Below are 60,948 nucleotides of genomic sequence, written 5' to 3'. Positions count from 1 at the left end.
CTGGGGCCAGGGAGTCGGGAAGCTGTGGGGACTGGGAACCCCTGGGGGACCATACAGGGCCACCCACGTTGCCAGTCATGCCCTGCCAGGGTTGTCTCATCTAATTACCATGCCTCAAAAAGCCCCATAGCTGCTCCTTGAGATGACAAACTCGAGCCAAGATCCCCGCTGCAGACAGCCCCCAACTCACTTTCCAGCTTCCCTGCGACCCTCCAGCCTTCATTCCAACTCATCGCTGCCTCACTTGCTGGGAGCCCCTTGTCTTCATGCCTCTTTTCCATCACTGAGCCCTGTCCTTAGCTGTGCTGCCACCGAGCTGCACACATTTGCTCTTTTCATTACACATGTAAATAGTGGCTGCTGCCCACCTGCCATTACAGGTAGCGGTTCCTGTGGCTCTTCCCATAGCTGCTCCACTTACATTAGTCCCAAGCCAGTTCATTCCCTGCCAGTCCCAGGGCAGAGCCTCACGAATGCCTCCACGCCTGTAAAGAATGTTGCTGCATCTTGCCGTTGTCCAAATTCCAAGACAGGAATTTCGGTGTGTGGCTTCCCTTAGAGCACCCTTATGTTTACTGGGTGTTTATTGAACACTGACACTAGGTATCATGACATGGTTCCCAAACAATAGTCAGTGACTTCTTTAGTCTTAGTATCACTAGGAAGGGGAGGTTGTGTCCAAGAGTGCCAAGTGCAGGCCCACAGCTTAGGCAAGGAGGAGGGAAAAAATACAGGGGAATGGAAGCGGGAAATAAAAAAGATAAACAAAGAGGGAGGGATAGGAGTGCTGAAGGTAGGTCCTATATGATTTCCATCTTGGAGATACTAAACTGAGGCATACAATTTACTATTATTTAATTTATTATAATTATTATTTTGAGACAGGGTCTTGCTCTGCTGTCCAGGCTGGAGTGCAGTGGTGTCATATTGGCTCACTGCAACCTCTGCCTCCTTGGTTCCGGTGATTCTCCTGTCTCAGCTTCCCAAGTAGCTGGGATTACAAGCGCACACCACCATGCTCAGCTAATTTTTGTATTTTTAGTAGAGACGGGGTTTCGTCACATTGGACAGGCTGGTGTCGAACTCCTGACCTCATGTGATCCGCCCACCTCAGCCTCCCAAAGTGCTGCGATTACAGGCATCAGCCACCATGCCCAGTCTTATTTTATTTTTTTTGAGACAGGGTCTCACTCTCACCCAGGCTGGAGTGTAGCTGTGTGATCTCAGCTCATTGCAACCTCTACCTCCCAGGCTCAAGCAATCCTCCCACTTCAGCCTCCTGAGTAGCTGGGACCACAGGCGTGTGCCACCATGCCTGGCTATTTTTTTTTGTATTTTTAGTAGAGATGGGGTTTCGCCATGCTTGCCCAGGCTGAACTCCTGGGCTCAAGAGGTCCTCCCTCTTTGACCTCCCAAAGTCCTGGGATTACAGGCGTGAGCCACCATGCCTGGCCCAATTTACTACTTTTTGCTATTCTGTCTCATTCAAACTTCGCACCAACTCTACAGATTATGTGTTATTTCATTTTTACAGATGAAGAAACAAACGCCAAAAGATTAAGCACTTCACCCCAGGTCACCCAGCTAGTACAGGGACAGAGTTGGAACTTTTTTTTTTTTTTTTGAGATGGAGTCTCGCTCTCTCACCCAGGCTGGAGTGCAGTGGCACGATCTCAGCTCACTGCAACCTCCACCTCCCGGGTTCAAGTGATTCTTCTGCCTCAGCTTCCTGAGTAGCTGGGACTATGGGCGCACGCCACCATGCCCACCTAATTTTTGTATTTTTAGTAGAGACTGGGTTTCCCTATGTTGGCCAGGTTGGTCTCGAACTCCTGACCTCAGGTGATCCACCCACCTCGGCCTCCTTAAGTGCTGAGATTACAGGCATGAGCCACCATGCTCGGCCATGAGTTGGAACTCTTGATCAGGCCCCTCTGAGTTCACCATGCCATGCTCAGGCTGCTTTCATCAACAGAGCCAAAGCACTTGACCTCTTCGTGCCTTGGTTTTGCCATCCATGAAACAGGAAAATAATCCTAGTGTCAGAAATATAAAATGTTGTCCTTGCCTGGTAGCCTTTGGAAGATCCACCTCTTTGGGATGGCAGTAGGGAGGTGTGCTCTCCTGGCAGCACGGGCTGCCTGCGGCCCTTGCTGGACAGGAGAATTCTGGAAAACAACTTCATTCCTGTCTTCAGCAGATCTGACAGGCCCAGAGGAGAAAGCCGGAAATAGAAACTGGCTGCCCTTAACCCTCCACGGGTTCAAGAGAGCTGTTTGTCTAGCTCTGAATAACCCATTCTATAAAGAATATTCCGGGAATTTCCTTATGTGGCAGGGCACTGGACTGGGTGATTTCACTGGGCCAGAGGAGCTCTCCTCTCCATCCCCACCAGCAGAGACAAGAATTGGCACTATTCAGCCTTGAGGAAAGAATGTTGAAAAGATGGAAAGATCTCTGAAGGCATGAATGGCTATGACAAAGAAGGTGGGATACAGTTCATCTCTATCTCTGCTAGGCTTGGATAAGAGGGCATGAACTTTGAATATAGCCACCAGGACTTAGATTAAAAAAGAACTTTCTGAGAGAATTGAGATTCTATCAGGAAAGAGGAAAGGAGCTGTAGAATCTATTTAGGTCAGGGCTCTCCAACAGAAACATAATGGAGCAACATCTATAATTAAAATTTTTTGTTTGTTTGTTTTGAGACAGGGTCTCACTCTGTAACCCAGGCTGGAGTGCAATGGCATGATCTTGGCTCGCTGTAGCCTCTACCTCCTGCGCTCAAGCAATCCTCCTGCCTCAGCCTCCCGAGTAGCTGGAACTACAGGCGCATGTCACTATGCCTGGCTGAATTTTTTTTTGTAGCGACGAGATCTCACTATGTTGCCCACACTGGTCTTAAACTCCTGGCCTCAGGTGATCCTCTTGCCTTCCAAAGTGCTGGGATTACAGGCTTGAGCCACCACACCCGGCCTAAAACATTTCTTACTTTTTTAAAAAAAAAAAGGAAACAAGGCTGGGCGTGGTGGCTCATGCCTGTAATCCCAGCACTTTGGGAGGCCGAGGCGGGCGGATTACGAGGTCAGGAGATCAAGACCATCCTGGCTAATATGGTGAAACTCTGTCTCTACTAAAAATACAAAAAAATAGCTGGGCGTGGTGGCACATGCCTGTAGTCCCAGCTACTTGGGAGGCTGAGGCAGGAGAATCCCTTGAACCCAGGAGGCAGACGTTGCAGTGAGCCGAGATCGTGCCACCGCACTCCAGCCTGGGCGACAGAGCAAGACTCCATCTCAAAAAAAAAAAAAAAAAAAGAAACAAGTGAAATTAATTTTTATTATTACATTGTTATTATTATTATATTATTGTTTTTATGTATTTTATTTAACCCAATAGATCAAAAATATTATCAATATGGGGCCAGGCACAGTGGTTCACGCCTGTAATCCCAGCACTTTGGGAGGCTGAAGGGGGTGGATCACGAGATCAGGAGATCAAGACCATCCTGGCCAACAAGGTGAAACCACATCACTACTAAAAATACAAAAATTAGCCAGGCGTGGTGGCGGGCGCCTGTAGTCCCAGCTACTCAGGAGGCTGAGGCAGGAGAATCGCTTGAACCCAGGAGGCGGAGGTTGCAGTGAGCCTAGATCATGCCACTGCACTCCAGCCTGGGTGACACGGTGAGACTCTGTCTCAAAGAAAAAAAAAAAAATCAATATAAAGTAATGCAATCAATTAGAAAATAATTCATGAGATGTTTCACACAGGTTTTTGTATTGTTTTCAAAATCCAGTGTGTGGTTTATACTTGCAGCATATCTCAGTTCAGATTGGCCACATCTCAAGGGCTCAATAACCATATATGTCTAGTAGTTACTGTATCAGACAGCATGAGTTTAGGATCACCAATAACTGTCTGACACCCAGTGGTAAATGCAAGGTGTGGTCTGGTTTTATCTAAAGACAGAAAGTGTTTTAGGAGGCCTTTGTGCCTGAGGGCTTATCAAGCTGGAAGGCCAAGGGAACCTTCCTTTTTAAGCCCTTCTCTGCCCCTTCATCATTGCTAGAAATACAAAAAAACCAGAGCCCTCTGGCGAGTCTGAGAATGCACTCAGTGGTACTCCGTGATCTCCGTTCTGCAGAGGGAACCCAGGCTCTGGCAGCCTAACAGATTCAGTGGGATGGGCACTGTGCCAGGGTGATTGAGCAGCGGGATCCAGGACAAGGGCTTGCTCGTGGTATAGACAAGTTAACCCTATTCTCTCCATAGCAAAAGACGATGTTCTGTACTGCAGCCAGTCTGTTGTCTTGCAGATGTGAGTGACTGGCCATAGGAGGAGACGGGCCTGACAGAGGGGATGGAGAAAGGCCAGTCCACCCCCTTGCCCCAGGCGGGTTTGGGGACATAAGAAGGACAATCCCAGATTACCCTGTCTTACCTGCACTCTTCCCTGTGTCTGTGGCACTCCTCCAGGTGTCTGCATGGCCCTCTCCATAGTGACCTATTTTAAATGTCATCACTTCTAAAAGAGCCACTCTGCCCAGCTCAACTCCACCACTTTCTCTTCTTACTCTGCTTTTTTTTCTTTTTTCTACAAAAAAAAAATTATATTTGGATTTTATTTAGAATTTTATTTATTTATTTTGAGACGGAGTCTTGCTCTGTCACCCAGGCTGGAGGGCAGTGGCGTGATCTCAGCTCACTGAAAGCTCCGCCTCCCGGGTTCACGTCATTCTCCTGCCTCAGCCTCCCGAGTAGCTGGGACTACAGGCGCCTGCCACCATGCCCGGCTAATTTTTTGTATTTTTAGTAGAGATGGGGTTTCACCGTGTTAGCCAGGATGGTCTCAATCTCCTGACCTCGTGATCCGCCTGCCTCGGCCTCCCAAAGTGCTGGGATTACAGGCATGATATTTAGAATTATATTGAGTTTATGGACAAATTGGGGAAGAAATTAAATCCTTTTTTTTTTTTTTTGAGACAGAGTCTCGCTCTGTCTCCCAGGCTGGAGTGCAGTGACGTGATCTCAGCTCACTTCAACTTGATCCACCTCCCGGTTTCAAGTGTTTGTCATGCCTCAATCTCCCGAGTAGCTGGGACTACAGGCATGAGCCACCACAGCCAGCTAATTTTTTTTTGTATTTTTAGTAGAGACGGGGTTTCACCATGTTGGCCAGGCTGGTCTTGAACTGCTGGCTTCAGGTGATCCACCCACCTCGGCCTCCCAAAGTGCTGGAATTATAGGCGTGAGCCACCGCGCCCGGCCATCTTTATGATATTGAACCTTCCTACTCATGAACCTGGTAGATCTTGCCTTTTTTTTTTTTTTTGGTTAGATTCAGGGGGCACATGTGCAGGTTTGTTAGAAGGGCACAGTGCATGGTGCTCAGGTCTGGGCTTCTATTGATCCTGTCGCTCAGAGAGTGAATACAGTACCCAACAGGAAGTTCTCCAGCCCTAGCTCCTCTCTCCTTCCTCGCTTTTGGAGTCCCCAGTGTCTATCGCTCCCATCTTTGTGTCCATTTGTACTCATTGTTTAGCTCCCGCTTACAAGTGAAAACATGCAATATTTGGTTTCCTGTTTCTGTATTAATTTGCTTAGGATAATATCCTCCAACTGCATCCATGTTGCTGCAGAGGACATGATTTTGTTATTTTTTATGGCTCCATACTATTCCATGGTGTATTTTCTTCAGCACTTACCACCACCTGAGGTTATAAATTTAGTTGTTCATTATCTACCTTCTCCATTAGAATGTGAACTCCATGAGGGCAGGGACCTCATCTGGCTCTCCACTGTACACCCAGGGCCTAGCTCAGCGTCCAGTACATAGTAGGTGCTCAATAACTACTTTTTTCTGAATGAAAAAAACTTCATTCATAGAAGAACCAATGCAGTGAAGGAGCCATACTTCTCACTTTCATTTTTTCTCTCAGCATTTCTGAATTTAGATCCATTCACTTCGGAGAATAAGAGACATTTTCCAAGTGTCTTGGACGAGAATACGCTCATTCTTCTACTCCTAACGGTTCAGAATTGCTTAATCTTCCTGAATAGTTGGACGAAGTTTCTTCCCCCTCTGTCTCATTATTAGAGACCAATGGAGTTATTCCTTGTTGATTACTTGGGTTTTTTTTGAGCCGGAGTTTCACCCTGTCACCCAGGCTGGAGTGCAGTGGCATGATCTCGGCTCACTGTAACCTCTGCCTTTCAGGTTCAAGCGATTCCCCCACTTCAGCATCTGAGTAGCTGGGATTACAGGCATGTGCCACTATGCCTGCCTAATTTTTGTATTTTTAGTAGAGACAGCGTTTCACTACATTGGTTAGGCTGGTCTCGAACTCCTGACCTCAAGTGATCCACCTGCTTCAGCCTCCCAAAGTGCTGGGATTACAGGCATGAGCCACTGTGCCCAGCTAAATTGTTTTTTTTTTTTAATTCTCTGTTAGGTAAAAAAGTTATGAGGGGAGGAGACTGAGCTGTCATGGGCAAGGCTGGGTCGCTCGCCTAGCCTCACAACACTCCCCACATTCTTCACTATCACAGCAAAGGGGTGTCTACAGTCCTGCAGAAAGGCCTCAGAGCTTTATATTGCTAGAACAATATATCCCACTCTTCTGGCAATCTGGGGGAAGGGCAGAGACTATGCCTTGTATTTACAAAGGAAGAAACCAAGAAACACAAAAAGGCAAGAGAGATTCTCCTTACTGCGGAGTCTGCCCCAAGATGGCAGTGAGACAGTACTTGCTTGGGTTACAGAACACAGGGGCCAACTCTCTTCCTACTCCATAGCTACATTCCAGAGAATGGCATTTTCGGAGCACAAGTGGTTTCCAGGGCCAGGCAACAAAGGACTTATCAGACTAACTGGAAAAGAGAAGCTGATGTCCCCAAACCCACTCCAAACTCCAAACTCCAAAGTCTACATTCTATGCCCCAGGCACGTTTACTCTTCCCTGGGGTGCAGTGTACAGACCTGAGCTCACTTGAGAGCCTGGGACAGCCCATCCATGTTGGCAGGCTGGCTCCCTAGAGCCATCTCATCCTTGTGAGTTGATAATTTAGCACAACTCCCCCAAAGGATGCATTAGTAAAGGACTCTTGAAGATGCTGAAGAATTTTGAAACCAAAGGAATGAATTGCTAAGAATAAAGTAAGTTGGAGGAGATGCTTTTCAGCTTGGGGCCTGCCCAGCATCACGCTGTGTGTCACTCAATAATCTATCAATTATAGATTATAGTTAATCCTGTTGAAATGACTACAGGAACCCAGCAAAACATGCCAGAGGATCCTCTTTGACCTCTATCCCAAGCAAACATATGGTGGTAATGGATGTCAAGACATGGGAGGGAGCTGGAAAGTTCCACTAAAGCTAAGTCTAAATGAAGCTGGGCTCTGGGTGGGGCAAATCTTGAGAAATGGCATCCTACTGCAGTTTGGTTTTCTTTCCGTGTTTATCATCTCTATCAATATTCTCCTTTAGGCACAGCGTAAATTGAACAGAACTTGAGAGAGAGAACACAAGGACTGGACCGCCTGCTCTGCTATATCATAACTGAATCTTGGGCATATTTTCTAAGAATTTTTTTCCTTTAAAGACAGTGTCGCCGGGCGCGGTGGCTCACGCCTGTAATCCCAGCACTTTGGGAGGCCGAGGCGAGCGGATCACGAGGTCAGGAGATCGAGACCATCCTGGCTAACACAGTGAAACCCCGTCTCTACTAAAAAATACAAAAAATTAGCCGGGCGTGGTGGCGGGCGCCTGTAGTCCCAGCTACGCGGGAGGCTGAGGCAGGAGAATGGCGTGAACCCGGGAGGCGGAGCTTGCAGTGAGCCGAGATCGCGCCACTGCACTCCAGCCTGGGCGACAGAGTGAGACTCCGTCTCAAAAAAAAAAAAAAAAAAAAAAAGACAGTGTCTCGCTCTGTCACCCAGGTTGGAGTTCAGTGGTGCCATCATAGCTCACTGCAGCCTCGAATTTCTGGACTCAAGTGATCCTCCCACCTCAGCCTCCTGAGTAGTTGAGAATATAGGTACATGCCACCACCCCTGGCTAATTTTTAATTTTGTTTTGTTTTTGTTTTTTGGTGTTTTTTTTTTGAGACGGAGTTTCACTCTTGTTGCCCAGGCTTGAGTGCAATGGCACAATCTTGTCTCACTGCAACCACCTCCTCCTGGCTTCAAGCGATTCTCCTGCCTCAGCCTCCCAAGTAGTTGGGATTACAGGCGTGTGCCACCATGCCCAGCTAATTTTTTTTTTGAGACGGAGTCTCTCTCTGTCGCCTAGGCTGGAGTGCAGTGGCGTGATCTCGGCTCACTGCAAGCTCCACCTCCTGGGTTCACGCCATTCTCCTGCCTCAGCCTCCTGAGTAGCTGGGACTACAGGCGCCTGCCACCGCGCCCGGCTAATTTTTTTGTATTTTTAGTAGAGACAGGGTTTCACTGTGTTAGCCAGGATGGTCTCGGTCTCCTGACCTCGTGATCCGCCTGCCTCGGCCTCCCAAAGTGCTGGGATTACAGGCGTGAGCCACCGCGCCCAGCCATGCCCAGCTAATTTTTTGCATTTTTAGTAGAGACAGCGTTTCACTATGTTGGCCAGGCTGGTCTCGAACTCCTGATCTCAGGTGATCCACCCGCCTCAGCCTCCCAAAGTGCTGGGATTACAGACGTGAACCACCGTGCTGGGTCCTAAGACTTAATGTACTAGTTTCCTGGGGATGCCATAACAAAGTATGTATCACAAGCTTGAGTGGCTAAAACAATAGAAATTTGTCATCTTACAGTTCTGGAAGCTGAAAGTACAACAGGAAGGTGTCGGCAGGGTTGGTTCCTTCTGAGAGCTGTAAGGCAGGGTCTGTTCCACGCCTCTCCCCTGGCTTCTGGTGGTCCTCTTAGGTGTTCCTTGGCTTGCAGATGCATTGTCCCGACCTCAGCCTTCATGTGGCGTTCTCCCCATGTGCGTTTCTCTCTGCGTCCCACTTCCTCCTTTTAATAAGAGCGCAGTCATATGGGAGTAGGCTCATCCTAATGACCTCATCTTAACTTCACCATATCTGTAAAGGCGCTATCTCCAAATGAGGTCGCCTTCTGAGGTACTAGGGGTTAGGGGTACATTTGGGGGGTGAAGGAAACAATTCAACCCATAACACTTTCTTTCCCTCTAAATGGGGATTAGAATACAGTATTTCTTCATATAATTGCAGTGGTTGTGAAAGTGTCTCAAAGAGGCTTGGTTCCTAGAAGCTCAGTAGACATCTGGTTTGTCTGAAAGTACATGTGCCTTGGAGCTGTCTGAGTCAGACTGCACCCTTAGGGAGCAGGGCTCAGGTGGGGTAACCACCCTGTGAGCGTCCAACACAGGTAAACAGGTGGTTGGCCAATGCGTTTCCCTGATGGTGAAGAGGAAAGGCTGGAGAGAAAAATCTGCTGATAAGCCAGGGCTAGAAAAAGTCTGATACCAAGTGCTGGAGAGGATGTGGAACCTCAGGAGCCCCTGTGTGCAGCTGTCTGAGTGTGCACTGGTAAAAACACTCTGGCAATATGCCAAAAAGGCAAAGCTGTATATGGGATGCCCCAGCAATTCCACTCCTAGGTGTAGGTGTATACTCTAGAGAAATGCCTACATAGGTGCCCCAGGAGATGTGTGCAAAAATATTCATAGCAGCATTGTTTGTTAGGCCTAAAAATGAAAAATAACCTACATTTCCTCAATGTCATGCATGCATCTAGTGGAATACTATGTTACACAGCAGGTGAAGTCAATTAACTAGAGCCAGGCATACCGTATGGATGAATCTCACTAACAAAAACTATTCAGCAAAAAAGAGCAGATTGCAGAAGAATAAATACAGTGAGTAGGACAAAACCAATGACATATTGCTTAGAATGCATATGTAAGTATTTGCATAAAGAATATAAAGAAGTCTGGGCCTGATAAACACCAATTTCAGCAGGCGGAAGTGGAAGTGCACAGGGAGCTTCAACAGCTTATTTTTTAAACTGGTGATGAGTGAAGAGTACTGGTTATCTTATTCTTTATAACTTCTGTATATTTGAAATGCAACATTTTTTAAAGAGCCAGGACTTGAGGAGAGTCATATAAAGGAGACTGAGATGCCAGGGACAATTTCTACTCGTGGGAAGATTCAGAGTTGTTCCTTTCATTCCCTGGAACCCAGAATCCAGAGTCAATTAGTTAAAGACTCTGACATCTGCTAGGCGGGAGGCAAGAGACCTAACAAGGTAAGGCTAGGGGGATGAGAGGAGGGAAGGATGCTCTCATGCTGCCCCTCTTTGATCTGAACCCAGTTACTGGCCTGCATGCCAGCCCTGGGCTGCAGAGAATGCCAGGAGAAAACAGCTGGGCAGTCCTGGGAAGCCTGGGAGGGATGCAGAGGAGGGCGGGGGCCACACACGCTGGGAGGTGCACTAAGGCTGCTGCCCCCATACAGTGACAAGCGCTTCCTCGCAAACCACCTGGCACGGGCACCCTGACAGTTTACAGCACTGTCTCTCACTATCCTTCTCTCTCTCTCTCTCTCTCACACACACACACACACACACACACACACACACACACACACACACACACGCCCCATCCACCGCCCGCTCTGACCAGGACCCCAGCATTGGGGACGCAGCCAAGTCAGCCAGCTGTGGGCCCTGCCAACCCTCCCTCTCTTCTAGGACTGGGTTTTTCCAGCCGGAGTCTCACTCCCTCTACAGCAATCTCGGGAAATTGGAGACTGACGCGGCTGCTCCTGCATGTTATTTATTTTTCCTCTTTCCCTCCTGTGGAGACCCTCCTATTGGAAAGAGAGCTGCAGCACGGGACGGAGACAGGCAGGAAGAAGCAGAGAGGACTCGGTGACGCCCCCACCGAGCAGCCCCTGGCCCACTCCTCCAGCAGGGGCCATGAGCACCAAGCAGGAAGCCAGGAGAGATGAGGCAGAAGCCAGGACGAGAGGGCAGGAGGCACAGCTTCAAGACCAAGCCCACCTGAGCCAGCAGCGCCGGCTCAAACAGGCCACCCAGTTCCTGCACAAGGACTCGGCCGACCTGCTCCCGCTGGACAGCCTCAAGAGGCTCGGCACCTCCAAGGACTTGGTGAGGCATCACCCCTCCCCCGCAAGCGTCCCCTGGCCTTTTCCTTCCACTTCCCAGATCCTGAGCAGGAGGCAGGACCAGAAAGTGCAGACCCTCAGCTTTCAGGTCCCGCTCCCTTGCTGAGATGGGGAGAGGTCATCCTGCCAACTCAAGGCTCTTCACCGGGGATGTTCCCATGGTTTGGTGGCTCTGAGGGTTCCTATTCTCATTGCACGGCTTCCCTTTTTCCTGTAATGGCCCCAAACTTGAGGGTGGTGAGGAGCTAGGCTGTTTAGAAGTGGGGGCTTACAGGAACAAAGGAACCCTCTAGAGTGGTCACTTACAACCAGGAGGGCCTGGAAGACTGGCCAGTTCAGGGTTGTGACTTCCTGCTTCCCCCGAACCACAGGTTCCCCCCACCAGGTCTGTCTATCCACTTGTCCTTTCTCCTCAGAATCAAAACATCGGGGGTCTCCATCCTTCCCAGGGCATCAGGGTTTTGTGTGGCTCTTGCCGGGGGCCCCTGGCCGCCTCGAGTGCTGCTCCCCCCACTCCTGAGTGGAATGGACCTTCCAGGCTCCTCTCCTCCCATCCCATGTCTGCAGCAGCTTTGGCCTCAGAGGAATGGGGCAGGGGAGTAACAGTGAGGATGTGAGTGGGCGGGGGACAACTGCAGATTCAGGCATTCCCCTCTGAGAGGCAGTGCTGACAAGCGGGGCTGCGCAGCCACTTCGCTTGGGATCAGATCCTGGCTCTGCCATTTACTAACTTGTGCAATTGACCTTACGTCTCTGTGCCTCAGCTTCTTCATCTGTTAAATGAGAATCAAATCAATCATAGGATTGTTGGGAGAGTTGTTAGAGCTAATATATTTAAAGCACTTAGAACAGTGCCTAATAGCAGGCACTATCTAAATGCTATTATTATTATTCCCCCAGCTATTACTCCATTTAGTCTGAGAAATATTCCTGGCCTCTGACCCGTGGAAGAGAGGAAATCCTTTATAGAAAGGCTTGGGAGCACTCGGTTCCCTGTCCCCTCTCCTAGTCTGAGAAGAGGTACTCAACCAGGCCTGTACTGACAGGTTGGAAGCATGTCTGCAGGCCTGTGCTCCACCAACTGCTTCTCCCCGGGAACCTGAAGGCCAGTGCAGCACCTCGCCTTTCCCTACTTAGCTCCACCTTTCCAGACTCCTCTCGGCCTGGGTTGCCCCCACCAGGACCACAGCCCAGAGGTCTGGCAATTCCCTAGCTCCCAACGAGAAAAGGGACTGCACTGAGACTTAATTCAGGGAACTGCCAGGGGCTTATTCCTACTTGCAGTGGCAACAAGCATAGCTGAAACACAGGGATGGAGCAGGGAAGCGGGTTCTTCGGCTCTCAATGGCTAGAACCTACTGGGGACCATCCTACATGTGTTTGGCCCCAGGAGAAGGTGCTCTACTGACATTGCCATCCCGGAGTGGCAGGTCCCGCCTTCTGATGAGAAAGTCCCGGGCTTTTCACCTCTCCCCTCTGCCTAGGATATCCCCAATTGATCTCTAGCAGTTACCTCCTATGGCTTTGGGAGCAAAGGCACAACAGGCAGGGAAGACCCCATCGTCTCCCTCCCTGGGATGGCTGAGGAGCAAACTGCACAACAGTGGGAGGGGCCTGCCTGAAGCCTGTGTTCATCGTGGGAAGGTGGAAGATGGGAAGTGCAGAGCCAGTCTCTCCAGCCAGTCCCAGAGCTCGCTGAACTTTTCCCAGCACTGGGTCTCCTGCTAGCAACCTTGCTGCCAGGAGCAACCCCAAGGGCCTCATTCATCTAAGGGTAGAAAAACAATCCCAGGCTCCCAAGGAGAGAGGGCAGGTGGAGAGATGCATAGAGCCTGGGGGAAGAGTCAGTCTGCAGCAAGCATTTATTGAGTGCCTACTAGATGCTGAGCCCTGCCCTGGGATATAAAAATGAGTGAGGTAGACTCAAGCGCTCTCCAGGCTAATGGGGGAGTAAAATCCATACATAACATTTGTGAGAAGCATGGCAAAGGGAGCTAAGACAAGGGACCCCAGCCTGGCGTGTATGGAGAGAGGAGCATGAAGAACTCAGAGAGGGTATCCTGGAGAGGGTACATCCTGCATTATAGGATGTACACAGAATCTCAAACAAAGATACAACCTCTCTCTCAAATAAAGTGTGTTAAGCCAGTCATCCAGTCTAGCCTTGAGAAGAGTGAGGAAGAGGAGTTTCAGGAAGAGAGGAGAGAGGAGAGAGGAGTGAAGACATGGAGGCAAAAAACAGCCTGGTATGAGCGGTGCTTCTGGGGCCCATAAACAGAGTGGCAGGGAAGGAGGCATGGCCCGGTCATGTGGACTGTGGATCACCTTCAAAAGCTTGAGCTCTATCATGCAAGCAATGCGGGGTAGGGTGGGGGGTCTTTGATGCATTTTAAATAAGAGAATACATGGTTAGTTTCATGTTTTACTTTGGTGCTTCTCAAACTTTAACCTGCACATGAATCACCTGGGGATCTTGTCACAATGAAACATCTGATTCGGTAGGTATGAGAGTGCATTTTTAAGAGGCTTCGAAATGATGTTAAAGTTGCTGATCTGAGGACCACATTTTGGAGGAGCAAGGTTTTTAGCTTCCAGGCTGAAGCTCCAAGCAGATGTATTTGAAAGGTAACAGGTCTGGAGACAGGTTATGAACTTAAGAAGGTGTTCCAAGGATCCGAGAGAGCTGTGGGGAGTCTGGAACACAGGCAGTAACAGAAAGGAAGGATGGAGGCCAGGTGCTGTGGCATATGCTTTTGGTCCCAGCTGCTCAGGAGGCTGAGGCTAGAGAATGCCTTGAGCCAAGGAATTAAGAGTCCAGTCTGGGCAGCATAGCAAGATCCCATCTTGAAAGAAAAGAAAAAGAAAAGAAAGAAGAGAGAGAAGGAAAGGAGGGACAGATTGATTCTACACAGGAGGCAAAACTTACAGAATTTGGGAAGTGACTGGATGGAATGGGAGTGGTTGTAGATGAGGGACAGGTCAAAGATGACTCCCAGCATCCTAGTTCTTAAGAGTTTTTTTTGTTTGTTTGGTTTTGTTTTTTTGAGACAGAGTCTTGCTCTGTCAACCAGACTGGAGTGCAGTGGTGTGATCTTGGCTCACTGCAACCTCTGCCTTCTAGGTTCAGGTGACCATCACACTTCAGCCTCCCGAGTAGCTGGGACTACAGGCACATGCCAATACATCTAGCTAATTTTTGTATTTTTAGTAGAAATAGGGTTTCACCATGTTGGCCAGGCTGGTCTCGAACTCCTGACCTCAAGTGATCCACCCACCTCAGCCTCCCAAAGTGCTGGGATTACAGATGTGAGCCACCACGCCTGGCCTAGTTCTTGAGTTTCTTACTGTTTTTCATCATACCACCAACTCTGGGATCTGAAGCCCATTGAAGGATGAGGTCAGAGGGGAAGAAAAAAAAAACCCTCCTAGTTAAAAAAAAATGTAAGTTTGAGACAAAACTTCCCCCAAGCATACTAATTCCTGAAATGTTCCTTCGGCTACTAAGTCAGTTTAACGGAGAATGGACCATTCTCCTCTTCCCATTTCTTCACTGCTGAGCAATCTATGGGTGTCCAAGGAAAACGGCATGATTTGATACTGGGGCTTACTCTGCTCTCATTATCTGGGACCCTAGGGTAAACTCCTAGGGTAAGGCTCAGGTCTTGGGAGGGTTGGGGGAGCATCCTGGGGTACCTAAGTGGGGTAACTGAGCAGCCTGGATGCCTGGGTTTGGAACTGCCTACCTTCATTGTTTTGTGATGGAGCCAGCAGCCGCGCAGTGTGATCCAAAGACGCCTCGTGGAGGGAAACCCGAACTGGCTTCAGGGGGAGCCTCCCCGGATGCAGGCCCTGATTCATGGCCAGGAGAGCAGGAGGAAGACCAGCAAGACAGAGATTCCAGCTCTTCTGGTCAACTGCAAGGTGAGAGGCCTCCCAGGGACACACTTTCATTAACAACCCTGCCTGCACTCACTTCACCTGCTCTCCTTTCTGCTCTGCCCTGATGGGAGAGGGAGGGAGGGAGAAAGGGCACCTCTCTCCCTAGCCTGGACCTAACCAGGATCCTCTACCTCCTTCCTCCCTGCCCCAACCCATGTCTCCTCGGTGCAACTCCATCTGTCACCACCATTACTCTGCCCCAATTCCTTGGTCAAAATACAATACTTAAATTAAGTAAGTACTCCTCAGTGTGCTCTACACAGACAAATGGTGTGTGTGCATGGATAACGTAATTCTGGAAAAAACTCATGTGTTCTAAGGCATTGGCCCTGTAATCTCTGGAACCACTTAACCACTCAGTCACTATTGAACGTTCGCAATAAATTCCCACTGGTCCTCGGCCACTGTCTTTGCTCTGTGCTTCTTCTATGTGGATTGCTCTTCTTGCTCTCCAATCATTCTGGGTCCGCATTCTGCAAGCAAAAGCCCAGCTCAGATGTTACCTCCTCCTTGAAACCTTTTCTGATTTCCCCAGTAGGAAACAGCCTTTCCTCCCTCCCAACCTCTAAGGCAGGTTACTCACGTCCTTTTTTTAAAAAAAATTTCTTTTTTTGAGACAGAGTCTCGCTCTGTCACCCAGGCTGGAGTGCAGTGGCATGATCTGGTGTCGTCACTGCAGCCTCTGCCTCCTGGGTTCAAGCGATTCTCCTGCCTCAGCCTCCTAAGTAGCTGGGACTATAGGCCCACACTACCACACTTGGCTAATTTTGTATTTTTAGTAGAGACAGGGTTTCACCAGGTTGGCCAGGCTGGTCTCAAATTCCTGGTGCTGGGATTACAGGCGTGAGCCACTGCGCCGAGCACTTTTTTTTTTTTTTGAGACGGAGTTTCGCTCTTGTTGCCCAGGCTGGAGTGCAATGGTGTGATCTTGGCTCACCGCAACCTCTGCCTCCTAGATTCAAGCAATTCTTCTGCCTCAGCCTCCCGAGTAGCTGGGATTACAGGCAAATGCCACCACGCCTGGCTAATTTTGTATTTTCAGTAGAGATGGGGTTTCTCCAGGTTGGTCAGGCTGGTCTCAAACTCCTGACCTCAGGTGATCCATCCACCTCGGCCTCCAAAGTGCTGGGATTACAGGCGTGAGCCACCGCACCCCTCGACTTTTCCGGTCCTTTTGTTTATTTTTTAGAGACAGATTCTTACTCTGTCACCCAGGCTGGAGTGTAGTGGCACGATCAGAGCTCACTGCAGCCTCAACCTCCTGGACTCAAGCAATCCTCCCACCTCAGTCTTCTGAGTAGCTAAAATTACAAGTGTGCGCCACCACAGCTGGCTAATTCTTTTTTTGTATTTTTATACTACCACGTTGGTCAGGCTGGTCCTGAACTCCTGGCCTCAAGCGATCCTTCCACCTTGGCCTCCCAAAGTGCTTGGATTATAGATAGGTGTGAGCCACAGGGCCAGGGCATTCACATCCTTTTATAGACCATAAAACTTTCTGCCATATAGTAGAGTTATATTATACTTCCTTTAGACTCCTAAAGAATAGCATTCATTGATGTACCTTCCGGTAACATATCTTATAGTAGATACTCAATGAATGTTTGGAATGAGAAAACGACGTGTGTGTATATCCAAGTGTATATCAAAATGTCTGTCTATGTCCCAAAGTAGGTGAAGTTGTCTTCCTTTGTTTCCAATAGCGAACTTCTTGGTTACCCATATATGAGTTTCCTAACAGGGATTCCAGTCTTCTCATCCTTCCTCTATTCCTAACCTGGAGTTTTCGAACCAGGAGGGCATCAAACTCCCAAGGATTCCTCTAAACAAACAGATCACCGTTTCTCCATTTCTGGCAGATCTTCCCCAAACTTATGAACCCATCACATATAACCACTTTTTTTTTTTTTTTCCATTTTATTTTTTGTAGAGACAGAGTCTTGCTATGTTGCCTAGGCTGGTCTTGAACTCCTGGCTTCAAGTGATCCTCTTGCCTCCAAAGTGCTAGAACTACAAGCATGAGCCACCGCACCTGGTCCACTTCCTTTTTTTGACTTATTTATCTGGGAGTTCTGCCCCTACTGTATGAGTCTCATAAAAACCAGTTTTTTTGTTTGTTTTGAGACAGAGTTTTGCTCTTGTTGCCCAGGCTGGAGTGTAATGGCACGATCTTGGCTCACCACAACCTCCGCCTCCCGGGTTCAAGCGATTCTCCTGCCTCAGCCTCCCGAGCAGCTGGGATTACAGGCATGCGCCACCACACCCAGCTAATTTTGTATTTTTAGTAGAGACAGGGTTTCTACTAAACCCTGGTCAGGCTGGTCTTGAACTCCCGACCTCAGGTGATCCACCCGCCTCGGCCTTCCAAAGTGCTGGGATTACAGGCGTGAGCCACCGCGCCTGGCCCCGATAAAAGCCAGTTTTAAAGACAGTTCATTTTCTCCACTCATTTCTAGGAGGGAATCATCAATGGGCTGGGAAACTGAAGGATCCAATTCCAACCCATTCTCCTAGGGACTCACTGATTCACCACGATTCCTCTTTCTTAGTGCCAGGACCAGCTGCTTAGAGTGGCCGTTGACACAGGCACCCAATACAATCGGATCTCTGCTGGATGTCTCAGCCGCCTGGGGTAAGAATGTGGCCCAAACAAGCAAGTGGGGGACAGGGTTTCTTTTTGGGGTGATGAAAATATTCTCAAATTAGATAGTGACGACAGTTGCATATTTTATCTCAATAAAGCTGTTATTTAACAAAAGAGTGGCTAGAAGACTCTGGCAGAGAAGGCAAGGATTTAGACCCCACGTGAGGTCAGGGGTTGGAGGTGAACCCATAGTAGAGAGGGACACCTGCTGATTAATGGGGTGGAACCCTCTAGGGTCTGTGGTAGCCATAACCCTTGCTTCCCAACCACAGGTTAGAGAAAAGGGTCCTAAAAGCCTCAGCTGGGGACCTGGCCCCTGGGCCCCCAACCCAGGTGGAGCAGTTGGAGCTACAGCTGGGGCAGGAGACTGTGGTGTGCTCGGCACAGGTGGTGGGTAAGTCCCCCCTTCTGCAACAGCCCTGGTGCTCACCTCACCTTTCTCTTCGGGGTGGGGCAAAGGCCAAGACTTTCAGTCCCTGCAGCACGAGGAGTTCCCAGAGATGTTCTGACTATCCCCCATCTCTGTGCCAGTGTCCTCGGATCTGGGGATGGGGTGGGCAGAGAAGGAGCAACGGCTAAGAGGAGGGCAGCAGTGGCCACTGGGAACCCTTAGCCTCTTCTGTTTTCAAATTGTTCCTATAGATGCTGAGAGTCCTGAATTCTGCCTGGGCCTGCAGACTCTGCTTTCTCTCAAGGTAAGGCACCCACTCAGGGCCTGATCCAAAGCACTGGGAAAAAGTAGTAGAAGGCACAGGTGTGGAACCTGGACCAGGTTCTGATGAGAGTGACTTAGAGATGGGCAACTGTCCCTTTGCTTCCTTAGAGGTTCCTTACTTACCACCAAGTGAAAAATCAAGAGAACTGGGTCACCCCCTTCAACAGGAGTCTAGGGAAATGGGGATGGGGGAAGAGCAAAAGGCAGGTGGAAGCTGTGGGAAGTGGGAGGGGGAAATAAAGGAGCGGCCGGGAGGCAGGTGGCGGGCTGAGGTGACCTGGCATGACTGCTCTACACCCCACAGTGCTGCATCGACCTGGAGCACGGAGTGCTGCGGCTGAAAGCCCCGTTCTCAGAGTTACCCTTCCTGCCTTTGTACCAAGAGCCTGGCCAGTGACTGCTGTCTCAGTCAGTCCCCAGAGGGAAAGACCTTGCCTTAGAAGAAGAGGCGTGTGGGGAACGGGGGCTCTTGAAGCCAGGTAGCTGGGGACTACGGTGTCTGCCCTTCCAATCACCTCCCCGACCCCTGCTGTCCCATTTTCCCCAGCTGGCCGCATTCCTCTCTGCTTCTCAGCAGCTGTCCTACTCCCCAGGACGAGTTTTCACTAGAGGGCCCACGATGCCAGGATTCTGATTCGTCTTCCTCCCAAGAAAAGCAAAGCCAAATCAGGACCACAGACAGGAACCTAAGCACAATGGGGTGCCTGCTTGGGCTGGGTCGAAGGCTCTGCTGACTGCTGTCCTTGTCCATCACCCAATACCACCCCAAACACAACTCAACTTCCCATACCACCATGTCTCTCACCACACCTTCTGGGGCTCATTGTCTCCCACAACTAGACCGCCATGCCTCACCAACCTATGTCCCTGGACCTCCTGGTGTCTGCCTCTCGGAGTCTGTGCACATCTGCTCACAGTTGAGTGGGGAAAGAAACAGCCAAAATTCAATACAACAAAGAGCGGGAGTTAGTATAGGAATGTCCATCTCATAAGGCTGAGAGCTGTTTTTTCCTGTGGCTGCAAACGTCTGAAGCCAGTTATTGTGTGATTACCCTGTGCAAAACCTTGGACATACTTCTGCTATTAATGCTATAGGTATTTATCCGTTTCCACTGGCTTTTTGTACCCACCGAGCCCCTGAGCCTTGTGTGTGTGTGTGTGGAAGAGCCTTGTAGAGAACTGCTCCTGTGAGGCAGACAGGACAGTGAAGTTGTCACCACTCAGACTTCACCTACTCAGCATTCTTTCTGATTTCTAGAACTATCCACCTCATTAGGCCTTCTTCCTATCCCCATCTCTGGTCTCTTGAGCTTAAGCTTGCGTTGTCCTGGAATCAGTGGCTTTCTAACCCCCTGCCAGCCTTTGCCAAAGCAAAAAGACAGAGGCTTTTTTTTTTTTTTTAAAGTTTGGGGTCTGTCAGGAGACAGAGGCTTTTTTGAATTCACTGTGAAGAGAAGAACCCGAACCTTAAGACGCCAGACCCCTGAGAGTCTTTCTGGCTGGTTTGAGTCTCTCAAATCACGGATTAGGAGTAAAGAAAGAGGCCGGGCGCAATGACTCATGCCTGTAATCCCAGCACTTTGGGAGGCTGAGGTGGGCGGATCACTTGAGGTCAGGAGTTTGAGATCAGCCTGGGTAATATGGCAAAACCCCATCTCTACTAAAAAATACAAAAATTAGCCAGGTATGGTGGTGAATACCTGTAATCCCAGCTACTTGGAAGGCTGAGGCACAAGAGTTGCTTGAACCTGGGAGATGGGGGTTGTAGTGAGCCAAGTTCGTGCCATTGGACTCCAGCCTGGGTGAAGGAGTGAGACCCTGTCTCCAAAAACAAACAAAAAAGGAGCAGAGAAAGACAGTGGTACAGCTAACCTGAACAAGGGAACTGGGACCGTTGGGCTGAAACAGTCTTGAGCCTGGGGTTGACTGGGTTAGAGAAGAACCGGGATGCAAGGAGCTGCCTGTGACACTTGGCCTGCCCTTTCTCAGCTGCCTCCCCTGCCCTCAGAAGGAAAGGAGAGGGCTCACTTATCACGTGTGCCATAGCACCTGGTCTCAAAATCCTAAAAGCTTTCCTCACCTTCACTGCCTTGCTCCACAAGGTCCGCTTTCCTGGGTCTTGTGCTGTGCCTTTCCTTGTCTGCCTCCTGCTGCTTCTGTAACTGCAGACCCCAGGCCCAATGGCAAGCCCTCGGCTCAGCTGCTTCTCCATTGGAATAAACTCTTGTTTCTCTATGTCGATGTTCTTCTCTGGTCTTCCTCCCTGCCTATCAAGAGCTGAATGATAACTGCCCATTGTCCCTTACAGAAAGGAAATGTAAATGTGGGCCCTTGCCCAGGCTGACCCATCTGACTAGGGTCAGTATAATTGAGAGGAATTTGAAAGCAATGGCTTTCAGACTCCTCTGACCACAGCTTACCACAGCAGGAATATATTTTACACGGCACTCAGTACACACATGCACATATGACTAACAAAACGATACCTACCTACACTGAGAGCAATGTACTCTGCTATTTTCTATTTTACTTTATTCTATTCTCCCTATTTAAAAATGCTGGCCATAATCCACCAAAGGACTGCAACCACAGTTTGAAAAACACCGATTTACAGCATAGAGAATCAAGAACAGACGGCACATAAATGACCCAAGATATAATTCTGATTGTGGTCTGGATCATAAACCTGCATCACATTTTAAATGTCTATTGTCTTGGAGACAATAAGCTGTTTTATGGGGGAATGGGTGGGTGGAAAAATGGGAGCAGGGCTTCTGAAGCTGACTAATACCTGAAGAATACGGCAACGTGAGAAAGCACTGACCCGGCTGCTTTGGTAAATGGAAGAAAATCATCTCAGGGTTGCTACCAACATGGGTAAGACCAGACTGTAGAAAGATCCCTCAAAACAAAACAGTTTGCCGTTCCTTTAACAATTACTAACGTCAAGAACTTGGAATTGTGCCACGGAAGACAGAGCTTAAGATGGGGTGGAGCCCTTACCTCCACTGCTCCCCTGGGCCTAAAGCCTGGTTTCCTTATGGGTGTTGGGGCCACACAAACAAGTCTCTGTTTTCAACACAGTGACAGTGGGGAGTGGGTCATGTCCCAGATGATTTGGAACAAGGCCAGGGTCCTATGACCCTGCTGGCGTGATGGGTGAGGTCCATAAGGAAATGGGCAGAGGGTCAACTTGTCTCTTCTTTCACCGAAAAGACTGCGAGGTCTATAGTTCACGGTCACCCTAGGGCTGCTGCCATCTTTCAGGCCCAGAGTCAAATCCTGCATTTCTGTAATGCATATTCCCTATCCTGCCAATACCACAGATACCTTTAGGGGGTAGGGTGGGGGTTCAGAAGAATCCTTCACCAGCTATGAGGCAAGTACAGCTAGGTGGGATCCTGGAGGCTTGAGGGAGCACACTGTGGTGGCTGGTCTGGATGGTAGAGCGTTTGGTGAAGCAGGGCACGAGTCACAGGGAGGTCGTCAGGATCTGAGAGCCAAGAAGGGGTGGGTAAGAGGCTGTGGGTCTCCTGGGCACCCGGGCCACTGGCTTTTCTGGGACTCACCCACGCCCAGCTCCTGCAGCAGGCTGTGGTACTCTGGCTTGGTCTCCAGCAGTTTCACCAGATTGGTAGACTCCATCCGCTCCAGCTGCACCTCCCAGTACACATAGATCTTCTGGTTGAAAGTGACATATACGAGGCAGGGGCTGTTGCGGCCCTCTTTGCAGGCGTACAGGCCTGGAAGATGTTGGCAGGGAGACAAAGGTCAGGAAGTTTCAGTGCCGACGGTGGGGGGCAGAGAGCAAGACACAGACCTCCGAGTCAGCACTTTCCATCCTCCCACTGATGTCAGGAAAAAAATTAAAGGCTCTCTATTTCTTCTCTGTTGGGAACTCAGTAAAACAAGTAAGATGGGAAAAGACCTGGCTCACTTCAGATGTAGAAAAACCATAGTAACAAAACCCGGGCAGAATAGCATCCAAAAAGGTGCTATTTGTTGCTTTTCCCATCTTAGTGATATCCCTGGAGTGATGAGGGACAGCCTTGCACGCCCAAGGGCGAGACTAGCAAAACACGATCAGAAAGTAAAGCTTCTCTTAGGTGCCAATCCCTCCTTCCAAATGCATCCCCCAGTCACCCAGAGAGTGAGTGCTGCCTCCCAAGGCCCCTGATTTGGAACTAATGAAAATGCTCTAGGAGAACTTTCTTCACAGAGACCTGGCATGCTGAGGTGGAAAAGAACTTCCTGATGTCTTCACACATCCCAGACAGATGACAGAAACTCATTCCATTCTTTAAAATATTCGGGGTGGAGATGTTACTGTCTTTTATTTCTTCTTATTTAAAATTGTCAAGATGGCAATGTAGTGACCACCCCTCACCCCCAAACAAAAGAGCTGAAGAACTCACTGGTGAATGAAGACTTACATCAGGGGATACGTCAGAAAGGGAAGTGAGGGGCAAACACTTCCCTGGCATGCCTGACACGCCTATCTAACTTAAGTGTGGTTAGAAAGGGGCCATGGGGGCGGGGGTCACCTGCACAGAAGGCACGGATATTTTCATCCACTTGGAAGCGGACGACGGTGCGGTTGTGATCAATGATATATGTCTGTCCATCCCAGGCGCATGCAACTACCTCCTCATGCCCGTTGCCCTGAAAAAGGACAGAGACAAGGAACATAAAGGAGCTGTGGACTGGATTCTGGATGACAAACAGCGAGCTGGGGAGGAATTTCACCCATGGGTTCGGCAGTAAACGGAACTGTCAAATGAGCCACCTCACATAATGCTCACAGCCACCCTAGGAAGTAGGCAATTCTATACTGAGGAAACCTCAGCTCATAGAAATAGAGTCACTCACCCAAGGCCACTCAGCTAGGAGGCAGCAGAATCAGGTTTCAAACCCAGGTCTGCCTCTTCTCCTAAACCAACAAGCATGCCTGATGGCAATATAAAGTATAGCCCCTACCTGCTGATTCAGGGGCCACAGTGATATTAAATAGAGATTCATATATGGACAAGAAAAACCTACAAAATATGCCTCTGGAGTTGGGATGAATAACACACTTCCAGGCTCTTACAGTAACTTTTCTTTGGGGCTACTACTTCTGCTGAAGTTATGGAAATGACAGACTTCTAACAGCACAGTATAGCATTAAATATGGTAGAGTAAGAGGAAACAAACTCGCTTCAGATGGATTTAGACCTATCTAAAGAGACTTAAGGCCAGGCACAGTGGCTCATGCCTGTAATTCCAACACTTTGGGAGGCTAAGACGAGAGGACTGCTTGAGGCCAGGAGTTTGAAACCATATATAGTGAGATCTCATCTTTACAAAAAGTTTAGGAAAGTTAGCCCAGTGTGGTGGCACACGCCTGTAGTCCCAGCTTCTCAGGAGGCTGAGGTGACAGAATGGCTTCAGTCTAGCAGAAAAGGTTGCAGCGAACCAAGATCATGCCACTGCACTCCAGCCTAGGTGGTAGGAGGAGACCCTGTCTCAAAAAAAAAAAAAAAAAGGAAAAAAAAAAAAGAGACAGAGACTAAAGATAAAGGTTGGGAGTTCCCTGGGATGTGAGAATAGCCTGATTATTCCAAATCTCATCTCTCCATGTGGAAAACGCAGGAGTGCTCTGCTCTGCCAGGTTTTCCACTCACGGTGACATCCAATTTCTCCAGGGCAAAAAGCTGGTGATCCACCTGCACTGACCACAGCAGCTTGTCTGCTTCTTCCATTTCTTCCATGAGCTTCAGTGTCCCTGCCGGGGGAGAGGCAGGCTGAGCGTGGGTGGGATAGGCCCCGAGCAGACCCTACAGGCATACAGCCCCCACACCCCATCCTAGCATTGCTCACCATCCAGGGTGCACAGGGCAAAGAGGCCAGAGCCACTACTCTCAGTGCCGTGGCCTGTGAGGACCAGAAGAAGAAAATGTAAAGGGCAGGGCAAAGTCAGAGCCTACGGGGAGAGGGGTGTTCTGCAGCAGCAGGGGAAGGACAGGGCTCGAAATGAGGGGAAAGCTATGGATCTCCACTCCTCCAGAACTGACGGCTACCCCTCGTCTCCCTCCCTCACACTCACCACACTTTCACCTTGTTTGATGTTGCCAATTAGGTGAGTGGAGACATTCTTGTTGTGGATACGGCCAGATGTCTGGTGCAGCACCACGTCTCGGGCAGCTGGGGTCTCCCTGTGCACAGCAGGGTGGAAGGATCAAGCGGGAGACCAAGTGAGCTGAGTTCTCCAGCCCTCTGTAACCCCTATCCCTGCAAGAGCTTCTGGGATTTGAATCAGCTTAGAAACCTACCACTGACCCTATCTGGCCCATGTGGCAAACAGAAAAGACAGGGATGGGGCTGCCAGGTTGGAATCTCAGGACCTCTTTCAGGTGCTACAAAGTTAGAGCCCAGGATTCCCTTGGTCTTAAAGTAATCTTCCCCAGTGGGGCAAAGGTGCTTGGGCTGGGACCTAGATGAGGCAGCTCTGCCAACTGCAGACCCATTTTACTACCATGTGGCATCTGGGAGCCCATCCTGCTTCCATGTACCCCCACACCATCCACTGGCCTGTACCCCCTTACCTACTGCCATCCATGGGCCCTTCAGAGGCAGGAGGGGACCCAGTGTCCTTTTTCCAGGTACACAGTAGAATTGCATAAGCACAGCCTGGCTGAGACACCATCAGTTCAGGAAGACCCAGTGGCCCCAGAGTCACTGAGAGGCTGTCCACCTGCACCAGGGAACGGGATTAAAGGGAGACGGAGAGAGAAGGAAGCAGGTCCCTGCAGAGAACGGCAGGGGGCGGTGGGTGTGGGGGTGGCGGGGGCGGGGGTGGGGCAGCAGTCCTGGGAACAGCCCTCTGGGCTTCAAGGGTAGCAGCAGGAGGAAGGATTTCGAGTTTCCAGGGCTCCTGCCTGGCACCGTCCTCTCCACACAGACCACATGCTTTTCCCTGTGCATGTCCCAGCTGGGGTCTAGGTCCTGATGCGGCCCACTCCACACCTACCTTCACACTCCTCATTCTTAGCCCAACATGCCCTTCTCTTTGCCTGTTACTAGCAATTTCCCCTAAGCCCCTGATTTGAAATGGTCTTTGGATCTCTCTTGACAAGGTGACTTTTCACTTCTCCCCACCCTGGCCCCGTCCCATGACTGCTCTCCCACTGCCTCCTCCAGGAGACCTTCCTCCCAGCTCCCTGGGGCCTTGTTCCCCAGAGTCAGCTTCTTACCTGACCCTCCAGCATCCATTTCTTGAGGGACACCAGCTGCCCTGTCAGATGTTCAGGACCCTCACCTAGCTCCTCCCAGCGGAAAGCTCGCACCACACGGTCTGTGTAGCCCACCACCAGCTCACGACACCCATCTCCATCTGTGGGCATGAAAGACAAGATGGGCTCTGGAGTCCCACGAGCAGCCCCCGCTCCTCTGCTAAAAGTGGCACCTTCCAGCCAGTGCGGCTTCACACCCGATCTGCGGTGCTACTCACTTCACCCTCAGTCTGCCCCTGCCCCTGCCTGCGTTTGCGGCATCTTGCCCGTCCATTTCGTCCATCTGTTCCGCAGCTCCTATCCGCTCTCTGCCTTCATATTATTTCTCAAACATGCAACTCAAAGTGTCCCAATTCATCCCACGTATCTCCCGCCACCTACAAGCCCCCTATCTGGATGGTTCCCTTGCTTGCCACTTTTTTTTTTTTTCACCAAATGTTACCTTCTCAGTGAGGATTTCCCTAACAACTCCATTTAAAATTGCTACCTCTACCTCGACACTCTAGCTCTTTCTGTGAATTATTTTCTCCATTGCACTTACTATTTTTTTTTTTTTTTTTTTGAGACAGAGTCTTTGTCACCCAGGCTAGAGTGCAGTGGCACAATCTTGGCTCACTGCAACCTCCACCTTCCAGGCTCAAGCAATTCTCCTGCCTCGGCCTCTAGAGTAGCTGGGATTACAGGCATATGCCACCATGCTCAGCTCATTTTTTTTTTTTTTTTTGAGACGGAGTCTCGCTCTGTCGCCTAGGCTGGAGTGCAGTGGCGCGATCTCGGCTTACTGCAAGCTCTGCCTCCTGGGTTCATGCCATTCTCCTGCCTCAGCCTCCCGAGGAGCTGGGACTACAGATGCCCACCACCACGCCCGGCTAATTTTTTTTTTTGTATTTTTAGTAGAGACGGGGTTTCACTGTGTTAGCCATGATGGTCTCGGTCTCCTGACCTTGTGGTCTGCCCTCCTCAGCCTCCTAAAGTGCTGGGATTACAGGCGTGAGCCACCGTGCCCAGCCCAATTTTTGTATCTTTACTGGAGACGGGGTTTCACCATGTTGGTCAGGCTGGTCTCAAACACCTGAGCTTAAGGGATCCGCCTGCCTTAGCCTCTCAAAGTGCTCTCGAAGTGCTGGGATTACAGGCGTGAACCACCGTGGTCGGCTGCACTTATTTTCTTTTTTTTGGAGACGGAGTCTGTTGCCTAGGCTAGAGTGCAGTGGCATGATCCTGGGTCACTGCAACATCCGTCTCCTGGGTTCAAGCGATTCTCCTGCCTCAGTCTCCTGAGTAGCTGGGATAACAGGCGCCTGCCACCATGCCTGGCTACTTTTTGTATTTTTAGTAGGGACAGAGTTTCACCATGTTGGCCAGGCTGGTCTCAAACTCCTGAACTCAAGGGATCTGCCTGCCTTGGCCTCCCAAAGTCCTGGGATTATAGGGGTGAGCCATCGCGTCCGGCCATGTACTTACTACCTTCTAATATACTACTTAATTATCTTACAAAATGTATAGTGTTTCTTTTCTTTTCCTTTTTTAAATAGAGACAGGGTCCCACGCTAGAGTGGAGTGCAGTGGTGAGATCATAGCTCACTACAGCCTGGAACTCCTGGCCTCAAGTGATCCTCCCATCTCAGCCTCCCAAAGCGTTGGTATCACAGGCGAGAGGCAGCACACCTAGCCTATATTGTTTCTTTTCTGTCTCTTCATAATAAGGCCCAGGAGGGCAGCAATTTTTGTCTATTTATTCACTACGGCAATTCCAGTGCCTTGAGTGATGCCTGGCTTATCATGGGAGCTCAGCACATAACAAATGCATAAATGAATACGGATTCTCCCTCTCACCCCAATCCCTTGGGATCTGCTCTAGTATCCACTGACTCCTACTCTCCTGGCTGCCTGCAAAGGTAGGCATGCCCACCGATGTCGCTGATCAGCATGACCTTGGTGTTGGCGGGGATGTGCTGCTTGAAGACTGGACGCTGCTCCTCTCCAATTAGTGTCTCGTGGTGCCCAGAAGCATCCAACACCTTGGCAGGTGTCAGGTCAAACAAATGAAACCAGCCTTCAGCACTCACTGCCACCAACAGGTTCTAGGACAAACAGAGGTATAGTAGAGATGGACTGGGGAGGGAGTTTTGGAAACAAGCCTGATAATCAGATCACAGACGTCAGAACTGAAGCCTTTAACCTTCAGCTGATTTCCACTGTGAGCTAAGAACCAAGGAAGGTCCCCTATAGTTCTTACCTTTCCTTTATTACACACGTCTCCAACCCCAACGCAAGTCAGCTGTAAGAGAGAAAGGGAGGCTCAGGGAGACGCTAAGGGAGACCAGTACTCCCTGATCTCTGTGAAGCAGGAGGAGCGGGCAGGTTTTCGAATCACCATCGCTCACTGAAGACTTGCGCCATATGAACCACGGTGATGGTCTTTATTAACGGCGTTACTGTGCTGTAGGTTTGGTTTACCCAGACAGCAACATGAAGACCTGAGGTGGTTAAGACAACCTGGACTTAAAATAAAATAGAAACTCTGTATTTAATAGAGCTAGGCTATCACATTTCTAGACTTACTCAAATTATTGCCCCCATTTTTGACTATACTTTAAGATTAGACAACCTTAGGCAACTTCCATAAAGTGTCAAGGAGTACTCCACGACACAAAAACACCCCAGCCCACGCACGCGTGTGTGAGGACAGATGGGAGCACTAGCTGGGGGCTGCCCTCCCTGAATCAAATTGGCTGCAAGTCAGTGGCTGGGCCCAGTAGCTAGGGAGTCAGGACACATGGGTGAGCACCTGTGTGGGGCTCACCCTAGGCGGTCCCTGGACAGAAGGGATCCCTTCCCCCCTCCAGGCCCAGGGAAGTGAATACTGACCATTCCCTGGCAGGAACAGGTGAGCCATGGCCGACTGTCATCATTTTTATACACAGACACCTTCCCGCTGGTGTCTCCCACCACCAGTTCATTTAACTTCAAATGGAGAGAGAAGAAAGCATTAGGATGGGACTCTGCTGAACCTCTTCAAGCTCTTCTCTACTTAGCCTAGCCAAGGGTAATCACAAGACCTCAACTTGTATCTTCATCTACTTTATTAAAAGTCTGGCCAGGTGCAATAACTCACACTTATAATCCCACTACTTTGGGCGGTGGAGGTGGGTGGATCACTTGAGGCCAAGAGTTAGAGACCAGCCTGGGCAACATGGCAAGATCCCATTTCTACAAAAAAATTTAAAAATTTGCCAGATGAGGCCAGGTGCAGTGGCTCATGCCTATAATCCCAGCACTTTGGGAGGTGGAGGCGGGTGGATTGGTTGAGCTCAGGAATTCGAGACCAGCCTAGCCAACATGGTGAAACCTTGTCTCTACAAAAAATATAAAAATTACCCAGGCATGGTGGTGTATGCCTGTGGTCCCAACTACTCGGGAGGCCGAGGCAGGAGAATTGATTGAGCCTGGGAGGTAGAGGTTGCAGTGAGTGAGCAAGACTGCACCACTGTACTCTAGCCTGGGTGACAGAGTGAGACCCTGTCTCTCAAAAAAAAAAAAAGAAAAAAAAAAAGGCCAGGCGCGGTGGCTCATGCCTGTAATCCCAGCACTTTGGAAGGCCAAGGTGGGCGGATCACGAGGTCAGGAGATTGAGACCATCCTAGCTAACACAGTGAAACCCTGTTTCTATTAAAACTACAAAAAATTAGCCGGGCGTGGTGGCGGGCACCTGTGGTCCCAGCTACTCGGGAGGCTGAGGCAGGAGAACGGTGTGAACCCTGGAGGCAGAGGTTGCAGTGAGCCGAGATTGTGTCACTGCACTCCAGCCTGGACAATAAGAGTGAAACTCCGTCTCAAAAAAAAAAAAAAAAAAAAAAAATCTTTACTTTTTAATTGTTATAATTGTTATGGGACTTTCTGGTGAGAATATCAGATCACAGAAGCATAAAACTGGTTTTTTTTAAATCAAACCTTCTATTACTTGATGTTTCTTATTTCTTTTCTTTCTGTTTTTTTGTTGTTTGTTTGAGACAGGGTCTCACTCTGTTGCCCAAGCTGGAGTACCGTAGTGTGATCATGGCTCACTGCAGCCTCAACTTCCTAGGCTCAAGTAATCCTCTCGCCTCAGCCTCCTGAGTAGCCGGGACTACAAGCATACACCACCACGCCTGGCTAATTTTTTCTATTTTTTTGTAAAGACGGAGTCTCCCTGTGTTGCCCAGGCTGGTCTCGAACTCCTAGGCTCAAATGATCCTTCCATCTCAGCCTCCCAAAGTGCTGAGATTACAGGCGTGAGCCATCATACCCGGCCAGTGCCTACATTGTTCTAAGTGTTGAGAATATAGCAGTGGAAAAAACAGATTAAAACATTCCTATCCCTATGGAGCTTATAGTAACGGAGCTTACAACTCAGGTGAAAAAAAATGGTAGTATATCTAACATTGTAGAAGTGAGTGTGTAATAGTGTAATTCTTTTAGATAAGTACAAGCTCAAAAAAGCTGGTGCTATAAACCTATAAAAAAAGGGAATGCTTTTAAACAAAGAAGGCAATCAGATAAAATGGAAAATAATGTATATCTGAAGGTGCTTTGTTAATTTACTGTTTAAAAGTGTGGCCTGGTGAGGTTGCTTACACCTGTAATTCCAGCACTTTGGGACACTGAGGCCAGTGTACTGCTTGAAGCCAGAGGTTTGAGAACAGCCTGGTTAACACAGTGAGACCTCATCTCTACAAAACTTTAAAAAAATTAGCCAGACATGGTGGCAGGCACCTGTAGTCCCAGCTACGCAGGAGGTTGGGGCAGTAGGATCATTTGAGCCCAGGAGTTCAAGGCTGCAGTGAGCTACGATTGCACCACTGCACTCCAGCCTGGGCAACAGAGTGAGACCCTGTCTCTATAAAAAACAAAAAAATTTTAAAAATTCCTCCTCTAATTTTCTCATAAAATTGGACTGCTTGGCAGTTCATGAAGAAACACGAAAGCCCAGAAAACATAATACAAATTTATGAGAATAACTCTTTCCTCCCCAGAGAGGGTAGAGCCAAAAAAGGCCTCATAAAATACCTTCTGCATCACAGCACTAGGGGGCGGTGGGAAATAAGTACAGGACAGTTAAGGAACTGTGAAGCAGGGAGGCCGAGTAGGAAGATAGGGCAGAGGGTAGAAGCGGGCAATACAGTGCTTTGCATTAGAACTATGAAATAGATAATAAATGAAAAGATAAAGTCTGCAAAAAAAAGAGCATCAGACACTATTCCCTTTAATGCTCCACCGGAGAATCCTCTACATATTTTAGTCAATGCATCTCATTACATTTTATTATCCGGTGACTATTACACAACTTGATTATGAACTATCTGAGGACTGGAACTCTCTCGTTCATTTTTGAATTCCTAGAATGTAGCAGAGTCCTTGGTGCATAATGAGCAGTTCAGTAAAGATTTGCTGAAAAACAGAATAAAATACTAACACCACCACCACCACCACCACTAACACTTAAGTGAGCACTAAACTGTGTGCCAGGCATTGTTTTACCTGCTTGACCTGTGGTAATTTATTTAAAAAACGAGAAGGGCTGGGCACGATGGCTCAGGCCTGTAGTCCCAGCACTTTGGGCCAACATGGTGAAACCCCACCTCTACTAAAAACACAAAAATTAGTCGGGCGTGGTGGCGGGCGCCTGTAATCCCAGCTCCTTGGGAGGCTGAGGTAGGAGAATCCCTCGAGCCCGGGAGGCGGAGGTTGCGGTGAGCCGAAATCAAGCCACTGCACTCCAGCCTGGGTGACAGACGGAGACTGTCTCAAAAAACAAACAAACAAAACCTCCCAAGGAACAAAACCAACCACGAACACTGAAGCTATCAATAAAGTTTTTCTCTGTAGCGCTCCAAACTAGCCACAGCGCGCATGCTCACGCTCACGTGGCACGATCGGGCGGCCTCTTCCACTTCCCTTGCCCCGTCCCTGCACAGATCCAGGCTGTCTCTTGCGGTGCGCATGCACCTACCGTATCGTTATCAACGTCTCCGAGGCAGATTGCGTGCGGGAAGAGGCTCCCGCTGAACTCCAGCGCCACGCGCTGCACGTAGCTAACTGACCTCATGGCACCTCCAAGAGCAGAGGGAGCGGAGAGGCCCAGTAAATATTCCCTGAACCCCCGTCGCGACAGCCGCCAGAGCGGAAGGCCACCTAAGGCAGAAAGTTACGTCACTGCCTGAACCTCCAATCTCTGCCTCTTCCTCCTTTAACCTTACAGAGGAGGCGGGTCTTCCGGGCTTGGAGGCGGGCTTCCCAACTCTGATGTGAGTGACAGGCCCACGGGCCACTTCTTTTCTCCACAGGGCTGCAGCCCGTGGGTAAACCAACCCTGACGGGGCCGATCTGTTCCCTTGGCAACAGGGCTCCCAAGGGCTTGACCTAATAACCTTGACCTTTTTCCTTTGTTTCCCTGGCAATGAAGATTCCTAGCCATCAGACCATTCCTGAGAATCTTACTAATCTTCGTAATAACTGATAATTGCATGGTTTTGAAAAGTGTTTTTGAAAAACTAGCTACCCATTAGGAGTGAAAACCATGTAGTGAGTTGCAATCAGCATATAACAAATTAAATACAATAGTAATATACCAAGTGACTCCCAGGTAGTAAGGTAAGTACAGTTTTTGTGAAACTCTTGTTTCAATTGTATATACTTATATGTGTATACTGGCTTATAATGTAAAAAAAATTTTTTTTTTCAGTGTATGTGTTTTCTGGTCAGTAGTTTAAAAGCCACCTGCTGCAAAGCACATTTCAGATATTTCACATAATTAGTTCAGCCACTATGCGAGTTTTTTTTTTTTTTTTTTTTTTGGCTGAGGAAAACAGGTTCAGCAAGATTAAGTAAAATGGCAGAAGGAAGGATTGTGGGGCGGGGTGCGTGCTCAAACCAGAATTGTTTGATCCCAAACCCTAGGGCCTCTCCATCATTTACTATGATAGTTCGTAGGAGAGTCTTCAAGCTGGAAGTGAAGGTTGCCTGGATTCCGGATCTGCTCTGTCTTGTGGCTCCCCAGCACAAAGCTCTTGCATCTCAACCTCAGTAGCCTTACTCTTGTAGCACAGATGGGACTGTCACTCTCATGGCTGGCTTCTTGGGATACTTTCTTTCCATGTTGAATCCAGTTCTGCCTTTCTTTGGGGTGCCTTATCGATCAGGGCAATATTTATGAAATCATACAGGTGTTCAATACATTTTTAGATTTAGGTCTAAAAACCCAGGCTGACTCGCACTTGGTGTTTCAAAAAAAAAAAAAAAATGATTCTACCTTATCTGGGATTTTGGACCAGGGGCTGTTCCTTTTTATCTTTTTTTTTTTTTTTTTTTTGAGACGGAGTCTCGCTCTGTTGCCAGGCTGTAGTGCGGTGGCGCGATCTCGGCTCACTGCAACCTCTGCCTCCCAGGTTCAAGCAATTCTCCTGCCTCAGCCTTCCGAGTAGCTGAGACTACAGGCGAGCGCCACCACGCCCAGCTAACATTTTTTTTTTTTTTTTTTTTGAGACAGAGTCTCGCTCTGTCACCCAGGCTGGAGTGCAGTGGTGCGATCTCGGCTCGCTGCAAGCTCCGCCTCCCGGGCTCAAGCCATTCTCCTGCTTCAGCCTCCGGAGTAGCTGGGACTACAAGCGCTCGCTACCACTCCCGGATAATTTTTTGTATTTTTAGTAGAGACGGCGTTTCACCGTGTTAGCCAGGATGGTCTCGATCTCCTGACCTCGTGATCCACCCGCCTTGGCCTTCCAAAGTGCTGGGATTACAGGCATGAGCCACCGGCGCCCGGCCGCCCAGCTAATTTTTGTACTTTTAGTAGAGACGGGGTTTCACCATGTTGGTCAGAATGGTCTTGATCTCTTGACCTCTTGATCTGCCCGCCTCAGCCTCCCGAAGTGCTGGAATTACAGGCGTGAGCCACTGCGCCCGGCCCCTTTTTTTCTTTTTCTTTCTTTTTTTTCTTTGAGAGTCTTGCTCTGTCACCCAGGCTGGAGTGCAGTGGTGCGATCTGGGCTCATTGCAACCTCCGCCTCCCAGGCTCGAGATCTTGTGTCTCAGCCTCCCAGGTAGGTGGGATTACAAGCGTGAGCCACCATGCCCGGCTTGTCCCTACTTTCTATGTCTGTACATAGTGGGAGGAGGCTGGAGGGCAAGACCTTTTCTTGGGGGAAGGGGGTGGCAGATTTTTTCCTAGATGTCCCAGTGGATCTGACAGCCAGGTAAGAAAGAACAGCAGGTCAGAACAGTAAACTGGAGGAAGTCTGGACAAATACTGGAGACTGCAGATATATTCTGAGGCTGAACTGTGTTACAAGTTCATATTTCTGGTTGTGTACTGTGGGATGGCCAGGTCCATTAAAAGGCACTGGGTCCCACAGGTATTCCTGGTGCTTTGAATACATTTTCTCATTTACAGAGCAGTTGCATGCTCCCTCACCCCGTGTTCTACCCCATCTCTATTCTCTCATCCTCGTTCAAATCCTAAGCTTCATATTAGGCCTTTAAGGGGTGGGAAAACCAAAACCAGTATCAAAATGTTCACCTCTAGGTTGGCTGTGGAGGCTCATGCCTGTAATTCCAGCACTTTTGGAGACTGAGGCAGGCAGATCACTTGAGCTCAGGAGTTCAAGACCAGCCTGGACAACATGGCAAAACCATGACTCCACCAAAAATGCAAAAATTAGCTGGGCATAGTGGTGCATGCCTATGGTCCCAGCTACTCAGGAGGCTGAGGCGGGAAGATCTCCTTAGCCCAAGAGGCAGAGGTTGCAGTGAGCCAAGGTGGTGCCACTGCACTCCAGGCTGGGTGAAAGTGAGACTCTATCTCCAAAAAAAAAAAAAAAAAAGTTTACCTCTGAAGTGGTTTTTTCTTTCTTTTTTTTTTTTTTTTTTTTCCCTGAGGCAGTCTCCCTCTGTCACCCAGGCTGGAGTGCAATGACACGATCTCGGCTCACTGCAACCTCCGCCTCCCGGGTTCAAGCAATTCTCCTGCCTTAGCCTCCTGAGTAGCTGGGACTACAGGAGACTGCCACCACGCCCAGCCAATTGTTTTTGTATTTTTAGTAGAGATGGGGTTTCACCATATTGGCCAGGCTGGTCTTGAACTCCTGACCTTGTGATCCGCCTGCCTCGGCCTCCCAAAGTGCTGGGATTATAGGCACGAGCCACCGCGCCCGCCCTCTGAAGTGGTTTTAAAAGAAATATATTACTAAATAACTCAGAACAAGAGATGAGATCACCCAGCTTCTTTCATCAGGTGCCTTGGCCTGACCCAGTTATCTAAGATCAGACCCCAACCCAGGATTCCCCAGTGCCTTAGTTTTATCTTCCTCATCATTTGGGTTTCTTGGTCTGGATCTTTCTGTGACACGGGGTGTCTGTTTTTAATTGTAGAATATGTTTGCCATGAAGGTCATGTAATTATGATCACAACTTCTTTTTTACTTTTTTTTTTTTTTTGAGACGGAGTCTTGCTCTGTCGCCCAGGCTGGAGTGCAGTGGCACGATCTTGGCTCACTGCAAGCTCCGCCTCCCAGGTTCACGCCATTCTCCTGCCTCAGCCTCCCGAGTAGCTGGGACGACAGGCACCCACCACCACACCCGGCTAATTTTTTGTATTTTTAGTAGAGAAGGGGTTTCACTGTGTTAGCCAGGATGGTCTCAATCTACTGACCTCATGAACCGCCCACCTCGGCCTCCCAAAGTGCTGGGATTACAGGCGTCAGCCACTGCGTCCGGCCTTCTTTTTCACTTTTTTGAGAGTTTCACTCTTCCTGCCCAGGCTGGAGTGCAATGGTGCAATCTTGGCTCACCGCAACCTCCGCCTCCTGGGTTCAAGCGATTCTCCTGCCTCAGCCTCCCGAGTAGCTGGGATTACAGGTGTCCACGACCATGCCCAGATAATTTTTTTTGTAGTAGAGACAGGGTTTCACCACGTTGGCCAGGCTGGTCTTGAACTCTTGACCTCAGGTGATCAAAGTGCTCGGCCTCCCAAAGTGCTGGGATTACAGGCCACCATGCCTAGACGTATGATCACAACTTCTATACCACGCTTTTTGGCTTTTGTCAAGAGAGCCAAATAAAGTTAGGCAGGAAAGATAGGTCTCCAAGAAATAGGGCACAAGTGAAGTCCTTTCATGCCTGTGCCTCTCCCCACCTTGCATCAGTTACTTTAAGTCCAGAGAGTGTTTTGTATGACTAGGCATTGTAAAGCCATATGGACAGATCCCTGGCTCCACAAAGAGCACTCCTGGTCTTGGCCCCTTTCTAGTTGGAAGGTTGCTAGGTCTCTTTGGGCGCCATCTAAACTCCATCTTGTCTAAGCCAAGCACTCTTTCTGCTGGTTTTTGTCTTGCTCCCCAAAACTGTCTAATTAGGGTATCTTCCTGGTTAGGTGACATGGATACAGTTGTATGGGTGGCATATTCTTTACAAACAATAGAAATCTCCATAGGAGGGGATGGGGGGATTAAGTGGGGAGCGTTTCTTTTTTAAATGGAGTCTTGCTCTGTCGCCCAGGCTGAAGTGCAGTGCCGCAATCTTGGCTCACTGCAAGCTCCACCTCCCAGGTTCACACCATTCTCCTGCCTCAGCCTCCCCAGTAACTGGGACTACAGGCTCCCACCACCACACCCAGCTAATTTTTTATGTGTGTGTGTATTTTTAGTAGAGACGGGGTTTCACCGTGTTAGCCAGGATGGTCTTGATCTCCTGACCTCGTGATCCGCCTGCCTTGGCCTCCCAAAGTGATGGGATTACAGGCGTGAGCCACTGCATCCAGCCAGTGGGAAGCATTTCTAGGAAGATTCTTTGTCTACTTCATCCTCCAACAGTAGACAGAATGGTTTCTGTTTGCCCAGGGTGCCCAGGTAAGAAACAGGGTCTCCAAGTATCTTTCAAAACATGAGGCCCAGAGCCTCACCACCTTGGGGGCAGGGTCCAGGGCTTCTTAATGGGCTCGGTTTGGCTTGTATCACCATGTCCCCCTCCCCTCTCTCATTCATGGTACACCTTAGCATATTCAAGTGTCGGAAAAGTTAGGTTTTTTGTCCTAGAAACTGGCAGAGCAGTGTGGGGCAGCTCTGCACTGAGAGAAATGCTGTCATTCAGAGCTCTACTAAGTCTCACTGCCTTCCTCCAGTTTGCCCCTGTTAAAATGCACCACCAACTCTGGGACGCTTTAATCCTAGAACTAACTCATCAGGGTTGTCTGCTCAAGACTACTGATGGATGAGAAGTTCACTGTCACTGTGTCACTTAAACATTAGGAGATAGGGTTAAAACACAAAGAATGAGGAAGACGTTTTGGAACTAGATAACACTGTCAAGACTAACTGGCCACCAAACTGTTGAATTTAAAATGGTTAACTTTGTTTCACCTAAAAAAATACAAATCAGTTTATGTCTGATGCACTTCTAAAACAGGAGACTGAAGATCCAATGGAATATAGAATATACATGCTGATCCTCTCTTCTAGCCACAGCACCCTCGACATTCACAAAGGCATTGCTTTTTCTTGATCATCCCTGAGACCATTCACTCTTACTTTGCCTCTCAAATTGGTATAGCATGGCAGGGCACGATGGCTCACGCCTATAATCCCAGCACTTTAGGAGGCTTAGGCAGGCAGATCTCCTGAGGTCAGGAGTTTGAGACCAGCCTGGCCAACATGGTGAAACCCCATCTCTATTAAAAGTACAAAAATTAGCTGGGCATGGTAGTAGGCACTTGTAATCCCAGCTACTCAGGAGGCTGAGGCAGGAGGATTATTGCTTGAACCTGGGAGACGCATGTGGCGGTGAGCTGAGATTGCGCCATTGCACTCCAGCCTGGGCAACAAGAGCTACACTCTGTCCAAAAAAAAAAAAAAAGCTGGGCATGGTGCCATGTGCCTGTAGTCCCTCCCAGCTACTCCGGAGGCTGAGTTGGGAGGATCTCTTGAGCCCAGGAGGTCGAGGCTGCAGTGAGCTGTAATTGCATCACTGCACTGAGCCTGGGCAAAATAGTGGGACCCTGTCTTAAACAAACAAACAAAAAAAAGAAAAAAAAAAATAGGCTGGGCGCAATGGCTCACGCCTGTAATTCCAGCACTTTGGAAGGCCAAGGCAGGTGGATCACCTGAGGTCAGGAGTTCGAGACCAGCCTGATCAATATGGCGAAACCCTGTCTCTACTAAAAATACAAAAATTAGCCAGGCGTGGTGGCGTGCGCCTGTGGTCCCAGCCACTTGGAAGGCTGAGAGAGAATTGCTTGAACCTGGGACGTGGAGGTTCCAGTGAGCCAAGATTGCGCCACTGCACTCCAGCCTGGGGAACACAGCAAGACTCCATCTCCAAAAAAAAAAAAAAAAATTAAATTAAAAAAAATTGGTATAGTGTTATTTAGCACAGGATAAATTAATGTTTTTATTATTCGTAGGTTTTCTAACTGGGGATAGTTAATGCATCCACATTATCTGAGGTTGGCAAACAGCTGGGGAACTGTAGCCATAAGGCAGCAATAATGAATTCCAGAAAGAGAACATATTTTCCTTACTTACAATGTCCAGACTCTTACATTGGTTGTATTCAGCACTGCCCTTAGTGCATTGTCATTTCAACTTGTTATAAGGTTCTGAGGTGTTTTGCATTTGGAAAGGGAAAATTAGTCACTGAGACGTAACAGGAATAAGGTTTGAGGAGTTCTGCTTTCTAACTTTTTTTCCAGTAATGACATTTTCTAAAAAGATACTACACTTTACTAGTCCTGCATAAAGTGCCTTTCACATATTTTTTCTCCAGTGGAAATGGAATACAGTCCTCCATTCACCCTCAGGGTGGCGAAGCTGGTATAGAGTGAGGGCAAGTGTTAAGTGCACTTTGCCAAGCCTTGCAGGGTTTTGTGGGCCATGATAAGGATTCTTTAGCCTAAATGGGATGGGTAATCATTGAAAGTGATTTAAGTACTCAGAAGGACATGATTGGGATGCAGTACAAAGTGAACTGCAGGAGAGGCAGGAGGGAATCCCAGATAGGAGCCTTTTGCAGGAGAGCAGGCTGGAGTGCATGGTGATGGGAGGGAGCGGTACTAGTATGGAGGGAGTAGAAATACTTGGGAGATAAAATTCATGGAACTCGATGTTAGAACCAGCACTAGGGCAAGATAAACCCTATTTTAAATTTTTCTAGAGACCACTTGCAAAGCTTGTTAAAAGCTCAAAGTACTGCTTGCTACTAGCTTTTCTTTCTTCAGGCACATTTCTCTGCATATAGAAAGATTTAAGTGTTGGTAGGCAGGGACAACTGACTGGGAAATGAACTTGTAGCACTGACCCAGGGCAGACTTGAGTATGTGGCAGGATTATTTTTAGGCTGAAAGACTTGTAGGCATTTTAACAAAACATCCTCACTAGACAGTTTTAATGTTACATAAACTTAAGACTTATCTCTAGATGTTCCACGGTTAAATGCAGTTTTACATTCTTGGAATCCTACAGGATGCAGAGCTGGAAGAAACCTCAGGAATGCTTTCGATTTTGCAGATGAGGACAGAAGCCCAGGACTTGCCAAAGGAACCTCATGGGAGAGTCTGGATTAGCTCAGAGACCTCACCTTTCCATTTAACTTCTGAGTCTTGGTTTTCTTATCTGTAAATAGGGTTATTAAAGTTATACCTTCTTTGTAGGATGGTTGCAAGGATTCAGTTTCACTCATGTGATGCTGTCAGTACAGTGCTAGGCTTACTCCATAAATGCTTGAGTTAGTGATTATTGTTGGCTGCAGGCGTAAGAATCTACTACTTTTGAAATACCAAGAGGACCCAGACACAAACCACAAACACAGGGCTGTGATGTGAGGTAAGCCCAGTAAGAAAGCAGTTACACTGGGACTTTTTTAAAAAAGAGATGGTCTCACTCTCTTGCCCAGGCTGGCGTGCAGTGGCACAGTCACGGTTCTCTGCATCCTTGGTGTCTTGGGCTCAAGGGATACTCACACTGGGAGACTTGTACACCCCAATTTTAATCCTGGCTCCAGCATCAGCTGTGTTGTATGACTTGGTGAAAATTTTCACACAGAAATACATCTTCCACCATTATACATTTCTTCTGGAAGGAACTATACAGGCATGTGGCTAAGCAGACAACCACATCGCTGTTGGCAAAGGACTGGAGAGCTCACAGTAGGAGAGAGGGATGAGGGCAGACACGGGCTCTGGCCTGGAGCCAGGATTATCTGGAGGCAGCTCAGCATGACTGGCTTGTGCTGCCTGGCTTCTCCCAGGGCCCCATCATGCCATAGGAGTTAAGGGTCAAAGCATAGTTAGAAAAAAAGCACAAGCCTTTTCCTGTTAAGGCTGAGAAGGAAGCTGGACGTGAACACTCTGCTTTACTCTTAACCTTAATCATGTAAGTTATCTGACAGGAGGAGGTCAGTGACACCAGGAGTTTTACCTTGTTAACAAACCAAAATGCAGATACCTCTGCCAGATCAGAGGTAGGCAGAAGACCAATTCCAACTTCAAAATGAACATGCATGGTGTCCCAGTTTTCTAGATCTTTATACTTTCGTCTTCCTAAGTGTCAGGGAAGAAAACCAGAGGCACTAAAAACTGCCAGGTTGCTGGAGGGAGGGAGTGCTGGGAACCTTGGGCGAAGCCATAGACCCAAATCCCAGCGGCAGCCTGTGCAGTGCTCAGGAAGCCATGCATGGTGGGGCTGCTTCCTGCCCAACTATGGCATCTACATGAGATGCTGCACTTATTTAAGCTCAACTGGGACTAAGTGGGTGACCCCTTGACTGTGCCACTACCCATTATGTACCCACCCATACCCACCCCTCCAAGGCTGAACAGAAAGGGCTGTCTGACACCCAGGTTTTATTGTTTCCACTTTATTGCTCAAGCACGGAACTTGAGGCAAGCCTGGACCTTCAGCAACGTGCAGAGAAGAGGCTGAGGGGATTTTGGGACACAACCTGGCCGAGAGGGGAAACTGACAGGGGAAATACCAGAACAGGGAACAGGGGGTGGTCACCATGACACCAGAAGACATCATCAGCCACACCGTCGGGGGTGAGGAAGGGAACAGAGAGAAGAAATGGCATAGCAGTGGTTTTTCCCATGTCCCTAGCACCCACATGGAGGCCACGTTTGGAAATGGACTGGGAGAGGGAAAGGATGAGGAAAACGGCTGCCCAGGAGTCTCCCTCTCCACCCTGGGTTCTTATCAGACCCCATCCTTACCACTTGCCTCTTCTACCCTTAGAAAATGGACCTAACAGAGGGAGCAAAATAAATTAACATTCTGATGAATATATGTGGATGGACATATGTTCATGTGCAATGGAGGAAGGGAAGAGGGGGTGACACCAGCTAAAATGATTCCCCACCTCAATCCCCCAGCCTACACCTTTCCCCCTTCCCCTAAAGCCACCATCCAACCAGATAGAAAAATAAAGGTCTAATTCACTCAAAATTCTTCAGTTTTTACAAAACTAACAGGGTGGAGTGGGGAGACTGGGGGGCAGGCAGCCGCAGGAGTAGGGCTGGTGGAGAGGGGCTATGCTTCTGTCTCCACCTGAGACTGGCTCCCTGCCGTGTTGCTCTTCTGCTCCTCCTTCATCTCTGTGTCAGTGGGATGGTCTCCTGAGGAAGCCTCTGCCTTGGCCTGCAAGGAAGACGAACAGCAAATGGGCTGACTTCCCAAGTGAAAAAACACACACTTAATTTCTAGCAGAATTATATAGATACACCCATTCTCCTACATCTGTCCTAAAGCTACACCTGTATAGGCCAAGCCTGGTGGCTTACGCCTGTAATCCCAGCACTTTGGGAGGCTGAGGTGGTCAGATTGCTTGAGCCCAGAAGTTTGAGATCAGCCTGGGCAACATGGTGAAACCTCATCTCAACAAAAATTACAAAAATTAGCTGGGCGTGGTGGCATGCACCTGTAGTCCCAGCTACTCGGGAGGCTGAGACAAGAGGATCACTTGAGCCCTGGAGGCAGAGGTTACAGTGAACTGAGACTGTGCCACTGCACTCCAGCCTGGGCGGCAGGGCAAGAGACACTGTCTCAAACAAAACAAAACAGAACACTTGTATATGTACAAATTATGAACTCACAAGGTTATTCACTGCAATGCTGTTCTAAGCAGCACTGTCCCGTATGGTAGCCACTACTGTAAGTGGCTAGTTCAAACTCGTGTTTTTAGTGCAAAATATACATTGGATTTTGAAGATGGTTTGAAAAATACACAAATGCAACTAAAATTTAATTCCATTTGTTTTTCACCTTTTTAACATGGTTACCAGAAAATTTTGAATTACATGTGGTTGATACTATATTTCTACTGGACAGTGCTGGTTTAGAACACTGTTTAAGACTGGCTGGGTGTGGTGGCTCACACCTGTAATCCCACCACTTTGGGAGGCAGGGGTGGGCAGATCACTAAAGTCAGGAGTTTGAGAGCCTGGTCAACATGATGGAAACTTCGTCTGTACTAAAAATACAAAAATTAGCCGGGTGTGGTGGCGGGCGCCTGTAATCCTAGCTACTTGGGAGGCTGAGGCAGGAGAATCGCTTGAACCCAGGAGGTGGAGTTTGCAGTGAGCCAAGATCATGCCATTGCACTCCAGCCTGGGCAACAAGAACGAAACTCTGTCTCAGAAAAAAAAAAAAAAAAAAAAAAAACCACTGGAAGACTAAAAAGGGACTGATTGACTAAGATAAGCCATATCCATACAATGGAATACTATGTAAGCCTAAGAAACAATGTAAAAGTTCTTTAAATACTGACGTAAAATAAGCCTCCAGCTACTATTACGTGAAAAAAGCATAGTATGTGCCAAATCATAGGTGGAGCACGTTGCCTCGTGTTAGGGGAAAGGGAGGAAGCAACAGGAACGTCTGCCTGTGCCTTGATGCAATACACTGGACCATCCAAGACCCTGAAGGGGCAGCTGCTTCTGGTGGGGGAGGCAGACTTGACTGTATACTTTGGTACAGTTTGAATTTAACTAAGTGTATTATTTATTTAATCACACACAAAAAGCTTTTCTTTTTTTGAGATGGGGTCTCATTTTGTCACTCAGGCTGGGGTGCAGTGGTGCCATCCTAAGTCACTGAGGTCTCTACCTACTGGGTTCAAGTGATCCTCCCACTTTGGCCCTGCAAAGTGCTGGGATTGCAGGTGTGAGCCACCGCGCCTGGCCCACAAGAAAACATAAATCGGGAATTACACTCAGGGCAACCAACCCAACTTCTGGGGCTTGTGGGTAGGTTTCCAGCACTGATCACAGAACACTGGCCCCAACAGCAGGAACACGTGCTCCTTAATGCTCCAGGGAAAAGGCAACTTCTGGTTTCCGGGATTGGCACAGACAACCAAAGGCACAAAGAGCCCACAGTAGCCAGGTTAAGTGGAGGGCTGCTATTCCAACTGTTCCCCACCCCAATCCTCACCTTGTTCTCCTCCTCAGCCAGCCTCTCAAACATATTGGCATAGAGCTTCTTCTCCCGGGCAAGCTGTCTTCGGATCCGCTGCTGGCACACAGCCAGCTGGGTCTTGGCGGCTTTGTTGTTGGGGTAGAGCTGCAGGACCTTCTGGAAATCAGCCCGTGCCAGTTCAAAGTCATTCACGGCCAGGTGGGCCTCTCCCCGGCGGAAGAGGCCCTTCTCGTTGTTGCTGTCCAGTTCTAGGGCCTAAAGAATGCAGAGAGGAAGCCACATTGTGGGAGCTCAGGGCTTGTAGCTCATCTGGCCTAGACCGGGTTCCAAAGGTACCCCTCAGGAGGATGAGGAGGAATGCAAATGGCTGGCTCCAACCCAGGAAGAACAAGGCCTGGGGCATTAAATGGAACAATCCAGGGTCTAGGAAGGAACCTCATTTAATCCAACAGGCAGAGAGGGAAGACAGCAGGTCTTTGGATGAAATAAAGACTTCAGACATTAACATTCACTTTAGAATAAAGCAAGTAGGTAAGCGGAGAGGCTAAGAACCAAGGTGGAAGAGAACTCTTTATGTGATTCTTCCCATTCCGTGTCCTCCTACTTCTTGCCAACTGCTTCCCACCAAAGCTAAGGTTCTTGCTATGAATACTTGCATCCGTGCCTTTGGTCTGTAACCTCAGAGCTCCCACTGATCCACCCTGCTATCCCTGCCCTAGTCACCAAGGGGAAGTTTCAGACACGCTGGCAGCTCACCCAACTCTGCCTGTGAATGCTGCTTCCATGACCTCTGAGGGGGCCTCACCTTGTTACAGCTTTCAATGGCAGCAGAGAAGGCCTGTAGTTTCAGATGACACATGGCCAGGTTGAGGTGAGAGGCCAGTCGAAGGGCCTGTGCTTTCTGTGCTTCCTCATTGGAAAAACTAGACTCATATTCCAGCCAAGACACGATCTTCTTATACTGTAGTAAAGCTTGCTTGTATTTACCTTCCTGGAATGGGAGAGAGGCTCAGGCACCTGGCACAGTTTCAGTGGTACTAGGCTCTTATACCCTGCAGACATCAGTGACACATGGCCACAAGAGGTTCCTGCTCCCACCCTTCCCACTGGCAAGGCCAGCAAGCTCACATATATGAAGTGAAGATGGCAGGTGCCAACCTGTCCACTTCTTGGCAGAAAATGATCTCAGTCACCAAGGGAAGGGTAGGCTCAGAGCAACTCTTCCTGGGAGTGTCCTTAGGACAGTGACTGTTGGCTCACCTTGAAGTACACAGTGCCCCGCTCTTTCACTATGGTGCTCTGTTCCAGCTTCTCTTCTGAATTCATCTCCCAAGACTCCTTGGCCTGCCACACCCCAGGAGAGAAACAAAGTTGTCAGCTACCCCAGAGTCACGTACAGGGTGGAACTTGACTTTAGATGGGAAGACCCTGAGCAAACTTACCTTTTCAAAACTCTTGAGGTGTAATTCATATTTCAGCTCAGCATTTGGTGGGATTTGGAACTTTTCCTTCCCAACACTGCCAAAAGCATAGCTGGAGGGGTGAAAAACACTATGTGTCATCTTGGCAACACTTAACCTGCTCCAGGCTGAAAAGGCGTCCTGTCCATTTCCAGGAAAGTACCTTCCCATCCCTTGAGACTTGGTTCAAATGTTTGGCAAATCTTCCCTGGCCTCTTCACACTGTCAGATGGTCCCTCAGCATCCTTCATACCCTTCTAATAACTTATAGCCAGGCAGCAGTGTGATTACTAATTTAAATAGCACCTCACTAAACAATGAGCTAGAATTAGAAGGCAGAAACAATGTTCTATTAGTCTCTGAACCCCTAGGAATTTTCAGCAGTGCCTGGCATGTAGTAGCTGTTTCAGTAATGACTGAATGAATTAATGGGAGAGGAAAATCTTGATGGCAGAGGAGAGAATCTGTAGCAACTATGACTGAAAAGACTGGGCTTAGATCCAAGGAGATGTAGACAATTGGGCCATACTTCTAAGTACACTGAGGATATCATAATGGTGTATGTTTGGCGTGGCCAGAGTTAAAAAGGATACAAACAGCTGGTTCTACAATTCATTTTATATCTTTGATCTTGGTTTGCCTGCCTGCCTACTCTACGAAGTGCCCACCCCTCACCTGGGCTTGAGGTACACAATGGAATGTTCTCCTTTCTCCATGCGCTGAATGGCCCTCTCCAGACCATAAGGCAGATCCAGGTTCTCCCCCTCGCCAATCTCAAAGCGGAGCTCCCGCTGGTCAAAGAGCTGGTCCTTGTAGTACCCTTCCAGTGCGACTGGCATGAAAGAGAGGCAGTGTACCAGAGTTGTAAGAGGGCAGGTGACTGAGGAAGGATGCCATCAGCCTCCCTGCATCACCCCCATCATCCCAAGATTCTCCTGTGTTCTCAAATCTGGAGTGATATGAAGAGGTCCAACCCCTCATTTTATGGACAAGAAGATAGGCTCGGAGAAGGGAAGTGACTTGCCCAAAGCCACAAAAGGCCTAAATATCAGAATGAGAATTGAAAGCCCAGACTGTACTGTCTCACCCTCCACGATAGCGCCCTCATTGGGCTTAGCATAGCCTTCACCGCGAGTCTGTATTCTGCGAATGATTCCGCCATCTTCCTCTTCCGTCAGATCTTCTCCCTTAAACTCAAACAACTCCACCTGTGGGACAAGATGTGACACAATTCCTTCCCATGCTAACTCATGGGCAGTGAAACACAATCTTTCTCATCCGAGAGAGTCCCTACTTACTGCCAGGCCGGATCTGACCACAAGGGCAGTCACAAGGAGTTGGGTAGAGTGGCACTTTTTTTCAGTTCTTGGGAGCTGCCCTAATCTCAACTTTGGTAGAGGTGGGCAGACTACATAGATTTCAGTTAAGCTGAGGAGAGCAATCTATTTGCTACCTGCTCTACTAACACGGACGTATCAGGACGCGTCCCAGATAATCCTAATTCACATTACCTGATAAGCCCAACCTGGTAGGTATTAGAAATGATTACCCAACATCTCTCAGCAGTTTCTCAGTATTCAAGGGCCCACGGATTGGCTCAACCATTTTCAGATTGAACAATGTCAAGTTCTATCTCCTCAGTGAAGCCTTTTCTCAGCCCTTGACCCACAGGGGAGCTACTGCTCCCTCTTCTGGTCTCCAGAGCACCAATATTCTGTACTGCCATTTATAACGGGACATAGTTTCTGACATCCCGACTCCTTTCAGTATTCTTCTGGGTACCGCTCTGGAGATAAAGATGCCTTAACCCCGACCATGCTTTGAGTCTGGAGAGGGGCTTGTGCCTGCCTCTTCCCACCCGAAGCTTCTATTACTTCCATTACTAGCAGCAGCAGAGCCCTCTGCATTTCTCCTCCCATAAGGCCAGACCCTCAGCCTTGGCTACATTGTCTCCAAGAAGCAGGAAGGGCTGGAGGGCAGCCAGGCATTGGGCTGAGATAAGGCCTGGCTCTTAGCCTGGATCTCAGTGACCAAACACTCACCTCAAATACAAGCGTGGCATTGGGGGGAATCTTTGGTGGACTGCCTGCTGAACCGTAGGCATATTCTGGTTTGCAGGTGATGTGGCACACCTCCCCCACCTTCATGGTGGCTATGGCAATGTCCCAAGCCTTGATGACCTCCCCTGCAGGTACAGAAGCAAACAGGACCGCCTTAGCAGGGTTCTGATTCTGGGCTCAAACAGTGCTCCTGAAGAGTTACTGCACCACACTCATGGGGAAGCCGGACATCCTTTAGAAATGGGACCAGAAGGTGAGGTACCTGGTTGTATTAAGTGCTACCAGGTCTAAGAACTGTAAAAGATCACGTGACCCTGAACAAAAGAGTTTAAGATGCAAGACAGTCCACCTTTGAAGGGGGAGTAAGGTGTTGGGAGGTGATGAGGAGAAGGGGAGACAGAGATCAATATAGTTACAGAACGGTAGAAAAAAAAAAAAGAGTGACCGAAAGAGTTAACAGACTGTGATAAACCATTCCTCCCTGAGCTTGCTCCTGAGAAAATGGTTTCTGCTTGTGACAGCTTGTGTCCACCTCGAACCTATCCTACCAGCCCACTGACCACGCCTACCTTTTCCCAGGTCAAAGGAGAATTTGTCCTTGCGATCCAGACTGGAGTCAAACTTTGTGCCATCTAATAGCCAGCCAGTGTAGTGGACAAAGACTCGGTCCCCAATCATGGGCATCTCTGTACCTGTGCCCTCTCTCTTGATGACCTGGGAGGAAGGGGGAGAAAGTGAGTACCCCAGGGTTTGGGGCAGAAAGGGGCACCAGCACTGCCTGCAAGCCTCCAGAGGGAACATAAAGGGACTTCTCTGTGTTCATCCTCCTCTGCCTACTTGTCCCTCCAGATTCAGTTACTAGCAGCTTGGCTTAGGAGTCAACTAACCTTCTTGTCTTTCTTGAGGTGCACCAAGACTTGGTTTGAAAAAGGAGACAAAAGGCTGAGAGATCTGAGTTCAAGTTTCCGCTGTATGGTAAGTTTTTAAAATTCTCCACACTTTATTTGTAAAGCAGTGATGATAATCCCTATCTCCTACAGTTGTTGGAAGATTAGACCAGTAAAAGGTTGAATAATAGATTATTATTATAATCGGCAAAGGGGGAAGTATTTATGCCACACTTCCTCCTTCTTCCTTCATGCCAGTGGTCATCAGACTAAGGTCTGGTTTGGAGACAGGAGAACGAGAGGAGTATGAGTGAAGAGAACAGAAACAGTTCAAAACAGGTAAGGAAGAAACCAAGTTATAGGTGAACCCGGAGGCTCTCCATGGGACCTTAAACTCTGACTTGGGAGCTGAGTATTCCTCTGGTAGTAAGTCCAGGGCTGGAGTATTTCCCAGAAACGTAAAGGCTTCTTTAGCGCCACCTGGTAGGTGTGTGGTTACCCTCCAAGGGAAAGCTTCCACGAAGAATAGACAGGGGCTTTGAGGAGTAGAAAGGTAAAAGGGAAGGAATGATGGATCAAAGGGGAAATGAGCCTTCCTGGAATAACAATCTCGTAGAAAACAGCAGGACGCTGGAGCGAGAAGGGGAAGTCACATGCCATAGGAGAGCCGCTGGAGCAGACGCTTGAGGTCCCCAATAATCTGGTGCAAAGACAGATGCACTTCTGGACCAGGTAAAGGCCCCCTGAGGTGGGTGCCGCACACGCGGAGCTCAGCGGTGGGAAGCCAGGATGAGGAGGAGCAGCGGATGGGGAGAAGGCATAAGACGCAGGCTGGGAATTCACCATCTCTGATTCTCCCTGGAACCTGCTCCGACCCAAGGCAGGTTGTCCTGGCCCAGGTCAAGATGCCCTCCCCGCAGCTCCCCAGGCTATTTGTAGTCGAGCGGTCACTCGGCGGCAGGCTCCACAGCACAGCGCCTCCTCCCCGCCCCACACCCCGCAGCCCTGGCTCCGGGAGGCGGCGGAGGGGGGAGGAGACTACAGCTCCCGGCATGCCCCGCGCCCGGCCTCTCCGGGGCCGAGGGAGGGGGCGCCGCGCGGCGAGTGGGGACCTCGCTGGGTCCCGGCGTCGACAGGGGACCCCGGGAGGGCGCCGGAACCCTGTCGCGCCTGCGTCGCACAAAGGCCGAAGGGCCAGGAAAGCACTGTGGGGAGTCGCTCCCCGTCCTGGCCCGTGTTCCACCGCCCGGGTGGGCGAGCCCTGGCACCGCCACCAACGAGGCGGCCCGCGGCTGGCAGCTCCGCTGGGGCCGCGGGGTCGGGGGCGGCGTGGCGTGGGAGGCCCGGCCTGGCCCCGGGCTGCGGCTCGGGTGCCCGCGGCGGTCGCCTCGCCCTGCCCCTCTCCGCCGCCCCGCGCGCGCCGGGGTGGGCACTGCAATCCCGACCCCCTGCCCGGGCCCGGGCGCTGCCGGCTGGGGAGCCTGGGGCCTCGGCCCGCGCACCTAGGCCGCCCCCCTGCCGAGCGCATGGCCGGCCTCGGTGCCTTAAACGACGCAGCCCGGTCCGGGACGGCGATGCCACCGGCCCCCGGAGGGACGGCCGCGAGGCTGCAAAGGCGGCCGCCTCGACCCGTGCCCGGCCGCGGGCTCCGGGCGCGGCGGAAGGGCGGCCCGCGGGGCCCCGGGTTCCGACGCCTCCGCAGGCCCCGCCGCCCCTCACCTTCAGCACGCCTTCGTCCTGTTTGGGGCTGATGTCCACTCCCTCCATGGGCAGCGGCGCCGACTGCGCCCCGCTCTCGGTCGCTTTCATCTCCTCGGCTGTCATCTCCGCGCGGCGCGCCGTTTATCGGGAGCTGGTGCCGGCGCGAGCGCACTCTGGGCCGCGGGCGGGGGCGCTACCTGCGGGGCGTGCGGGAGGCCGGGCGCGGCGGCACTGACTGCGGACCGCGAGGTGGCTTGAGCACCTCTGCACGCGGCGCGAGAGCTGGGGTAGGTGGGTCAGAAGCGGCTCGGGGAGCGATTGGTCCCGCCCCGCTGCGAGGGAGGGGCTGGGAGGAGCGGGAGCGCGGACAGAGGGGGCGGGGTGCAGAACTTTCTAGAGACGGCGGGACTGAGCCGGTTCGGGCTCAGTGCTGCGGGCGCTTCGGAATTTTTTTTTTTTTTTTTTTCTGGTTCTTGCCTCCTTCTGGCTGCCTGCCCCCTCCTCCTTCTCCTGGGACCCTCGGACTCGGGATCTCCCCGGCGGCCTCCCCTGGCCCTTCCTCCCTCCCTCCCATCCCCGCCCGCTTCCCTGTCTAACCGGATTCTTCCAGATTCTTCTCGATCGATCTCCCGACATCACTCCACCAGTCCGCTGCGCCTGCGGCGGGGTGTGGGGAGCGCAGGCTGCGGGATGGTAGTGGCGGCGCCCCCTCCCCGGGACCGGCCGTCACCACGGGCGGCGTGGCCTCTCTGCTATGACCCGCGTAGACCCTTCCCTACCTGGGGGAAAGAGGGCAAGGGCGTGCGCGGGGAGCGGGGAGTGAGTGGACAGCGCTGCCCCGCTGCAGAGAGCCGGGGAAAGCGACCTCGATTTCCCCAGATCCGAGAAGCCCCGGCCGGGCAGCGATGCCTCGCTCAGCGCCTGCAGATGCTGCGAGCAGCGGGGTTGGCAAGGCATGGCCCGCCCAGCTCGGAACTCAGACGGGGCACACACTCAGGGGACCCTTCCCGGCGGTAATAAAACTGCCGTTTCCGCGAATGCTTACAAAGATGGGTTCCCCTCACGAAAAAAGTCACTCGGTTTTCCTAAAGGCCCACAGAAGGAGTATTTTCCTCTCAATGTTTGCTTCCCGAGTGTTTTTCGACAGGCTGTGGAGCGCGCAGGTGCCGGTGTCAGCTAAGCCATGATCGTGGGACCTAGAGAGCCATCTAGAGAGGGGCCTGGTTTTGCTCAGCACCTAACCCCAGTTTAGCATAGTGCCTGGTGAGTGATGTCCCAATAGTTACTGGCTGCATGAATTTTCCTTTTTTTAATTTCTTTTTCCAAGTCTTGGCTGATTTTTTTTTCTTTTTTTTTTTTTTGAGACAGGGTCTTGCTCTGTCGCCCAGGCTGCAGTGCGGTGGTGCGATCTTGGCTCTCTGTAGCCGGGACTACAGGCGTCCGCCACCACGCCGACTAATTTTTGTATTTTTAGTAGAGACGGGGTTTCGCCATATTGCCCAGGCTGGTCTCGAACATCTGGTCTCAAATGATCCGCCCGCCTCGGCCTCCCAAAGTGCTCGGATTACAGGCGTGAGCCACTGCGCCCAGCCTGAATTTTTATTCCAATAATAACTGTATTTTTGGACTTCCCGTTACGTGCCCGGCACTATGCGATTGGACGCCATTAGTCTCATCAAACTAAATTGAAAGCTTTTTAGAGATGAACTTTCAGCGTCATAATGTGATGATTTATTGTAGTCCCTGCCGAGGGAACTTGAAAGGGATGCTGAAGAAAAAGCCCTTCGCTTCAGCAATTTACAGCCCAAATGAGTTGAGCCATAATGAAGACGTCTCTTTAGGTGGCTGGAGACAACTTCAGAGGATACGGGGCGCTGCCTCTGTAGGGGTTAAATCCACTACTTTTATGCAGAAGTAACAGTGCCAGGGGTCACCCAAACTCCGGGAGACCAGGATGGTGGGTGCTGGCTTCCGGGGTGGCAGTTTACCGCAAACTGTCCTTGGCTTGCACCTACTGATTCTCCACGTGTGGCGGTTTCTTTTCTGCGTCTTTTTCTTCATCGGAAGCGGACAGTGTGGGACCCCCCCCTTTAATTCTGTTCGGCACGTACATAGTGCAGCCCTTCAGATTGCCTGCCATTATTACATTAACACATAGCCTAATACCCTAGTGGAATGAGCATGTGCTTTGGAGTAAGGGACGTTGGGCGGCCCATGTGTTATGTTAGATGTTTAAATTGGGGCAGGTTAGTTAATCTTCATGTCTCGATTTCTTGTCTGTAAAATAGAGTTAGTAACATTTGTAAAAGAGGGTGATTTAATGGTTAAAAAAGCGGGAATCTGTGTACGGTATCTAGCTCAGTGCTCGCCTCCAACTCCGCAGTTGGTAAATAACGGTCGTTTTAGTGTGATCTGATAGGCGCTGCAGTGGAGATGGGGACAAAGGGCTAAGAAAACAGAGGTCTGTGAGACAGGGAAGGGCATGAGGGCAAGGTTCCCGGTGAGAAGCTCTGTCCCCACACAGTGAAGGAGGAAACTAGGGGACCACAGGCAGAAACTAGGAGAAACCACAGGAGGAAACTAGGGGTCTTGAATCCTGGAGCAGGAACTTACTGTTTCTCTTAGAATATTTCCTGGTCGTTTATGTGATATTTTTCTGATCATAAAAAGTACATGTACTATAGAAAGTGTGCACGTGTTTTAGTCTCTTACCTCTATCTCCTCACTCTTTCCCCAGGCCATTTAAGTTAGTATTCTCATTAAAGATGTGGAACTGGTACCACTCGAAATTCTTCCAAAATGTCCCTTTTTTTTTTTTGCGGGAGGAAGTCAGCACACTTTTTCTCATCCACCTTATCTGTAGGTGACTCCTGCTGGGATCAGAAACTCTGTTCTCGTCCCGCTGAGCCTCTTAGAGCTGACCTGGCTCAGATCCCAAACTCTGGACCCATCATTTACACATGGAGACCCCTTGTTTCTACAGTTCATATTTTGACCTTCCTAGGCTGCCAATGCACTGAACATCCAAACAATTGTATGATATTTGGATCGTTCAAAAGACTGAAATGCATATAGGTGAGTGTGTTCATGTATGCATACATGTTATGCAGCATACCAGTACAACGAAAGCTGGAAATCTGTCACCCAGCCCAAGTTAGAATGTTCCCAGTATAATTTGTCAAAAATGTAATGCAAAAAAAAAAAAAAAAAAGCCTTTAAAGACCTTTACATATTTTCTTGTTAACTTTGCTGTCTGTTGATTGAGAAAATAGAAACTCTACTGACCAAAAAAGGTATTACATATTTCTTTTTTTTTTTTTTTTTTGAGACGGAGTCTCGCTCTGTTGCCCGGGCCGGACTGCAGTGGCGCGATCTCTGCTCACTGCAAGCTCTGCCTCCCGGGTTCATGCCATTCTCCTGCCTCAGCCTCCCAAGTAGCTGGGACTACAGTTGCCCACCACCATGCTCGGCTACATTTTTGTATTTTTAGTAGAGACGGGGTTTCACCGTGTTAGCCAAGATGGTCTCCATCTCCTGACCTCGTGATCCACCTGCCTCGGCCTCCCAAAGTGCTGGGATTACAGGCGTGAGCCACCGTGCCCGGCCTCTACATACTTCTTAAAACATTTATTTATGTTAGTGATTTTGGTCCCATTTTCATACAATTTAAAAATAGTAGGCCCCTATGTGAGGCCTGTGCATAGTGAAGACCTGCGTGAAGGTTAAGCTCATGGGCTCTGGATTGGATTCTCCTGGATTCCAATTCCAGCACAAGCTCTTTACCTGGATTCAAATCTCAGCTTCATCACTGAACTCACCGTGTGAGTCCTGGAGGAAGGTTTCCTTGTCCCTAAAATGGCTGTCATGATAATGCCTTTCTCTCAGGGGTTTTCTCTGAAGATTAAATGGGTTATTTATTTTTTGGAGACAGGGTCACACATTGTTGCCCAGGCTGGAGTGCAGTGGTGCATCACAGCTCACTGCAGACTCCGCCTCCCAGGCTGAAGCAAATCCTTCCACCTCAGCCTCTGGAGTAGCTGGGACTACACAGGCACAGACCACCATGCCTGGCTAACTTAAAAAAATTTTTTTTGTAGAGATGGGATCTCCCTGTATTGCCCAGGCTGGTCTTGAACTCCTGAGCTCAAGTGATCCTCCCTCCTTGGTCTCCCAAAGTGCTGGGATTATAGGTGTGAGCCACTGAGACTGTCAATGGGATATTACGTGTGAAGTACCTGAACTTGTATATGGTACACAGGGCGTAGGTGAGTGGTAGTGTGTGTGCCACATTTCAGCCTGTTGATTGCTGGAATATGCAGTCGTGTTTTTTGTTTGTTTGAGACAGGCTCTCGAGCTCTGTCACCCAGGCTGGAGTGCAGTGGCGTGAACATGGCTCACTGCAGCCTCAATCTCTCGAGCTCAAGCAATCCTCCTACCTCAGTCCCCCAAGTAGCTGGGACTACGGGTACATGCCACCACACCCAGTAATTTTATTTTTTGTAGAGAGGGGGTCTCACTATGTTGCCCAGGCTGGTTTCGAACTCCTGAGCTCAGGCGATCTGCCCGCCTCAGCCTCCCAAAGTATTGGGGTTACAGACATGAGCCACAGGACCCGGGCCTTGGAATATGCAGTTGAAGATGTGGAAGTCTCCAGCCCTGAAGTTGAAAGCCACTGGTCTAGATAAGGCTTTGCTCCATTAGTTCCAGAGGAGTGCTTCTCTTCTAATGTTAAATTACATCTGTGCTTTATGCTCCTGGACACTTGACTATGAACTTGACTATCTCATGTAACTCACAGTAGCTTCACCTGCTGATATTTTGTCATTCCAACATGACTGAAAGCCCCTTAAAGGTAGACTTGGTGTCAACACTTCCATGAATCCCACTATTAGCTGATCTCCTTGAGAGGAGGTAATGGGATATTTGGTGGTTGTCCTGCTGAAACAAAGCTTGTTTCCTTTTATAAAATCTAATTTCTTCCTTCTGATAAATACGCATATTTCTGTTTTGCTCTTGGGGAGATAGGAAGTAGCAAATCTTCATCCTACTGTATCTGTGGATGCACTGAAATTTGGCTTTGGCCTGGATCTTCAGAGGGTCAAATAGCCAAAGGTTGATTTCAGCATTATTTCTGTCTTCCTTGAACTTGTGTGTGATCAAGGATCATGTGGCCGGGTGCGGTGGCTCATGCCTGTAATCTCAGCACCTTGGGAGGCCGAGGCAGGAGGATTGCTAGAGGCCAGGAACTCAAGACCATCCTGGGCAACATAGTGAGACCCTGTCTCTACCAAAAACTAAACACAAAATTTTACATATGAAAAAGCATCATGTATGTGTCTAGGTTATTATCATATCTAATTAGCATAACTAGGACATGGATTGCCACTTGGAAAAAATAGTCTGAACTTCCATCATCCTCAGTTGAAAGTAAACGTATATTTAAGATCATAAATGTGCACTGCAGTGATCACAAGAGCAATCCAGCAGCTGTCATTATTGAGAAATTAAGACGTTGTTCCTTCACTATAACATCAAACTTCTATGATCAGTCTGCTAACTTTTTAAAAAGGTATGAATTGTAATAGGAACAATAATTTATTTGAGAGTTCATATTTATTCTTGTATCCTGGAAGTTCATTCTTTGTTGGTAATAGTTTTTGTTTAGTCAGATATTGACTTTAATATGTATCCCTTTAGCATTTAGCCAAAATGTGTATTCACAGTATCTCTGAGTCTCACTCTTCACATAGGCTTACAGATGAGATGTTACGTAGCCCTTCTCTCTACAAGTAGCCTCCTCTGGGGGAGTTATTTTGGTTTTCCGTTGGGTTTACCTCCTCAGGTTTAATTTCCTCATGGGGAGAAAGGTTGCTGGAAGCCCTGGCCAGGGATGGGGATTCTCACATAGATTCCTGGATAGACCAATCTGTCCCTCGTTAGACTCATACGCCCTTGGAGAAGAGGGGTATCTTTTTTTTAGGGGGGCCGTTGTTTGCCAGGGGCTTCATTGATTAATTATGTGGTACCCCAACCATCCTCTCTTTCCTTTCCTTCAGGGGAAAATGATGGAGAACGTCCCACAGCCCCTGTCCTCAGGGCTTGCCCCCCCCAAATTTATACTTCCTGTAGATGGCCAGCCGGTGGAAAGATGTTTATTGAGCACCTACTAGGTTCCTAGGTCTGTACCAGAGGCTGTGGAGTGCAGAGTCTGTGACATAATCTACCTTCCCTTAAGGAGCTTGCCTATAAAGAGAAGTAGAGCAGAACCCAGGACTAGCCAGTGTGGCACAGTTTCAAAGTGCAGAATGGCAGCATCTGGGAAAAGTATTCTGGGAAGTCCTCACAAAGAGCCAGAACTTGAGAAAGAGCTTGAAATATGGAAAATCATATTTACTTACTTTTAAAAGGACAAAACATATATATTAAATGTATAGCTTGATACATTTTTCCATATGTATGTGTCCACAAAACTGTCACCCAGATGAAGATGTAGAAAATGTCAGCACCCTTAAGGCTCCTGGATGTTCCCTCCCAGTCAATCGTCATCTCCAATAGTAACCACTCTTCTGACCTTTGTCATAATAGATTAGTTGTATCTGTTTTGCACATCATTCAAGAGGGGTCGTACAGTATAGACTCTTTTATGACTGTCTTTCTTCCTTCCACATTATGTTTGTGAAATTCATCCATCTCATGGCAGACAGGAGTAGCTCATTACCTGTCACTGCTTTGTAATCTTCCATGGTGTGAACACCCCACAGTCTCCATTCCATTGTTGATGACATTGGGGCTTCCAGTTTTTGGCTATGATGAATGAAGCTTCTGTGAATATTTTTGTACATGACTCTTGATGAACATACGTGCTTATTTCAGTTTGGTAGATACCTAAGAAGTGGAATTGCTGGGTTTGGGTGTTCCTTATATTTGGTTTTGGTAGATACTGACAATTGCCTGCAGTTGTGGTTCAGGTTACACTCCCACCGAATGTGTACAAGAGCACCAGTTTGTCCACACTCTTGCCAACACATGGTATTGTCAGTTGTTTTCATTCTAGTGTACCTGGGGGATGTAGAGCTAGATACATAATACATAATCTGTATTTTCTCGATAGCTAATTAAGTTGAACAGTTTTCATATACTTATTGGCCATCTGGATAGCCTCTTTTGTGAAAGACTTGTCTAAATCTTTGGTCCATTTTAAAGGATTTTGTTGGCCGGGCATGGTGGCTCACACCTGTAATCCCAGCACTTTGGGAGGCCGAGGCAGGTGGATCACCTGAGGTCAGGAGTTCAAGGCCAGCCTGGCCAACATGGCGAAACCCCATCTCTACTAAAAATACACAAAATTAGCTGGGCATGGTGGCGGGCACCTGTAATCCCAGCTACTTGGGAGGCTGAGGCAGGAGAATTGCTTGAACCTGGGAGGTGGAGGTTGCAGTGAGCCGAGATCACGCCACTGCACTCCAGCCTGGATGACAGAGCGAGACTCTGTCTCAAAAAAAAAAAAAAAATTAAAGAAAAAAGAATTTTGTTGTCTGGTTATTAATCTGTGAGATTTCTTGATATATTATAGATAAAATTTGCTTTGACACACACACACACACACACACACATATATATATAGTAATGATCTTCTAGTCTGTGGCATGTCTTTTCACTTGCAAAATGTTTTTTTTTAATTTAACTTGTCCAGAGTTAATTGAAGCTTTTCTTAATTCTCAAAAAGCTGGTAAAGAAAAAGATGGTAGTAAAAGAAAATCTGTCTCTCACAGTGAATCTGATGTCAGCAAATCACAGAAGAAAAGAGATGCTGCTGACAAACCAAGAGGATTTGCCACAGGTCTTGATCCTGAAAGAGTAATTGGTGCCAGAGATGGCAGCGGAAAATGGATGTTTCTCATGAGGTGGAAAGATTCAGGTGAGGCAGTCTTCATGCTGGCAAAAGAAGCAAGTATGCAGTTTTCTCAGTTGTAACTGCTTTTTTTTTTGGAGACGGTCTTGCTCTGTCGTCCAGGCTGGAGTGCAGTGGTATGATCTTGGCTCATTGCAACCTCCACCTCCTGGGTTCAAATGATTCTCCTGCCTCAGCCTCCCGAGTAGCTGGGATTACAGGTGCTCGCCACCAAGCCCAGCTAATTTTTGTGTTTTTGGTAGAGATGGGGTTTCACCATGTTGGGTTGGCTGGTTTCAAACTCCTGGCCTCAAGCGATCAGCCCGCCTCAGCCTCCCACGGTGTTGGGATTACAGGCGTGAGCCACTATGCCTGGCCAGTAATTGCTTTTTGTGAAGAGAGACTAACTTGGCATTTTTGTCCAGAAGATGAAACTCAATAATTGTTCACATTAAAAAATATATATATGTGTGTGTGTGTATGTATGTATATGTGTGTATATATATGTATATATGTATATATATGTGTATATATGTGTATATATGTATATATGTATATATATGTATATATGTATATATGTATATATATGTATATATGTATATATATAACATTTGGGTTTTGCTTTTTGATTTACTAATGTGACAAAATAACTACATTCTAATGAAAATCAAGTTTGATATGTTTGTTTTGAAAGTAGTGTTGGAAGAGTTGTTGGGGTTTTTTTTTCATCAGTAATACTGGTTACTTTGAACAAATAAATGAAAGATTTCTGTAGTTACTTCCTTTATTAGAAAAGAACATTTGATACCATGGTATATTATTTCTTCTGCATTAAAGAACAGCTTTTCTATATGTTGGGGGAAATTTTCAGTCATTACTCCATCAAAACTTGTGGGTTTTTTTTGTTTTTTTGTTTTTTTTTTTTGAGACAGAGTTTCGCTTTTGTTGCCCAGGCTGAAGTGCAATGGCGTGATCTCGGCTCATTGCAACCTCTGCCTCCTGGGTTCAAGCAATTCTCTTGCCTCAGCCTCCCAAGTAGCTGGGGTTACAGGCATGTGCCACCATGCCCAGCTAATTTTTGTATTTTTAGTAGAGATGAGGTTTCCCCATGTTGGTCAGGCTGGTCTTGAACTCCTGACCTCAGGTGATCCGCCCACCTCGGCCTCCCAAAGTGTTGGGATTACAGGCATGAGCCCCTGCACCTGGCCAAACTTGTTTTCTTATAAGCCTGAGGACCATTCTAGATTTTTATTTATTTATTTATTTTGTGTGTGTATACATAAAATGCACATGTAAATGTTTTCTTAAAAAAACATTCACCGAAACAAAAGCCACAGGCAAACCCATGTTTTTGAGATGCCATTATTCTAAGCAAGCTATGAGATGATCACTTCAAGTTAAAGTGAAAAGCTTCCTGAAGCCATACATTTCGAGGGAAATAAGTAATTCTACTTAGTAGGACAATTTAAATCGGCTAATTTTAAAGCATCTATATCTATAAATGAAGTGGTTTGTTTGCAAAATTCCTAAATGGAAAAATTTTATCACTGCCATCACTGGAGGTTTCCCATCCAGATGAGGAAACAAGACACATCCCGGTGTGTTTTAATTAGCTAAACAAAACTGAGTTAAGTGAACATGTGACAATTTCTCCAGTGGGCCATTCCTTAAAAACATTTTGAAATCTCTGTTGCTATATTGACTAAAGGTCATGATTCATGGGATATGTAAGACTTGGCTCATAGAAACCTAGTGAGATGGTTAGAGGTGTTGGCAGTCTAGGACCTGCTGCCATAAATGTGTGAACAACCTTTGGTAATCTCAACTATTGACCTGTATGTTTCTTCTTTACCCCAATGTAGAGATTCAGTCAGGCTGGTGGGAAAATTATTAGGGATTGTTATAGAGATAGACAGAAATCTTCTTGGAAGGCCGAGAAGTTTGCATAATTTTGGTAATAGATCTGGCTAAAGGCAGCCTGGTCCCTTTACCTTTAGTTAAATAGATTAAAGTAGTAACAAAAGAATGTGGGGAAGTTATCTAGCTAGCTTGTTTACTCATATGGTCTTAAGATTAACCTTTGATGTACGGTGGGTGCTTAAGTGCTTTCTACCTGGGAAGTCCACAATGTCAATTACCCTCTAGTGGTGTTGACTCAAGTCTTTTGTCAATTAATCTTTACCAATAAATGCAAGTCTCACTAGCTGGTCAGGGCCGAGTCGCAACTGTTTACAGGACTCTGCTGGAATCTGTAAGCGGCTCGGAGACACTCAGCTGGACTGGCAAAGCAGAATATCTGAGTGTCAGTGTACTTCATTCATCTGTCACTGGGTCAGCGGTCTGCAAAGGACAGACCACCTGCAGCTGGTGTCCCCGTGTGAGGAGTGCTACCACACCCTGACTCATTCCTTACATGTAGACTCAGTATTTTCTTTACTGGTTCAGCAAAAGCCAGGAAAAACAACTCTGTAGCAAGCAGAATGTTATTCGACTATATATTGTTTAATTTATTGTAAATACTGGTGAACAGTGGTCAATAAATAGTTTTATATTCCTTCAAAAAGAAAGAAAGAGCTTGCAGGGTGTGCATAGGTTGTCTGCAAACGCTGTGCCATTCTGTATCAGGGGCTTGAGCACCTGTGATGTTAGTATCTTCAAGGGAGGGTCCTGGAGCCAGTCCCTCACGTATACTGCAGACTGACTGTATTTGGATTTTGACAGAAGGCTGAGAAACCCAGAATGTCAGAGACAACCTCCCAGCAGTAGAAAGCCGAGTTAATATCAGGAGAAGCCAGTGGTTAAATTCACAAGAGCAAAACAAATTTTACAACAATGGTGGAAAAAACTCAGTGATCGCTCACTGAAGTGAATTAAAGGTGCAGTGATAGTTACAACATGGCAACCGCGCATATTGACAAGCGAGATCTCATCCAAGAGTATAGGGTTTGATGGGGGGAGCGAGAGCCTCTCTGAGGATGCATCCTCCTTTGAAAGCACTGACCTCGCCCCTGCGCCCACGAACGTGGGAAAAGTGTGGGAGATGGCAGAGTCTCAGCAACCCCTCAATCCAGTTTGTCTCTTAGACAGCATCCATATCGCCCATCCTCCATCAGCTCCTTTTCCAGCTTCCCGATCCTGCAGTTGTTTTTGTACAGCGGAGAGGGAAGTGTCTGTGCTTAGGACAATGCTTCACATTGCCAGGAGAGGGCAGCAGATCACGCTCCCATTCCCCGCGCTGCCTTGGCGCTGTCCGGGATTCCGGTCAATTTTCAAGGGCTGTTGAGTGCTCATGGGAGCCAGGCTCTGTGCCAGGCACTGGGAGCGCAAAGCCAACTGAGATACGGGGCCCTACTTTGCAGGAGGCTGTGGTCTAAGAGGACGAGGCAGCCATGGAAACATACAGGACCAGCGGGGCGAGGCGCTGGGGCAGAAGGCTCTTCAGGGGACTGTGGGGTCCCCAGGAGGGGTATCAGAAAACACTCAGCAGAGGCCAGGCGCGGTGGCTCACGCCTCTAATCCCAGCACTTTGGGAGGCCGAGGCCGGCGGATCACTTGAGGTAGGGAGTTCGAGATCAGTTTGGCCAACATGGTGAAACCCCGTCGCTACTAAAAATACAGAGATTAGCTGGGTGTGGTGGCTGGTGCCTACAGGCTGCTCGGGAGGCTGAGGCACGAGAATCACTTGAATCCTGGAGGCGGAGGTTGCAGTGAGCTGAGATCGCGCCACTGCACTCCAGCCTGAGTGACAGAGCTAGACTCTGTCTGAAAACAATCAATCAAACAAACAATACCCCACACAGCCAGCAGGAAGAGGTG

General features: G+C 48.8%; 3 protein-coding genes and 1 long non-coding RNA gene across 19 annotated transcripts; 2 read left to right on the top strand and 2 right to left on the bottom strand.

Moving 5' to 3' along the window:
- Positions 1 to 8,787: 8,787 nt before the first annotated feature.
- On the bottom strand, positions 8,788 to 31,946 carry ITFG2 (integrin alpha FG-GAP repeat containing 2). Of its 13 annotated transcripts, none has more exons than XR_010129467.1 (15): positions 31,691 to 31,826; positions 28,570 to 28,665; positions 27,938 to 27,979; positions 27,611 to 27,782; positions 25,660 to 25,799; positions 25,012 to 25,160; positions 24,513 to 24,621; positions 24,287 to 24,340; positions 24,091 to 24,210; positions 22,972 to 23,089; positions 21,997 to 22,170; positions 21,758 to 21,920; positions 18,148 to 20,694; positions 14,873 to 15,541; positions 8,788 to 8,991 (listed from the first exon to the last, which is right to left on the bottom strand). XR_010129467.1 is itself a non-coding variant. In XM_031000762.3 (12 exons), exons 1-12 carry the CDS (start codon positions 31,784 to 31,786, stop codon positions 21,817 to 21,819), a joined length of 1,344 nt encoding a protein of 447 aa, XP_030856622.2. In that variant the 5' UTR covers positions 31,787 to 31,946; the 3' UTR covers positions 20,945 to 21,816. The 13 variants fall into 13 exon arrangements, 4 of the variants coding, with proteins under 4 accessions (XP_030856622.2, XP_063550636.1, XP_030856623.2 ...); XR_010129470.1 differs by having other exon boundaries at positions 14,873 to 15,043; XR_010129469.1 differs by having other exon boundaries at positions 18,148 to 18,254.
- On the top strand, positions 10,717 to 19,908 carry NRIP2 (nuclear receptor interacting protein 2). Its single transcript, XM_004052507.5, has 6 exons — positions 10,717 to 11,112; positions 14,898 to 15,050; positions 17,618 to 17,700; positions 17,985 to 18,106; positions 18,355 to 18,407; positions 18,732 to 19,908. The coding sequence occupies exons 1-6, from the start codon at positions 10,771 to 10,773 to the stop codon at positions 18,822 to 18,824; spliced, it is 846 nt and encodes a 281-aa protein (XP_004052555.4). The 5' UTR covers positions 10,717 to 10,770; the 3' UTR covers positions 18,825 to 19,908.
- Positions 31,908 to 39,372, top strand: LOC129525795 (uncharacterized). The gene is made up of 2 exons (XR_008670275.2): positions 31,908 to 32,331; positions 39,186 to 39,372. It is a non-coding gene; the product is annotated as an uncharacterized lncRNA (long non-coding RNA).
- FKBP4 (FKBP prolyl isomerase 4) lies at positions 39,087 to 49,849 on the bottom strand. Of its 4 annotated transcripts, none has more exons than XM_055357606.2 (11): positions 49,260 to 49,538; positions 47,223 to 47,367; positions 46,636 to 46,778; positions 45,681 to 45,801; positions 45,269 to 45,425; positions 44,576 to 44,666; positions 44,394 to 44,477; positions 43,939 to 44,124; positions 43,149 to 43,388; positions 41,265 to 41,354; positions 39,087 to 39,335 (listed from the first exon to the last, which is right to left on the bottom strand). In XM_055357606.2, the coding sequence occupies exons 1-11, from the start codon at positions 49,362 to 49,364 to the stop codon at positions 39,309 to 39,311; spliced, it is 1,389 nt and encodes a 462-aa protein (XP_055213581.1). In that variant the 5' UTR covers positions 49,365 to 49,538; the 3' UTR covers positions 39,087 to 39,308. The 4 variants fall into 4 exon arrangements, with proteins under 4 accessions (XP_055213581.1, XP_055213580.1, XP_030856621.1 ...); XM_055357605.2 differs by lacking the exon at positions 39,087 to 39,335 and adding an exon at positions 40,563 to 40,961; XM_031000761.3 differs by lacking the exon at positions 39,087 to 39,335 and having other exon boundaries at positions 40,563 to 41,354; positions 49,260 to 49,849.
- Between the last annotated feature and the right edge of the window lie 11,099 nt (positions 49,850 to 60,948).

Source organism: Gorilla gorilla, chromosome 10 (genome assembly GCF_029281585.2).
Source record: "Gorilla gorilla gorilla isolate KB3781 chromosome 10, NHGRI_mGorGor1-v2.1_pri, whole genome shotgun sequence".
Classification (NCBI taxonomy): domain Eukaryota; kingdom Metazoa; phylum Chordata; class Mammalia; order Primates; family Hominidae; genus Gorilla; species Gorilla gorilla.
Note: the sequence above shows the minus strand (reverse complement) of the source record. Positions and strands in the feature narration are given on the sequence as shown.

Bases quoted from the DNA above. Each gene is read 5' to 3' on its own strand.
- ITFG2 (XM_063694566.1), bottom strand. From the start codon at position 31,786: ATGAGGTCAGTTAGCTACGTGCAGCGCGTGGCGCTGGAGTTCAGCGGG. The intron at 27,783-27,937 runs GTAAGAACTATA...TGTTTGTCCTAG, and splicing joins ACGTGTGTAATAAAGGAAAG to AACCTGTTGGTGGCAGTGAG. The intron at 22,171-22,971 runs GTGACCCCCGCC...AACATCTTCCAG, and splicing joins TATCCGTGCCTTCTGTGCAG to GCCTGTACGCCTGCAAAGAG.
- NRIP2 (XM_004052507.5), top strand. From the start codon at position 10,771: ATGTTATTTATTTTTCCTCTTTCCCTCCTGTGGAGACCCTCCTATTGG. The intron at 11,113-14,897 runs GTGAGGCATCAC...TGATGGAGCCAG, and splicing joins TCGGCACCTCCAAGGACTTG to CAGCCGCGCAGTGTGATCCA. The intron at 15,051-17,617 runs GTGAGAGGCCTC...CCTCTTTCTTAG, and splicing joins CTCTTCTGGTCAACTGCAAG to TGCCAGGACCAGCTGCTTAG.
- FKBP4 (XM_055357605.2), bottom strand. From the start codon at position 49,364: ATGACAGCCGAGGAGATGAAAGCGACCGAGAGCGGGGCGCAGTCGGCG. The intron at 45,426-45,680 runs GTGAGACAGTAC...CTTTCATGCCAG, and splicing joins TGAGGGCGCTATCGTGGAGG to TCGCACTGGAAGGGTACTAC. The intron at 44,478-44,575 runs GTAAGTTTGCTC...GGGGTGTGGCAG, and splicing joins ACCTCAAGAGTTTTGAAAAG to GCCAAGGAGTCTTGGGAGAT.